The 72089-nt window shown below is 42.8% G+C and overlaps 1 protein-coding gene, 2 long non-coding RNA genes and 1 pseudogene across 6 annotated transcripts; 2 read left to right on the top strand and 2 right to left on the bottom strand.

Annotated features, from left to right (window-relative positions):
- The first annotated feature begins 31324 nt into the window (after positions 1 to 31324).
- LOC125513756 (uncharacterized) lies at positions 31325 to 38555 on the top strand. 3 transcript variants are annotated; one of them, XR_007286122.2, is made up of 12 exons: positions 31325 to 31870; positions 31980 to 32080; positions 32178 to 32230; positions 33041 to 33105; positions 33888 to 33933; positions 34289 to 34377; positions 34458 to 34558; positions 35062 to 35129; positions 35188 to 35358; positions 36182 to 36284; positions 37427 to 37532; positions 38348 to 38555. It is a non-coding gene; the product is annotated as an uncharacterized LOC125513756 (long non-coding RNA). The 3 variants fall into 3 exon arrangements; XR_015608327.1 differs by having other exon boundaries at positions 34283 to 34377; XR_007286120.2 differs by having other exon boundaries at positions 33888 to 34377.
- A 154-nt stretch (positions 38556 to 38709) lies between these two features.
- On the top strand, positions 38710 to 39892 carry LOC125513755 (putative glycosyltransferase At5g20260; annotated as a pseudogene).
- A 619-nt stretch (positions 39893 to 40511) lies between these two features.
- On the bottom strand, positions 40512 to 45744 carry LOC125513757 (calcium uptake protein, mitochondrial). Of its 2 annotated transcripts, XR_007286123.2 has the most exons (9): positions 45311 to 45641; positions 44891 to 44958; positions 44593 to 44816; positions 43658 to 43741; positions 42290 to 42503; positions 41593 to 41769; positions 41386 to 41505; positions 40912 to 41187; positions 40512 to 40809 (listed from the first exon to the last, which is right to left on the bottom strand). XR_007286123.2 is itself a non-coding variant. In XM_048678946.2 (8 exons), the coding sequence occupies exons 1-8, from the start codon at positions 45603 to 45605 to the stop codon at positions 40972 to 40974; spliced, it is 1398 nt and encodes a 465-aa protein (XP_048534903.1). In that variant the 5' UTR covers positions 45606 to 45744; the 3' UTR covers positions 40512 to 40971. The 2 variants fall into 2 exon arrangements, 1 of the variants encoding a protein (XP_048534903.1); XM_048678946.2 differs by having other exon boundaries at positions 40512 to 41187; positions 45311 to 45744.
- A 719-nt stretch (positions 45745 to 46463) lies between these two features.
- Positions 46464 to 50613, bottom strand: LOC147965409 (uncharacterized). Its single transcript, XR_015608326.1, has 3 exons — positions 49089 to 50613; positions 47218 to 47426; positions 46464 to 47120 (listed from the first exon to the last, which is right to left on the bottom strand). It is a non-coding gene; the product is annotated as an uncharacterized LOC147965409 (long non-coding RNA).
- Between the last annotated feature and the right edge of the window lie 21476 nt (positions 50614 to 72089).

The raw sequence follows: 72089 nt of genomic DNA, 5'->3' as shown, positions 1-72089 counted from the left end.
GACCCTTCTCATTCGCTTGACATGTGTCACACACGTACTGAGAAGTGGAGATCGTGTGAGATCGTGGGTGAATGGATAAGTGTTGTCGTGGGATGTGGAACGGTTTGAGCGGCAAAGCCGAAAATTTAGATAGGATAAGTTAAAAGTCCCGTTCACAAATTCTTCAGCTGACAAGGACACAGTGAAGATTTTGAATGAGTTTCAAATAAAACGCACATGAAGAATTTGTGAATAGATTGGGTTGAGTATAACATAGAGGGGGAAGGGTCCGATCACATTCACTTAGCAGAAAAGGCAATATGAAGAAATAGCTATAAGTGAATGCTGTAGAGGACATAATATACATAAACACTATTCTGATCACGGGATCAGAATAATATTCTGATCACAACCTGAACTGCTTGAGTAACGTGCATTACCTTCCCCGAGTACTAGGTTGAACTTCAGCTAAAAGGTGTCCAAATGGGGCTTGCGATATACCGTTGGAAAGCTATGGACACCAGTATCATGACCCAAGTTAAATTTTTGGCAAAATGTAAGCGGTTTAAGAGCAGTTTTGAAAACCATTTTTCTTCATACAAAAATGTGAATCGTATTTTCGACCGCATTTCTAAACCGTTTATCGGAATGAGGTAAATAATATGGCGTTTGAAAGCTGCTGCAAAACCGCTCCTTCCGCATGTTGAAAGTTTTCTCTAACTCCCTATGGATAAAGAGTAATTTGGAAAATCGTAGAATTTCGCAAACCGAACAGCCGAGCTCGTATTTTCAATGTAATTTCTAAATGGCTAATCAAATTGAGGCAAATGATATGGCATTGGAAAGCTTATGAAAATGCGCAACTTTTTCATGTTAAAAGTGTTTTCTAATTTTAAACGGTTTAAAAGTAATTTAGAAAAAGATACAAGTTCCACCGAGTTTGTATTTTCAAGCTAATTTTTTAACTGTACATCTGAATGCAGCAAATGATATGTCGTTGGAAAGCTTGAGGAAATGCGAAACTTTTTTGTATATATTCTTTCTCCCAATTCCTTACGGTTTTAAGTCAATTTTGAAAATGGCTAAAAACGTATTTTTGCCGTAATTTCTTCAAACTTTATCGGAATGGGACAAATAATATACCGCTGAAAAGCTACGGAAAATGCAAAACTTTTACATGTTGATGGTTTTCTCTGATTCCTTGTCGTTTTTAAGTAATTTCAAAAACAGCGAGATCAAGCATTCTGCCTTTATCACGAAACGAATTCTTCGAAAATGCACCACGTGAAGAACTTGAACTTCTCAGCATGTCTACGTGAACTTCACTCTATTTTTCACGTGTTTTTTTGCTCGTAGATCTCCATCCACTGCTCGTAGCTCTCCATCCATTCACCGGAATTGAGCAGATGATATACCGATGGAAAGCTGCTGTAAACAAGCAACTTATCCTTGTTGATCATTTTTTCATACTCGTGACGATTTTAAAAGTTTTTCATCTGAAATTCATTTAGCGTAGTAGTTGAACTTCCTACTGTTTTCAGTTGAACTTCTATGACGTATTTTCGTTTGTAATTTTCTCATCCATTCGTTAGTGTTACACAAATGATATTCTTTTTGTACAAACCACTCTCACAATAATTTTTTTAACTTTCTCCGATGGAGGACTTGAACTTATAACAATAAAACTTTTAGTCTTTGTTTTCTTTATTTTTTAATACAAAATGCACACTATGTAGTACGTGAACTTCTAGCAGTTATCAATCTGAACTTCTCTCGGTTACATGAAAATATTCGAGTTTTTTATGAATATTAATCTGAATTTCTTAATCCTTTTTTATGAAATTTTAAACCGCTATATTATTAAAAGTTGAACTTCTTGTTATTTAATTTTTGGACTTCTTTTTTCCATTCTTTAGTAACGAGGAAAATCTGAGTTTTCTATAATCATCGAACTTCTCCATCTTTTTAATATGGACTTCCTGGTTTTATTTCTTAATCTTATTTATGAAATTTTGAAGCGCTCTATTATTAAAAGTTGAACTTCTTGTTATTTAATTTTTGAACTTCTTGTTTCCATTCTTTAATAACGAGGAAAATCTGAGTTTTCTATAATCATTGAACTTCTCCATCTTTTTAGTATGGACTTCTTGGTTTTATTTCTTAATCTTTTACGAAATTTTGAAGCGCTCTATTATTAAAAGTTGAACTTCTTGGTTATTTATTTTTTGAACTTATTGTTTCCATTCTCTAATAACAAGGAAAACCTTGACTTTTTATTCAATTTTCTCATATTAAACACACACCATGTAGTACATGAACTTTTTCCATTTTTATAATTTGAATTGTTTATTTTTCTTTTTTGAAATCAAATTGCTATCAAATAACTGAACTTCTTTGTGGATTGAGAGAATTATTTTAAAGCACAAAAAACAATTTCTTTTTTGTGTTTTCGAACATGGAAATACGTGGTGAACCTCTCTCTCAAGAATTTTTGAACTTTCGACAGAAGAGCACTTGAACTTCGAGTAACAAAAAAATTTAAACTTTGATTTTTACTCTTTTTCTCATATGAAACACACACCATGCAGTACGTGAACTTCAGGCTGTTATCACTTTGAACTTCTGTCTATTCCACTTTAGTAACGGAAAAAAATCTGAGTTTTTTACAGACATCGAACCGCTCTAATTTTTTTTATTTGAACTTCTTTGTGTGTTTTCTAGAAATTTGAAAATTTTAGTTTTGTTAGAAACATCGAACTTCTTCGTTATTTCAAATAGAACTTATTGGTCTTGTTCTTTAGTAACCGGAAAAAAGTGAGTTTACAAATAAATAGCAAACAGCTCTGCTTTTAAAATTTGAAGTTCTTGGTTTTATTATTTAGTAACGAGAAAAATTTGAGTATTTAATATGCATTGAATTCTTCCGTTTTTTAAAATTGAACTTCATGGTTTTAATCTTTAGTATCGGGAAAAATCTATGATTTTTATAAACATCAAACAACTTCATTTTTTATAATTAGGACTTCTTGGTGTTATTCATTAGTATAGAGAAAAGTCCTAGTTATGTAATAAACATCGAACCTCTCACTTATTTAAATTTGAACTTCCAGATCTTAAAAAATACAGGGGCACATTCATGTTTACAAACCTTTTAAACTACTCATTTTTTTCATTTGACTTTCTTGGTTTTGAATATAATTATTGAACTTCTATGTTATTTAAATTGGAACTTCTCCAATATTTTACTAAAATGTAGAAACACCATTTTTATTAACTTTTTGAACTGCTCCATTTTTTATTTTTGAACTTCTTGGTTTATTCTACGGTACCAGGGAAAGTTATAGGTTTCTAATAAACATTGACGCAACCTATCTTTTAAATTTGAACGTCAAGGTGTGTTTTAGAAATGGTTGAACTTAAAAAACAAAATTATGTTTTTTCCCACCTTTCTATGAACTTACTATGTTATATCTTGTGAAGTTTTGTTTTTGTCTCATGACATTTTTAGGCATTTTTTTGCTGTCAGTAAAAATGGCCTTCGCGGTCCTGTTTTTACAATGATGATTTTCTTCAGTATGTGGTACACGTGAACTTATCAATTTCGGAAACATGAACTTCTCATGCTATTGAAATTCAAGAAAATTACACACAAAAATACACAACACTTCGTGTGCTACATGCATTTATACAAATATTAATGCTCACATCTGAAAGAGCATAAAGTTCACACATAGAGTTCAAAAAATAGAGTCAAATTTTTTCAAGAAACGTTGGACAGTTTGGTAGGTGAACCTGTACAGTTTTTCAATTGGTTTGCACGTTGAACCGCGTCATCGTTGGAAACAAAAAATCTATAAGTTGTCTCAGTTTTTCTATAGGCGTCAGAATGGATACTTGAACCTTTTTTTTGCGAGTGATACTTGAACTTCGAATCACAAGATTACATACGAACATATATATTGTGTGCACATACAGAGACAAAAGGTATGTGCATTACTTTTTCTCGCTTAATAAAATACCATTCTCTTGCGGGAATAAACACAAACACTTGTTGTGCACACGAGCTGGTTACAATATCTGAAACTTTTTCTTCAGTTCATGAACACTTGTTGTGCACACGAGCTGGTTACAATATCTGAAACTTTTTCTTTAGTTCATGTGCACACACGCAACACACATGCACCACACCATAACAATGCTCTAGCACAGGACGCACCCAACATAACAATGCTCCACGCTCCTCATCCTCTGTGCGACAACACCCATCAGTTGTTCGTCTCCCCGCAGTGGTTCGCACAAGCAACAGATCTCATTGTCGAGCAACAAAAAAACCAAATATGAACCTAACTCAGGAAGGTCAAAGTGGCCTCCACGAGTAGTTCAACATGGCAACGGGCGAAGCAGCTGGGGGTCGGGAGGAGGCTGGTGTTTTCCCATGGCGGCGCACCAGAGGCAGGAAGCTCCGTGGGGGGGAGGGGTGGTGGTGCTCATCCCTTAACGAGATCCAGTAGGAAACGGCAAAAAGGCTCAAAGATGGAAGGAGGGTGGGGATGGAGCTGTGGATGAGGAGTAGGAGGATGCGCCGGAGCAGAGGGCAGGCCGCGCCGGAGCAGAGGGAGGCCACGCCAGAGGGGAGGGAAGGTCGCGGCGGCGTAGAAGGAAGGTCACGCCGGACGGGAGGGAAGTTCGCGTCGGACGGGAGGAAAGGGCGCGCCATAGGGGAGGTAAGGACGCGCCGCACTACACCACCGGGAGATGGACGGTGACATCACGGCGGCCGGATCTCGTGGTGGGGCGGCGGTCAAATCCCGTGGTGGGGGCGGCGGTCAGATCCCGCGGTGGGGGCGGCGCCGCGGCCGGATCCGAGGTGTGTGGCAGAGTGGCAGCCGGGTCTGGGGGATGGTGGCGGCAGGGTGCCGACGGGGTTGCAGGAGGAGACCGGCGGCGAGACCCATGGGCAGGGGGGCGCTCTGGGAAGATTGAGGCAGTGCGCTGGGGAAGATGGCGGAAGCAGCGGGGCGGCGGCGCTCTGGGGAAGAAGGGGCGGCCGACCTGGTGCGGTGCTGGATCCGCTCGTCGGTGGCGGCGGTAGGTGGCGGGAGTCTGGCGGGGGTGTTGTGGTGTGAGGGGCACAGGGTGGGGGTGCGCCCGATTTGGAAGGGGAAGGGGCGAGCGGTCTATTTTGTTTTGTAGAGTTTCGGAATATCCCATCGCGACTATATAGGGAGCGTCGTGATTCGAATAACTATTCTAATCCTGGGATTAGAATAGTGTTACTATACACACACATACACACACACACATAAACACTATTCTGATCACGGGATCAGAATAATATTCTGATCACAACCCGACCTGCCCCGCTAGTAGAACGTTGAACTTCCTTGTGAACTAGGTTGAACTTCCGCCAACATTGCCCAAATGGGGCTTGCGATATACCGTTGGAAAGCTATGAACACCAATATAATGACCCAACTTAAATTTTTGGCAAAATATAAGCGGTTTAAGAGCAGTTTTGAAAACCGTTTTTTCTTCGCACAAAAAACGTCAATCGTATTTTCGATCGCATTTCTAAACCGTTTATCGGAATGAGGCATATAATATGGCGTTGGAAAGCTGCTGTAAAACCGCTCCTTCCACATGTTGAAAGTTTTCTCTAATTCCCTATGATAAAAGAGTAATTTGAAAAAATGTAAAATTTCGTAAACCGAATAGCTCAGTTCGTTTTTTCAATGTCATTTCTAAACGGCTAATCCAATGGAGGCATATGATACGGCGTTGGAAAGCTTATGAAAATGCGCTACCTTTTCATCTTGAAAGTTTTTTTTCTAATTTTGAATGGTTTAAGAGTAATTTAGAAAATGGTCCAAGTCCTACCGAGTTCGTATTTTCGAGCTAATTTTTTAACCGTGCGTCCGAATGCAGCAAATGATATGGAGTTGGAAAGCTTGAACAAATGTGAAACTTTTTGGTATGTATTGTTTCTCCCAATTCTTTACGTTTTAAGTCAGTTTCGAAAATGGCGAAAAACGTATTTTCGCCATAATTTCTACAAACTTTATCGGAATGGGGCAAATAATATACCGCTGAAAAGCTACGAAAAATGCGAAACTTTTTCATGTTGATGGTTTTCTCTGATTCCTAGCTGTTTTCAAGTAATTTCGAAAACGGCAGGATCATGCGTTCTACCTTTATCGCGAAACAGATTCTTCGAAAATGCACCGCGTGAAGAACCTGAACTTCTCGGCGCGTGTGCCTGAACTTCACTCTGTTTTTCACGTGATTTTTTTGCTCGTAGGTCTCCATCCACTGCTCGTAACTCTCCATCCATTCACCGGAATTGACGGGTGATATACCGATGGAAAGCTGCTGTAAGCACGCAAGTTTCCTGTGTTGATCATCTTTTCATACTCGCGACGATTTTAAAAGTTTTTCATCTAAACTTCATTCAGCGTAGTAGTTGAACTTCCTGCTGTTTTCACGTTGAACTTCTGTGACGTATTTTTGTTTGTAATTTTCTCATCTATTCGTTAGTGTTACATAAATAATATTCGTTTTGTACAAACGTCTCTCATAATAATTTTTTTAACTTTCTCCGACCGAGGACTTAAACTTACACAAATGATATTCCAGTCGTTTTGAGGTAAATTAAAAAATGGCGAGATCATGATTTATGTGTTCATCGCGAATGAAAATGCACTGTGTGAAGTAGTTGAACTTCTGGGGCAGGTTTGTTTGAACTTCACTCTGTTTTTGACGTGCTGTTTTTTGACGTGTTGTTTTTTGCACCGCGTGAAGTAGTTGAACTTCTGGGACATGTCTGTTTGAACTTCACTCAGTTTCACTTTATTGTATTTTTATTATATGAAATACACACCATGTAGTACGTGAACTTCCGATCGTTATCACTCTGAACTTCTCTCTGGTTTGAGAGAATTATTTTAAAACACAAAAAACAACATATGTTTTTTTGTATTTTCGACATCTAAATACACGGTGAATCTCTCTCACAAGAATTTTCTAAACTTTTCCTCGCCGAGCACTTGAACTTCTAGCAACCTTTTTTTATGAGTTGTTTTTAAAAGTGCAAAAAAAGGCATTGTGTTTTTTTATTTTTGAACAGGTAAATCCTAGGTTTTAATAAGCTCCGAACTTCTCTGTTATTTCAATATGAACTTCACATTTTTATATTTTGAGTAAAGAATTGTATTCGATTTTTATACGAAAAAAATCGAACATGGAGAATACAAGGTGAACCTCTTTCGCAAGAATTTTTGAACTTCTTCGGACAGAGTACTTGAACTTCTTGCAACAAATCTGAGTTCTTATATACTTCGAACTTCTGTGTGTACGTGAACTTCTAGCTAAATGTCTTTCTAGACCTTGTCTTTTTATTCTTTTTTTTCCTATATGAAAAACACTCGATGTAGTAGTTGAACTTCTGTGTTATTTTTATTTGAAGTTCACATTTTTGTTTGGCTTTACTAATGGAAAAAATTCAAGTTTTTATGGACATCGAACCGCTCTAACTTTTTTTAGCTTTTCCTTTTTATTTAATTTTAAACTTCTTCATTTTTATTCTTTAGTAATGAGAAAACACCTGAGTTGTTTTTAATCTTCATACTTCTCTCTTGTTTTACTTTGAACTTCTTAGAGAAAAATATGGTTTTAAATAAGCAAACAATTTTCTAGGTTTTAAAATTTGAACTTTTAGGTTTTTTGACCTTCTTGGTTATTTCAAATTGAACTTCTGTGGTTTTTAAATTTGAACTTCTATGTTTTTGACCTTGTCGGTTATTTTAATTTGACCTTCTTGGTTTTATTATTTAGAAATAGGGAAAATCTATTTCTTTGTATAGACATTGAACTAATGTGCAATTTAATTTGAACTTGTTAGTTTTATATATTATAAAAGGAAAATTGGATTACTATTAAATATACTTTTTCCCATTGTAAATATTGTTTCCGTATGTCTCAACCAAAAATATCTAAGCTACATGAATTGCTCTGTTATTCCTGCCCATTAACTTTTCCCTTTTTTCTTAACGTGATGTCTACTATCTAAAACGAGTACTTTCTCCATAGTAATTGAACTTCGAGTACATTTTTTATAAAATACTTTTTATTAAGTTAATTCTCTTTTCATTTAGATGAAATTTTCTTTCGTATTTGTACATGAGCTTTATTTCATTTGCACTTGAACTATAGGGGCAACTTACAAAATGAAACATATGAAGCCTCTGTCAAATGAAACATACAAAATAGTAATAAAAATTACACTTTTCGCCACAACCCATTTTTTTCTAAACTTGGTCGTTTGTACTTGAACTATCGGTTTTTTTATAAACGTCGGACTTCACCATTTTTTAAGTTTGAACTCCTTAGTTTTTGGTTAGTAACGGAAAACAAATCTTTTTTATATATAAACATGGAACAAGGTCGTTAGTCTAATTTGGACTACTAGTTTTTTAAGAGTGGAAAATCATTTTTATAAATGTTTTTAACTGTTTCCATTTTTTAAATTTGAATTTGTTTTTGAACTTCTCCAATTATTGCTTTTGAGCTTCCACATTTCTATTTTTTGAACTACTCTATTTTTTAAAATTAAACTTCTTGGTTTTTGAAATAAACAAGGAACTTATCCATTATTTAAATTACACCCTATAGGTTATTTTTAGAAACGGGGAGAGTCCATTTGTGGAAGAGGGTCACATGACCATCTTCACCATGCAGGGCTCACTGGTCGTCGGTAAGGTAACTGGCTCTGGCGCGTGCGCGCGCGCACACACACACATGAGTGTGTGCACGGAGAAATCAATCACAATACAAATATATAAAGCTTCTATACATACTTTAGCAAACATACAGAGAGAACACCGGCACTAGTATGTGAGATTTGGGAAAGACTTGAACAAAAGCAGGTTAATGCACACACACACACGCAAATTGTTAGGTGTGAGTGAACGCTTTGTTCGATGCTTCGTCGAAACATTATAAAAACAAATATGAAGAGTAGACCGATTGAAAATTCAGGTTTGGGAAGCAAGTTGTGTTGTTGGGCAAGAAGGGATACATAATTCTGAACTGAAAGTGTTCATTTCGCTTCAGGCAGTATTTCTTTCAGATTCAATATAATGCTTCGGTAAGGATTCTTGGAATTAGCAATATTGTAGCAAGAATACTCAGCACGGCTTGTGTAGATTCAGCAAACTAAAACCATACATGTGGGACCATGAATTACCGTAGATGAATGACAATAGTAGAACATATCTGAATTCTTGGCATGGAAGGTCAACTTTGTTCTGCTCTTCGGAGCCTAACGCTAGTCAACATACGTCCATCAAGCCCACAAGGACACACGTCCAGTATCCAGTAGCAGCAAGGCATGCAAACCACCGTGAAGAACAGTGCATAGCTGGAGTAGGACTTGGCGTATAGTTGTTGTAGAACTTCATGGAACGTCTATGAACATCTCAATGGTTGTAAAAGGGGAAAATGAGAAATTTTACAGTAAATTAGACACACACACACACCTGCAGTTCTGTCAAGACTGTTAAATTCAGTTAACACATTTTTCACATGAGCAACACATCTATATGTAGCAGCACGTCAGAGAGACCGAGGCAAATCGGCAGCTAGTTCAAAGAGAATAAAAAAATGCTAAATAGAAACAACCGTAGTAGCTGGATGCCATAGCTTTCCACACATGAGGATTTTAGGGGAGCACTACACACCACTGTTTTGGAGAGGCACTTGGGATGCCACGAAGCACCATGCGCGGCCGCAGAGGAAAGGTGCGGGGAAGGTCAGAGAGAGTTGACGAGGAAGGTCGGAGAGAGCTGACGCTGATGTGGAAGAGGCCGAAGGAAATTGAGGGCGAAACAGCGGCGTTGAGGAGACTGGGGTAGTTCGGTTTTGTGCGAACACCGGCGTGGAGGAGATGCCGCTCTGTATCCTGCTCCCCGCGTGTGCTGCGAGAGGAAGAAAGTCAGTATGCAGAAGGGGAGAAGGTCAACTTTGGAAACACGATGGAATTCATCCCGTCACTGAAGGACAACGACATGGAGCTTCTCGCAAATCTCGGCGTCATCGCCGCGTTGTGATCAGCGACGAGCAGCGGAGGTGCGTCCGTCGACGGGAGCAGATGAGCTCGCCGGAGCAAGGGGCGGCGAGTTTCTGAGCTCGCGCCATGCTCCCGAACTGCACTGCTTTTCATAGCACGGCGGACGGCGACGGGCTACGCTAGTAGAGAGCACGGGGGCAACGGCTGGGGCAAGCGGCGGTGCGATAAGAGGTCGGGCCTCGCAGCGTCGCGGTTGGTGGCAAGGCGGCCGGCTGCGCGGTTGGTGGCTGGGGCTTCGCCGCCGCGGGCTCCCTCGCGCCGGCGTCCACCATCGCTCGCTCGCCCGCGCCGGCGGTCATACCTGAGGTGGCGACGGAGGGGAGGAGCTGGATCCGGTGACGGTGGTAGAAGGGATGGGAGAGGAGGAGCAGGATCCGGTCGGCGACGGCGAGTCGCGGCGGAGACGACGGCCGGCAGGTGGTCGTGGGGACGAGAGGGCAGGGGAGGCGGGATCGGGATCCCGATCGGGGTCGCCGCAAGTCTCGCACCTGGTCGGGCCCGAGAGGTTGGGAAGCTCGGGAAGGCCCTGTCGGGCTCTATATAGGGATGCTGTGATTCAAATAACTATTCTAATCTTAAGATTAGAATAATGTTGTTTTATATATATACCAAATGAAGAAAAACGACAGAAATGGTAAAGATAATGCAAGTTGAAAAACAACTGAAGATTTTTTCAAAGAACTCAGGAAAAGCTCAATTGAAGATTTTCAACATTTTGTGGTGGCGTGACCCATCGTATAAGAATGATGATTTCAGACATCGCGTATAATTGTCGTAGGGTTCTGAGAATCAAATTCTTCGTTAATTTCTTCACACTTAGAGTGTTAGTCTTCATTGATTGAAGAAACCCGTTTCTTCATGTGTTGCACATTTAAGTCATCAATTTTACATAAGTGTTAGGATGAGTGTCCTTTTCAAAAAACATTCGAAGATTCTAGGATATTTAGCTCACACCGCAACTTGCTAAATCTCTTCTCATTCAAGGGCTTAGTGAAGATATCGGCTAGCTGTTCTTCAGTCTTCACATGCTCAATAGAGATGTCACCCTTCAACACATGATCATGAAGAAAATGATGACGGATATGAATGTGCTTTGTCTTCGAGTGCTGAACTGGGTTATGAGCAATCTTAATGGCACTCTCATTGTCACAGTAGAGTGGCACATTCTTCACGTTGACGTCGTAGTCCTTGAGAGTTTGCTTCATACAAAGCAGTTGAGCACAGCAAGAACCAGCAGCAATGTACTCAGCTTCAGCAGTAGACAGTGATACGCAGTTCTGTTTCTTCAAGGACCAACAAATCAAAGATCGTCCGAGGAAATGGCATGTGCCAGATGTTGACTTGCGATCCACATGATCACCAGCATAGTCAGAGTCTGAAAATCCAATGAGATCAAAAGCCGAGCCCTTGGGGTACCATAATCCAAGTGTTGGTGTGTGAGCTAGATATTGAAGAATATGCTTCACAGCCTTATGGTGTGATTCCTTCGGTGTAGCTTGAAATCGGGCACACATGCAAACACTAAGCATAATATCTGGCCTAGATGCACATAGGTACAATAAAGAACCAATCATGGAGCGGTATACCTTTTGATCGAAGTCAATACCATTTTCATCAGTGCATAGATGGCCATTTGTGGGCATAGGGATTTTGACTCCTTTGCAATCTTGCATGCCGAATTTTCTCAGTACATCCTTGAGGTATTTCTCCTGAGATATGAATATGCCATTGCGTTGTTGACGAATTTGAAGACCACGCCCGTGGGGCCTGCTTGAGGCCATAGAGGGCCTTATTGAGTTTGAAGACTTTGTCAGGATGCTTTGGATCTTCAAAACCTGGGGGTTGAGCAACATATACTTCTTCCTCAAGCTTATCATTGAGGATTGCACTTTTCACATCCATTTGATATAAAGTGATATCATGATGGTTAGCATAAGCAAGTAATGTGCGAATAGCTTCAAGTCTAGCAACAGGTGCAAAAGTTTCATTGAAATAAATTCCTTCAACCTGTGTGTAGCCTTGAGCTACAAGCCATGCCTTATTCCTCACCACAAGGCCATTTTCATCTTGCTTGTTGCGGTAGATCCACTTTATGCCGATGATATTGTGCTTGCGAGGATCTGGACGTTTGACCAGTTCCCAAACGTTGTTGAGCTCGAATTGATGTAATTCCTCTTGCATAGCTTGAATCCACTCAGACTCCAGAAATGCTTCATCTACCTTAGTGGGCTCTGTGATAGAGACGAAAGCAAAGTGCCCACAAAAGTTAGATAAATGTGAAGCTCTTGAGCGTGTGAGAGGACCTGGAATATTGATGTCGCTGATGATTTTCTCAATTTGCACTTCATTTGCGACGCGAGGATGAGCGGGTTGACGTTGAGGAATTTGATCAGCATTTTCTTCAGCACCATTTTCCTCAGGTGCATCAGCATGACGTTCTTCATGTTCTGGAATAACTTCTTCAGCTGATTCTTCAGTAGGAATGACATCCTCTGTAGCCTTGAACTTAATAGATTTCTCAGGAGGTATTTCATCTGTCACATGAGGTAGGTGCTCTCTTTGCGAGCCATTAGTCTCATCGAACCGCACATCTACAGTTTCAACAACCTTGTGATGACAGGTGTTGAAGACTCTGTAGGTGTGTGAGTCCTTACCATAACCGAGCATAAAACCTTTATGTGCTTTCAGTGCAAATTTAGAACTGTGATGAGGATCTCTAATCCAACATTTAGCACCAAAGACTTTGAAATAACTCACATTGGGTTTCTTGTCAGTGAGAACTTCATATGCTGTCTTCTTGAAGAATATGTGAAGATATACCATGTTGATGATGTGACACGCAGTATCAATTGCCTCAGGCCAGAAGCAAGGAGGCGTCTTGTACTCATCAAGTATAGTGTGGGCCATCTCAACAAGAGTCATGTTCTTGCGCTCCACGACGCCATTTTGGTAAGGAGTTCATCAAGATAGTCATCAAGGCCAGTGTTCTTGAACTCAGTTCCATTATCACTTCTGATGTGCTTGATCTTCACACCAAAGTTGGTTGAAGCCCTTGAGGAAAATTGTTTGAAGACTTCCTGCACTTCAGTTTTGTAAGTGATAATATGGACCCATGTATATCGAGAGTAATCATCAACAATGACAAAGCCATATAAAGATGCAGCATTGGTAAATGTGGCATAGTGAGTAGGGCCAAAGAGATCCATGTGAAGCAATTCAAATGGTCGAGTAGTAGTCATGATAGTATTTGTTGGATGCTTGGCCTTGGTCATCTTTCCAGCTTCACAGGCTCCGCATAAGTGATCCTTGAGGAATTTGACATTTTCAATGCCAATGACATGCTTCTTCTTCGCGGGCGTGTGTAGATTCCTTATGCCAGCATGACCAACTCGTCGATGCCATAGCCAGCCTTCTGAAGCTTTTGCAAGAAGACATGTAGCAGGTTGTGGTCCTATAGAGAAATCAACAATATACATATCTCCTCTCCTAAAGCCTTCGAAGACTTTGGAATTGTCAGTTTCCATGATCACAACACAACGATACTTGCCAAAGACAACAACCATATCAAGATCACAAAGCATTGAGACAGACATGAGGTTGAACCCTAAGGAGTCGACAAGCATGACTTTGTCCATGTGTCGATCCTTTGAGATTGCAACCTTACCTAGACCCAATACCTTGCTTTTGCCTTTGTCAGCGTAGGTGATATGCTTCAGATGTGATGGAGATAAAGCAGTGTCCATCAATAAGCTCCTATCACCAGTCATGTGATTTGTACATCCACTGTCGAGGACCCACTCAGTGGCTTTGGGTTGATCATCCTGCAGATGAATTAGTGCAACTTACGAACTCATATACTTCACCAATGAAGAATATGGTATCAATTTCATCAGATCAATTTCATCAAGCAATAAAACAGGTAAAGAAGAATGCGGAAGTGAGAAATGAAAATTCATTTCTTCATGATTAGCTTGCGTCCTTTCAAGCATATTCAGGTCTCCAGCAAATTCTTCACACGATTAAGTTCGTCTGGAGACCTGACCCTGCATAAGAGATTAGTTCTTTTTCTTCACCACCCACATCTGAAGGGGTGGCAAAGAGTTCATCATTCTGCGAGCTCCATAAGAGAAAGGTGGCATAGATGTTGGGGAACGTAGTAATTTCAAAAAAATTCCTACGCACACGCAAGATCATGATGATGCATAGCAACGAGAGGGGAGAGTGTGATCTACGTACCCTTGTAGATCGACAACGGAAGCGTTTGGTTGATGTAGTCGTACGTCTCCACGGCCCGACCGATCAAGCACCGAAACTACGGCACCTCCGAGTTCTAGCACACGTTCAGCTCGATGATAATCCCCGGGCTCCGATCCAGCAAAGCGTCGGGGAGGAGTTCCGTCAGCACGACGGCGTGGTGACAATCTTGATGTTCTACCGTCGCAGGGCTTCGCCTAAGCACCGCTACAATATGACCGAGGTGGAATATGGTGGAGGGGGGCACCGCACATGGCTAAGGAACGATCACGAAGATCAACTTGTGTGTCTAGGGGTGCCCCTCTGCCCCCGTATATAAAGGAGCAAGGGGAGGAGGCCGGCCGGCCCCTATAGGCGCGCCAGGAGGAGTCCTCCTCCTAGTAGGAGTAGGACTCCTACTAGGAGGGGGAAAGAAGTGGGGAGGGAGAGGGAAAGGGGGGCGCCGCCCCCCCCCCTCTCCTAGTCCAATTCGGAGCAGGGGGAGGAGGCGCACGGCCCACCTCTGGCAGCCCCTCTCTCTCTCCACTAAGGCCCATATGGCCCATTACTTCTCCCGGGGGGGTTCCGGTAACCCTTCGGCTCTCCGGTTTTCTCCGAAATCACCCGGAACACTTCCGGTGTCCGAATATAGCCGCCCAATATATCAATCTTTATGTCTCGACCATTTCGAGACTCCTCGTCATGTCCGTGATCACATCCGGGACTCCGAACTAACTTCGGTACATCAAAACTCATAAACTCATAATATAACTATCATCGAAACCTTAAGCGTGCGGACCCTACGGGTTCAAGAACAATGTAGACATGACCGAGACACGTCTCTGGTCAATAACCAATAGCGGAACCTGGATGCTCATATTGGCTCCTACATATTCTACGAAGATCTTTATCGGTCAGACCGCATAACAACATACATTGTTCCCTTTGTCATCGGTATGTTACTTGCCCGAGATTCGATCGTCGGTATCTTAATACCTAGTTCAATCTCGTTACCGGCAAGTCTCTTTACTCGTTCCGTAATACATCATCTCACAACTAACTCATTAGTTGCAATGCTTGCAAGGCTTATGTGATGTGCATTACCGAGAGGGCCCAGAGATACCTCTCCGACAATCGGAGTGACAAATCCTAATCTCGAAATACGCCAACCCAACATGTACCTTTGGAGACACCTGTAGAGCTCCTTTATAATCACCCAGTTACGTTGTGACGTTTGGTAGCACACAAAGTGTTCCTCCGGCAAATGGGAGTTGCATAATCTCATAGTCATAGGAACATGTATAAGTCATGAAGAAAGCAATAGCAACATACTAAACGATCGGGTGCTAAGCTAATGGAATGGGTCATGTCAATCAGATCATTCACCTAATGATGTGATCCCGTTAATCAAATAACAACTCTTTGTTCATGGTTAGGAAACATAACCATCTTTGATTAACGAGCTAGTCAAGTAGAGGCATACTAGTGACACTCTGTTTGTCTATGTATTCACACATGTATTATGTTTCCGGTTAATACAATTCTAGCATGAATAATAAACATTTATCATGATATAAGGAAATAAATAATAACTTTATTATTGCCTCTAGGGCATATTTCCTTCAGTCTTCCACTTGCACTAGAGTCAATAATCTAGATTACACAGTAATGATTCTAACACCCATGGAGCTTTGGTGCTGATCATGTTTTGCTCGTGGAAGACGCTTAGTCAACAGGTCTGCAACATTCAGATCCGTATGTATCTTGCAAATCTCTATGTCTCCCACCTGGACTGGATCCCAGATGGAATTGAAGCGTCTCTTGATGTGTTTGGTTCTCTTGTGAAATCTGGATTCCTTTGCCAAGGCAATTGCACCAGTATTGTCACAAAAGATTTTCATTGGATCCGATGCACTAGGTATGACACCTAGATCGGATATGAACTCCTTCATCCAGACTCCTTCATTTGCTGCTTCCGAAGCAGCTATGTACTCCGCTTCACATGTAGATCCCGCTACAACGCTTTGTTTAGAACTGCACCAACTGACAGCTCCACCGTTTAATGTAAACACGTATCCGGTTTGCGATTTAGAATCGTCCGGATTAGTGTTAAAGCTTGCATCAACGTAACCTTTTACGATGAGCTCTTTGTCACCTCCATATATGAGAAACATATCCTTAGTCCTTTTCAGGTATTTCAGGATGTTCTTGACCGCTGTCCAGTGATCCACTCCTGGATCACTTTGGTACCTCCCTGCTAGACTTATGGCAAGGCACACATCAGGTCTGGTACATAGCATTGCATACATGATAGAGCCTATGGCTGAAGCATAGGGAACATCTTTCATTTTCTCTCTATCTTCTGCAGTGGTCGGGCATTGAGTCTTACTCAATTTCACACCTTGTAACACAGGCAAGAACCCTTTCTTTGCTTGATCCATTTTGAACTTCTTCAAAAATTTGTCAAGGTATGTGCTTTGTGAAAGTCCAATTAAGCGTCTTGATCTATCTCTATAGATCTTAATGCCTAATATGTAAGCAGCTTCACTGAGGTCTTTCATTGAAAAACTCTTATTCAAGTATCCCTTTATGCTATCCAGAAATTCTATATCATTTCCAATTAGTAATATGTCATCCACATATAATATCAGAAATGCTACAGAGCTCCCACTCACTTTCTTGTAAATACAGGCTTCTCCAAAAGTCTGTATAAAACCAAATGCTTTGATCACACTATCAAAGCGTTTATTCCAACTCCGAGAGGCTTGCACCAGTCCATAAATGGATTGCTGGAGCTTGCACACTTTGTTAGTTCCCTTTGGATCAACAAAACCTTCTGGTTGCATCATATACAACTCTTCTTCCAGAAATCCATTCAGGAATGCAGTTTTGACATCCATCTGCCAAATTTCATAATCATAAAATGCGGCAATTGCTAACATGATTCGGACAGACTTAAGCATCGCTACGGGTGAGAAGGTCTCATCGTAGTCAATCCCTTGAACTTGCCGAAAACCTTTTGCGACAAGTTGAGCTTTTAGACAGTAATATTACCGTCAGCGTCAGTCTTCTTCTTGAAGATCCATTTATTCTCAATTGCTTGCCGATCATCGGGCAAGTCAACCAAAGTCCATACTTTGTTCTCATACATGGATCCCATCTCAGATTTCATGGCCTCAAGCCATTTCGCGGAATCTAGGCTCATCATCGCTTCCTCACAGTTCGCAAGTTCGTCATGGTCTAGTAACATGACTTCTAGAACAGGACTACCGTATCACTCTGGTGCGGATCTCACTCTGGTTTACCAACGAGATTCAGTAGTAACTTGATTTGTAGTTACATGATCCTCATCATTAGCTTCCTCACTAATTGGTGTAGTAGTCACAAGAACAGATTTCTGTGATGAACTACTTTCCAATAAGGGAGAAGGTACAATTACCTTATCAAGTTTTCTACTTTCCTCCCACTCACTTCTTTCGAGAGAAACTCCTTCTCTAGAAAGGATCCATTCTTAGCAACGAATGTCTTGCCTTCGGATCTGTGATAGAAGGTGTACCCAATAGTCTCCTTTGGGTATCCTATGAATACATATTTCTCCGATTTGGGTTTGAGCTTATCAGGATGAAACTTTTTCATATAAGCATCACAATCCCAAACTTTAAGAAACGTCAACTTTGGTTTCTTGCCAAACCACAGTTCATAAGGCGTCGTCTCAACGGATTTTGATGGTGCCCTATTTAACGTGAATGCGGCCGTCTCTAGAGCGTATCCCCAAAACGATAGCGGTAAATCAGTAAGAGACATCATAGATCGCACAATATCTAGTAAAGTACGATTACGACGTTCGGACACACCATTACGCTGTGGTGTTCCGGGTGGCGTGAGTTGCGAAACTATTCCACAATTTTTCAAATGTACACCAAACTCATAACTCAAATATTCTCCTCCACGATCAGATCATAGGAATTTTATTTTCTTGTTACGATGATTTTCTACTTCACTCTGAAATTCTTTGAACTTTTCAAATGTTTCAGACTTGTGTTTCATTAAGTAGATATACCCATATCTGCTTAAGTCATCTGTGAAGGTGAGAAAATAACGATATCCGCCACGAGCCTTAATATTCATCGGACCACATACATCTGTATGTATGATTTCCAACAAATCTATTGCTCTCTCCATAGTACCGGAGAACGGTGTTTTAGTCATCTTGCCCATGAGGCACGGTTCGCAAGTACCAAGTGATTCATAATCAAGTGGTTCCAAAAGTCCATCAGTATGGAGTTTCTTCATGCGCTTTACACCGATATGACCTAAACGGCAGTGCCACAAATAAGTTGCACTATCATTATTAACTCTGCATCTTTTGGCTTCAACACTATGAATATGTGTGTCACTACTATCGAGATTCATCAAAAATAGACCACTCTAGGGTGCATGACCATAAAAGATATTACTCATATAAATAGAACAGCCATTATTCTTAGATTTAAATGAATAACCGTCTCGCATCAAACAAGATCCAGATATAATGTTCATGCTTAATGCTGGCACCAAATAACAATTATTTAGGTCTAATATTAATCCCAAAGGTAGATGTAGAGGTAGCGTGTCGATTGCGATCACATCGACTTTGGAACCGTTTCCCACGTGCATCGTCACCTCGTCCTTAGCCAATCTTCGCTTAATCCGTAGTCCCTGTTTCGAGTTGCAAATATTAGCAACAGAACCAATATCAAATACCCAGGTGCTACTACGAGCATTAGTAAGGTACACATCAATAACATGTATATCACATATACCTTTGTTCACCTTGCCATCCTTCTTATCCGCCAAATACTTGGGGCAGTTCCGCTTCCAGTGACCAGTCTGCTAGCAGTAGAAGCACTCAGTTTCAGGCTTAGGTCCACGTTTGGGTTTCTTCTCTTGAGTAGCAACTTGCTTGCCGTTATTTTTGAAGTTCCCCTTCTTCTTCCCTTTGCCCTTTTTCTTGAAACTAGTGGTCTTGTTGACCATCAACACTTGATGCTCCTTCTTGATTTCTACCTCCGCAGCTTTCAGCATTGCGAAGAGCTCGGGAATAGTCTTATTCATCCCTTGCATATTATAGTTCATCACGAAGCTCTTGTAGCTTGGTGGCAGTGATTGGAGAATTATGTCGATGACGCAATCATCTGGAAGATTAACTCCCAATTGAATCAAGTGATTATTATACCCAGACATTTTGAGTATATGCTCACTGACAGAACTGTTCTCCTCCATCTTGCAGCTGTAGAACTTATTGGAGACTTCATAACTCTCAATCCGGGCATTTGCTTGAAATATTAACTTCAACTCCTGGAACATCTCATATGCTCCATGACGTTCAAAACGTCGTTGAAGTACCGATTCTAAGCTGTAAAGTATGGCACACTGAACTATCGAGTAGTCATCAGCTTTGCTCTGCCAGACGTTCATAACATCTGGTGTCGCTCCAGCAGCAAGCCTGGCACCCAGCGGTGCTTCCAGGACGTAATTCTTCTGTGCAGCAATGAGGATAATCCTGAAGTTACGGACCCAGTCCGTGTAATTGCTACCATCATCTTTCAACTTTGCTTTCTCAAGGAACACATTAAAATTCAACGGAACAACAGCACGAGCCATCTATCTACAATCAAGCATAAACAAGCAAGATACTATCAGGTACTAAGTTTCATGATAAATTTAGGTGCAATTAATTTACTTAAAGAACTCCCACTTAGATAGACATCCCTCTAATCCTCTAAGTGATTACGTGATCCAAATCAACTAAACCATGTCCGATCATCACGTGAGATGGAGTAGTTTCATTGGTGAACATCACTATGTTGATCATATCTACTATATGATTCACGCTCGACCTTTCGGTCTCCGTGTTCCGAGGCCATATCTGTATATGCTTGGCTCGTCAAGTATAACCTGAGTATTCCGCGTGTGCAACTGTTTTGCACCCGTTGTATTTGAACGTAGAGCCTATCACACCCGATCATCACGTGGTGTCTCAGCATGAAGAACTTTCGCAACGGTGCATACTCAGGGAGAACACTTCTTGATAATTAGTGAGAGATCATCTTATAATGCTACCGTCAATCAAAGCAAGATAAGATGCATAAAAGATAAACATCACATGCAATCAATATAAGTGATATGATATGGCCATCATCATCTTGTGCTTGTGATCTCCATCTTCGAAGCACCGTCGTGATCACCATCGTCACCGGTGCGACACCTTGATCTCCATCATAGCATCGTTGTCGTCTCGCCAATCTTATGCTTCCACGACTATCGCTACCGCTTAGTGATAAAGTAAAGCATTACAGCGTGATTGCATTGCATACAATAAAGCGACAACCATATGGCTCCTGCCAGTTGCCGATAACTCGGTTACAAAACATGATCATCTCATACAATAAAATTTAGCATCATGTCTTGACCATATCACATCACAACATGCCCTGCAAAAACAAGTTAGACGTCCTCTACTTTGTTGTTGCAAGTTTTACGTGGCTGCTACGGGCTTAAGCAAGAACCAATCTTACCTACGCATCAAAACCACAACAATAGTTTGTCAAGTTGGTGCTGTTTTAACCTTCGCAAGGACCGGGCGTAGCCACACTCGGTTCAACTAAAGTTGGAGAAACTGTCACCCGCAAGCCACCTATGTGCAAAGCACGTCGGGAGAACTGGTCTCGCGTAAGCATACGCGTAATGTCGGTCCGGGCCGCTTCGTCCAACAATACCGCCGAACCAAAGTATGACATGCTGGTAAGCAGTATGACTTATATCGCCCACAACTTACTTGTGTTCTACTCGTGCATGTAACATCAACATATAAAACCTAGGCTCGGATGCCACTGTTGGGGAACGTAGTAATTTCAAAAAAATTCCTACGCACACGCAAGATCATGATGATGCATAGCAACGAGAGGGGAGAGTGTGATCTACGTACCCTTGTAGATCGACAACGGAAGCGTTTGGTTGATGTAGTCATACGTCTCCACGGCCCAACCGATCAAGCACCGAAACTATGGCACCTCCGAGTTCTAGCACACGTTCAGCTCGATGACGATCCCCGGGCTCCGATCCAGCAAAGCGTCGGGGAGGAGTTCCGTCAGCACGACGGCGTGGTGACGATCTTGATGTTCTACTGTCGCAGGGCTTCGCCTAAGCACCGCTACAATATGACCGAGGTGGAATATGGTGGAGGGGGGCACCGCACACGGCTAAGGAACGATCACGAAGATCAACTTGTGTGTCTAGGGGTGCCCCTCTGCCCCCGTATATAAAAGAGCAAGGGGAGGAGGCTGGCCGGCCCCTATAGGCGCGCCAGGAGGAGTCCTCCTCCTAGTAGGAGTAGGACTCCTACTAGGAGGGGGAAAGAAGTGGGGAGGGAGAGGGAAAGGGGGGCGCCGCCCCCCCCCTCTCCTAGTCCAATTCGGACCAGGGGGGGAGGAGGCGCGCGGCCCACCTCTGGCAGCCCCTCTCTCTCTCTCTCCACTAAGGCCCATATGGCCCATTACTTCTCCCGGGGGGGTTCCGGTAACCCTCCGGCTCTCCGGTTTTCTCCGAAATCACCCGGAACACTTCCGGTGTCCGAATATAGCCGTCCAATATATCAATCTTTATGTCTCGACCATTTCGAGACTCCTCGTCATGTCCGTGATCACATCCGGGACTCCGAACTAACTTCGGTACATCAAAACTCATAAACTCATAATATAACTGTCATCGAAACCTTAAGCGTGCGGACCCTACGGGTTCGAGAACAATGTAGACATGACCGAGACACGTCTCCGATCAATAACCAATAGCGGAACCTGGATGCTCATATTGGCTCCTACATATTCTACGAAGATCTTTATCGGTCAAACCGCATAACAACATACATTGTTCCCTTTGTCATCGGTATGTTACTTGCCGAGATTCGATCGTCGGTATCTTAATACCTAGTTCAATCTCGTTACCGGCAAGTCTCTTTACTCGTTCCGTAATACATAATCTCACAACTAACTCATTAGTTGCAATGCTTGCAAGACTTATGTGATGTGCATTACCGAGAGGGCCCAGAGATACCTCTCCGACAATCGGAGTGACAAATCCTAATCTCGAAATACGCCAACCCAACATGTACCTTTGGAGACACCTGTAGAGCTCCTTTATAATCACCCAGTTACGTTGTGACGTTTGGTAGCACACAAAGTGTTCCTCCGGCAAACGGGAGTTGGATAATCTCATAGTCATAGGAACATGTATAAGTCATGAAGAAAGCAATAGCAACATACTAAACGATCGGGTGCTAAGCTAATGGAATGGGTCATGTCAATCAGATCATTCACCTAATGATGTGATCCCGTTAATCAAATAACAACTCTTTGTTCATGGTTAGGAAACATAACCATTTTTGATTAACGAGCTAGTCAAGTAGAGGCATACTAGTGACACTCTGTTTGTCTATGTATTCACACAAGTATTATGTTTCCGGTTAATACAATTCTAGCATGAATAATAAACATTTATCATGATATAAGGAAATAAATAATAACTTTATTATTGCCTCTAGGGCATATTTCCTTCAATAGACGCCAATCCATTTCATTTCACATAAGAGGGGTTAGGATAAGCGTAAGAGTAAGCACAGAAATTCTTTGAGGACTTATGGACATAATGATTTGAAGAATAATGCACATATCCATAACCCTTAGATCTTCCTTGTGAAACAGACGGGTTAGCACGATGATGTTCTTATGAGGACTTTGATCCTTTTGAGGAATTTGATCCATGAGAGGAGTTTGGTCCGTATGAGGACTTGGATCCATATGAAGAATTTGGTCCATATGAAGAATTTGATCTGGGGTTCCTATTCTTCACAGGTGGTGTCATGATGACATTCACCTGAAGATTTTCAAGGCACCTTTTGGGAACCCAGATTTTCTTCATAGGAGGACCGTTCCTGCAGTTAGTGCCAACATATCTAGCAAATACTTCACCATTCTGATTTTTGAACAGTTTATAGTTAGAGTCAATGGACTCATGAGAAGAATATGAAGATTCACATGTAAAGCCAGATAAAGTAGATGGATCCACTGAGGGTCCCTTTGCAGCAACCCATGAGGTTTTGGGATACTGCTCGGGTTTCCAGTAGGTCCCATCAGCATTGATTTTCCTCTCAAAGGCAATACCCTCTTTCCTAGGGTTCCTGTTGAGGATCTGCTTTTTAAGCACGTCACAAAGAGCCTGATGCCCTTTGAGGCTTTTGTACATGACTATCATATACAATTCCTTCAGTCCTGCATCATCAGTGATACTAGCAATGTCCTCAGATGAGGAATTAGTGATAGCAGAGGCAGTTGAAGAATTTGTAGCAATGGAAGTATTTGAGCATTCAGGTGAAGAATTAGCAGTTTCACGTTCAATGCACTTCAAACATGAAGGAACAAATTCATCCTGAGTAGCGTTGATCTGTTGAGCAAGTAATGAATCACGCTCCTTCTGAAGATCTTCATAACTCACTCTTAGTTTCTCAAGATCTTGCTTTCTTTGAAGGAATTTGTAAGAAAGCTTCTCATGATCAGATAAGAGAGTGTTATGATGACTTTGAAGGTTGTCAAACTTGGACTGAAGTCTCTAAAGATTTTCAGTCAAGATTTTAGAGCGATCCATTTCCTCGCCCAACATATCATCGCTTTTATCTAGCATATTTTGAACCTTTTGAAGAGCCTTTTGTAGTTTCACAGCAATCTTAGCAAGTTTAGAATAACTGGGTTTGAGGTTTTCATCAGATTCATCCTCACTAGATTCAGATGAGGGATATTTGAGTACCTTTGAGCCTTTTGCCATGAAACAATAGGTGGGAGTGTAGTCCTCATCGCCGTCATCAGTAGTGTTGGGGAGGTCCTTTTCTTCAGAGTTGAAGATGGACTTGCTGACGAATGCGGTAGCGAGGGCTAGGCTCGCCACACCAGAGTATGACTCATCAGATTCCTCTTCCTCATTTTCCTCAGATTCAGCCTCAGAGTCCATTTCCTTGCCAATGAATGCTCGAGCCTTCTTGGAGCTGCTCTTCTTGTGAGATGAGGACCTTGAGGGTCTTGATGACGAAGACTTTGAAGATTTCTTCTTCTTCTTTGAATCATCAGAACTGTAATCCTTGTACTTCTTCTTCTTCGATTCCTTTTCCCACTGAGGACAATCTTGAATGTAGTGTCCAAGTTTTTGCATTTATGGCAGAGTCTCTTCTTGTAATCATGGGATGAGGAATCTGATCTCAAGTCACCACCTCTTGAGGATTTACCAAAACGACCATGTCTTGAAATTTTTTGAAACTTCCTCACGAGCATTGCTAGCTCCTGGCTTAGTTCTTCAGGGTCACCAAGGCTGCTGTCAGAATCTTCACCACCAGATTTGGATACTGCCTTGGCCTTCAGAGCCCGTGATCTACCATAACTTGGTACATAGAGATCTCTCTTCTCAGCAAGCTAGAACTCATGAGTGTTTAGTCTCTCGAGGATATCAGCGGGATCAAGTGACTTATAGTCTCCACGTTCTTGTATCATCAGTGCCAAGGTATCAAATGAGGAATCAAGCAATCTCAGCAATTTCTTCACTACCTCGTGGTCGGTGATATCAGCGGCACCAAGTGCTTGAAGCTCATTTGAGATGTCAGTGAGGCGATCGAAGATTTGCTGAACATTTTCATTGTCGAGTCTTTCGAAGCGGTTGAAGAGATTTCGAAGAACGTCAACTCGAGAGTCACGCTGTGTTGAGACTCCCTCATTGACCTTGGACAGCCTGTCCCAGATAAGCTTAGCTGTCTCCAAAGCACTCACTCTGCCATACTGCCCTTTGCTCAGATGGCCACATATGACATTCTTCGCTTGAGAGTCGAGTTGCTTGAATCTCTTCACATCAGCAGCGTTGATGGTGGGAGTGACAGAGGGAACACCATTCTCCACAACGTACCAGAGATCGTTATCAATTGCCTCAAGATGCATGCGCATCTTATTCTTCCAGTAGGGGTAGTCCGTCCCATCGAAGGTAGGATGCCCAGCAGAAACCTTGATCATACCTGCGGTCGACATAACTAAAACTCCAGGCGGTTAAACCAAAATCACAAAGTGCGTTATATCGACTAGAGGGGGGTGAATAGGCATTTTTTATGAATTCTTCACTGAGGAATTTGCGGGTGAGGAAATTCCTGAGTGAAGAACTACTTGCAGCGGAATAAGTACTCAGAAGTAAACATAACAGTGCATGAGCATGGTCTTCATGATGAAATGAAAACAAGCACAGAGTACAGAAAGCGTAAACACAGGATAACACAGGATAAGACAAACAGACTGAAGAAATTGAACTGAGGAAATAGAGAGAATCTTCAGTCAAAGTCTTCAAACAGATATGAACAAGCACTCAACACATAAATGAGGAAATGGAAGGGTTGAGGAAATGGAACCAGGTAACTTGGTGAAGACAATGATTTGGTAGACCAGTTCCAACTGTTGTGATAGTTGTACGTCTGGTTAGGGCGGCTAGGTATTTAAACCTGAGGACACATAGTCCCCGACACCCAGTCCTGAACACGCAGCTCAGGACACTTAGTCCTCACCGTATTCCCCTTGAGCTAAGGTCACACAGACCTCGCCCAATCACTCGTGGTAAGTCTTCAGCTGACTTCCAAACCTTCACAGACTTGGTCACTCGGTGATCCACAATTTCCTCTTGGATGCTCTACACCATGACGCCTAACCGTCTGGAAGACGCACAGTCTTTAAAGGTAACAAGCGTCGGATCCACGCAGGATCAATCTCTTCAGTGATGCTCAATCACTTGGGGTTTGTAGGTGTTTGGGTTTGGGTTTTCCTCACTTGATGATTTTCACTCGAAGTCCTCGGAGGATGGGTTGCTCTCAAATGACAAGTGTCAGTTTCTCTAGGAGCAGCCAACCAGCTAGTGGTTGTAGGGGGCGGCTATTTATAGCCTAGGGAGCAGCCCGGCATGATAAGACATAAATGCCCTTCAATGATATGACCGTTAGGTGGATAGATATTTTGGGACAGCTGGCGCATAGCACAGCAACGGTCGGAATTTTGAGTAGCAAAATCCTCAGGGCTATCATGTTCCTCACCGTGTAGGCAATCCGCACTAGCGAATTCCTAACTCCTCAGTCAGAACAAATTCCTCAGAGACCAGAAAAACTTCGTCTCTGTCACTGAAGAAATTGACTGAGCTGTATGAGATTTTCAATGGTTTCATTCGAAGGGATTGGTAGGTGTAGGATTTGAGTTGAGCATCACATGGAAATTTTTCCTTAGTATTTCCTCGACCCCCTTTAACAGTACGGTGTTTCCTATGACTCAAGAAAGATAAAATGAAACTACGAAAACAAAAGTCTTCATGCTTCATGTTCCTCGAATGAATACCAAGTCTTCAGGATTGCACCAATTTCTTCACTTTCAAAGTCTTCAGAAATCCAAAGTCTTCAGTCGAAGAACTTCATTTTTAGGGGTCGACTTTCTCTGTAAATATCAAACTCCTCATAGACTTATGGACCTGTGTACAGTCATAAACACATTAGTCCCTTAACCTATAAGTCTTCAATACACCAAAATCACTAAGGGGCACTAGATGCACTTACAAATCCCATTTCAGGTGTTTGTTTGGAAAAAATTCCTATTAAATTCTCGATAGTGAATCGATTTGATAGATCAGATACCCTGGTCCTTATGGACTAACAGAAAAGGTACAATGTGGGAGATGATTCTATGAGATCCCTTGGTAGGGTGTTCCGGCGTAGCAATTAGGTCAGAGGGAAACAAGAGACCAAGTTACCTAGGTTTCGGGCCCTCGAGAACAGATAATACCCTACTCCTGCTTGTGCATATTGTGGTTGGGGTGTACAAAGTACATGTACAAACCAAAGCATCTATCTATCGACTACGTCGGCTTCGGCTTATATAACATACAAGGGCCCCTAGGGTTACACAACCTAGTCATCTACGTCGGTGGAGGGGAATCCTCCACGGTTTTGGCTTCTTTATCTTGGACAACAATGCTTGCAGAGTCATCTCCTACGAGGCCCGTGGGCCGAACTGATGGCCTAGGGTGGAACCGACATAAGGGGCCTTGGGCCAGCCTACTCGGCCTGGCAACCGACAAGGTGAGCCACCCTTAGGTCGTAACACCGTCATACAAGATGTGAATTCAATGTGGGGCATAAGGTGTTGACCCTTTTGTTTCAAGGGGAGGGGGTTAAGCCATAATATTGTTATTCCCATCCTTATTGTGATCTGACCCTATTCCCCGACCAGTTTGCTTGCTCACTAGAAGAGTCAAGTGAGAGTAGCTAATTTAGAAGGAAAAGGACATGAGATGCTACTAGTTAAAATTCCATCCAGTAAAATGGAAGAATTATACCATTTCTAAAATGATAGATAGGGATATAGTGAATAAAGCCATCTCAGCCATGGTAAAAGGAGTATTCCCCAACCCGGAGCTACTTTCCCATATTCTGAATTCAAGAGTTCCAATGTACGAGGTCCTACCATTGTTTGACGCAATCATCATCAAAACATGTGTTTGATTGCAGTTTAGAAGGAAGACTAACTACATGACTTGCATGTAACTATTCACAGTCAAAGGTTGAGCCAAACATTGTAGTCCTCAAACATTAAAAAATATTTCGGATAATCCTCATGATTACTTTTTTCCCCAAACGAAACAAAAAATAAAAACCATCTATGTTTTTGTCAAAGCTTGCTAACTTCGTGCGAAGAGTTGATGTACATTTGCTCATGAGACAATGCTAGGTGAGACATAGGTTGATGGGTGCAGGTTTAATGTCGTGTGGGAAGGGAGGGGTGGAGGGGGGAGGGTGCCAGTGCAAAAGTGTGAGGGGATTGGTTGGATGCCGGAGGCGGTGGCTTGACGAAGGAGGCAATTTGGGCAAGGTGCGGCAAGTGGTAGTGACGATGAGTCGGCCGGTGGTGGTGGATGGGTCAAGGTACGAGGGGCAGCGGATCCATATAACTTCTAGGGTGTATGACTTTACATCAAAAAGGGGAATTTGGTAAACAACAAATGTCAAATTTTTAAGTGAGGCAAAAAAATGTTTTTATGACAAATTATGTTGTCGCAAGGATGATATTTTTTTATAAGTATGGCAAACTGCACCACTGTGACACTCCTGCACGACCCAGTTGGCCAGCATCCCTAGCTTGATTCCCTCTCACTAGCCCCAGTCCCAGTTACCAACAAACTTGAAAAGATGGCTTTTTACATTTTACTAGTAAATGCGCACGTGCAACGCACGTGTAATTTTAATCCGGCTTGAAGATATACGTGAATTTTCTGTAGAAAAGTAGCACCAAAAGTATCGGAAATACAATTCGGCTCCCGGGAGCACGTGCTCCTACCTGTGGAAAATGAATTTTGAAATGTCAAAAAAATCTCAACAAAATTTGTATGTGTTCTTTGCAAAATCCAAATCTGCCTGAAAATATAGGTAGAAAGGTAAAGCATTTTGGCCTGTGCAAAAAAAAAACAAATTGAACATCAATTGTTACACCAAAATGTCACACCCAAATTTGTTTTTTTTTCACCGACGAAAAGATGTTCCTCCGTTTTGCATGAAAATCGTCAAGCATGTTTGTGACACTAACACGAACATTTATGAAAAATTCCAGAATTTTTTTAAATACTATTTTTTGATTTTTTTAGGAAAACTATTTTTTGATTTTATTGTTCATGTGGGTGCATGTGCACCCGAGAGCCAAAACGCCTCCTCCCAAAAGTATTTGTGTGTCTAACACCACCAGCTGGTTCCTACAAATGAGTTAAAATTGTACTAAATCCGACGTAATTAATGATACAGGCAAGTAACCAAGGGAGGAGGCAAATACCTTGTCCTCAAGCCGGTAAAAGAAAATTCCAAAAATCAAAGCGCAATCTATTCAAATCAGCTCAACTGATCAACTACCTAGCTACTACCAAAAGTTCCATATCACTGTGTAATGTAGTCGTTTCATAGCGCATCATCCAGGAGATGTCACTAATTCCACAGCCATCGTCCCCTTCCACGGCGAACTAATTAGGCTAGTGCTACATAGGATAAGATTCAGATCAAATCTAAACATGCTATAATAAAACCTGAGCACACCTCCAGATCACATCCAGTCAATCAAATAAATATACTACCCAAGTAAGCTTATAGAGCAGTTGTGCATAAAGCAAAATATTCCATGGAAAGAGATGAAGGGTGAAAAAGGATGGACCTCGATGTAGCCGTTCTGGTTGGGGTCGAGCTCCTCCATGATCAACACCGTGTACTCCTCGACGCACTCGAGGATCTTGGTGCCCTGATGGCCGGCCAGGAGGTCTATTAGGAGGCGGCGTCCCGCCGGGCGGCCAGGCGGTACAGGAGGAGGCGATGGATGAGGGCGTTCTTGAAGGTGTGATGGGGGCGACAGCGGGAAGGTGCGACGGGCGGAGGCGGTTGGGGCGGAGAGAGGCAGCGTCGTGCGTGCGGCAGTTTCCCTTTTCTTTCGTAGGAAAGGAAGGGGATCGGAAGAAAGACGTTTAACGCTAAACATATTTAGTACTCATCATTAGAACAATAATGACTGTTGGATTAACACGAATGGATAGTCCAGATTTATTGGATCTGCCTCTCTGAGCTTTTTTATATTGGTATAGATGTGCAAGATATTTTCTCGCAACTAAAGGCTAAAGCATAATGACCCCATGCCATGTTTGTGGCCGTGAAAAAAAATGTACAAGTGCACGGTAAAATAATTTTCTATTTTCATCATTTCTTTAGCTGCTTTAGGTATTGTCACTGTGATAGGGAAAAACACTCTTGCTACTAGTACGTGATTTTATACTGTATACTATATAACATCGAAAAAAGAAACCACCCAAGTTTGAAATCGTGGGTACGCAACAGGAGAAGGTGACCGACGCCCACATCCACTGCATCACTCGAAACGATCGCGATGCGCCGCGGGTGGCTCCTTCTGGTCCTCATCTTACTCTGCCACAGTGACACGCTGCGCTGAGGCGGCAGTAGACACGTAGATATATCTCTCGAGATCAGCTGCGCACCGCGCGAGCTGTGGATTCAAATGCAGAATGCAACGAACCTACCAGATTTACCGAGTCAAACGTGATTAGCCTCTTGTTAACACGCAAACGGCTAGACCCGTAAAAAAAGCACGCAAACGGCTAGTGCAGCTCATAGTCAAGAGGGCACGTAGCCCAGCGCGGACGGTTGGTGGACTGACGCTGGCCTACCGCCGCACGCCTGCACTGCACACCAGGGAGGAGGCGAGTAGCCGGCGGCCTGGCCGCGGAAGGATCTTTCGCTAATCGCTACGACCTTGCATGCATGGAGAGGAACGGTGGCGGACGCGCCGCCACCATTGCGGTGCCGCTTATCGCCTTCGTCATCGCGGCAGCGGCCGTCGTGCTGCCGTCAACTGTCTCCGGAGGTGGAAGAACAGGGAGCCATAGCAGAGAGTACAGGTACCGGCACCAGGAGCACTTCGTGCGGTGCGTCCCGGGCGAGCCCCAGAAAGCGAGGCTGCTACCGGCGACTACTCAGGCCATCAACAAGAAGGTAATCTACTGCAGCACGCGTGCATGCACAACGTGTAGTGACGGTGATGAATTGTTCGCTAGCTAGGTAGGATCTGACATTGCGCTTATATATCGCGTAAGATACATACTGGGAGCACCCCAGCCTCCTCAGAGTTTAGCGATTCCTGACCGTCAGATCTGATGGTTGATGCCTTTTGGGCCGTCCGATCTAGAGATGGAGAGACGCCGGCCGTCGGATAAAGACGTGACACCGTGGATTGAAACAGTGTGCGCCCCAGGCTGCCACCGCGCGTAATTCCTAGATTCCGCCGAGGATATTTTGGTCATTCCATATACGACTATAAATAAACAGCGGCCTCCGTGCTAAAACCTAGCCGCCGCCTCCTCTTCCCTCGCTCACTTTCACTCCTCCCGCAGCCGCCTCCCTCCGTCCCTCGCTCTCACCGCCGATCCCATCTCCCCTATCCTCCCCGTTCATCCCTAGCCCGGCGCCGGCGGCGGCGATCGCCGTTCCAATCTCCACGGCCCCTCCTTCTCCACCGTGGCCCGTTACTTCGTCAGCAACCTCTCGCCGGTCTGATTCGAGCCGCTCCGCGCCACCCCGGCCCCGACCCCCCTTCTTCCAAGCCGGCGCGGCCACCGTCGACGGCGAGGATCAATACCAGCCGCAGGAGGAGCAGGAGTGCGGCGGAAAGGAGGAGGATGATCAGGGGAGGTCGAGCCGCCATCCGCCGCCGGCCATCGACACCTCCTGTTCGACCACACAGAGAGAGCACCAGACCGTCGTCCTTGCGTTCGTTCTCCTCCAGGAAGAAGACGACCCAAGGTGAGCCACCTTCGATCGATCTCGCAGGGTCAGCGGGGACTACAACCTGAGGCTCCATGGCGGCGGCCAGCGAGTTCATATCTCCCTCGACGAGAGGACAGGTACGCGCCCTGCTGTGTTCCATCCATCGATCCATCCTCCCACTCTTGTCGCTGCCTTCTGTTCCTCATCGCGCCTGCCTCTGTTTGCTTTTTTTGGGTGTATATTCAGGCTCCAGGTTTGCATCGCATGGCGTGTAGCTCCACGGCTTCTTCAGGGCCAGCACCAAGCTGCCCTCTGACTACGCCGCCGGCGTCGTCGTCGCCTTCTACGTGAGTACATATATACCACACCCCTACACTGCATCTCGCCTTTTGCAAACGAACCAATATACTGCAGAGAGTGTGACGAGAGAATTACTGTTAACAGACTTTGGCGTCCGGTACATGTCGAACGGCGAGCTGGACTTGAGTTCCTTACAGGTACAATTCGCCTCTCCCTTATGCAATATGACTAGGCTGGAGTTAGGGGTCATGGCTTCAGGTCAACAACACACGTCTTAGCTCTAACGTGATACAAGGCCCTGATAGATTGCAGATATACTCTAAAAATACCAAACTGTTGAATTGTGAGAAATTCATAGTATATGTGATTCTGTAGATTGTATTTATACGTATATGAAGCTTTTTGCAAAATAGAGCAGAAATAAAATAAAAGAGCTTTTTGTTTAGCTTAACAGAGAAAGACTAAAATACATTTTGTTTCTATCACAAGAATGGATGCAAGTGTCTTGTGCATTGGATTCCAAGGGGAAGTCACATCCAGAAAAAAAAACAAGAATCAAGTGTATGGTTGTGCAAAAAGTCAATAACAAAGAAACAAAGTATGCTAATGTTTGCTCTGATTTATATGATGACATTGCTTCTTGAAACTTAAGACCACTTTGTAATGTTTTGGACAAGCTTTTACCCAAGTGCAGTATTTGGTTTACTGTTTGCCTCAGTGTATCCAACTTTTCTGGTGGACCAAATGCCTAGCAACACCATGTAATATAGGAAGGAAAGAAAATTTAGTATATGACATAGTGTTGGCATTTTTCATATGGTGAAGTTCTGATTTTGTACTTAATCTAAAACATTAGTGCTATGTTTTACTTTGTTGGTAACCTGTCAATTTGTACGCTTCCTGCCCTTCTCATTTTCAGTGGAACTTAATAATATCATCTCATTAATTTTGTCCCTTGTTATTTTATATCATATGAAAGTTGTTTACACATCGGTATCTTTTTGCAGAAAGAACTGCATACATTGGACACTTGACTGGAGGTTTAATTCATTTGATATTGTCTTCACTAACTGTGAGTGAGTTTACATTTATCTATCATTACAAAATGCTTTCTTCTGTTCTTCCAGTCTGCATGTTTTGTGACCTTACAACTTCTCCATGATGGCAATATATCTGCTTATGACTATTCTAATTGTTCCCATGGTTGCTTTCCCTTTTGATGACTCATATGCATGATATGTCTTATCCTTAAACTTCTTATCACATTTTGTTTTACTTGGCCGTTGCATCTAGGAATTTTTTGTGTAAACAGATCTAACATTGGTATATATGTTGAAGTAGTAACTTTAAACCTCCCCGCAATACCAAACAATAGTTACTTTAAACCATATGCAAGCCCATTTTACATGAAATTTTCTGGTTTTGTCACATTGCATTGTCCACCGATGAATAGAACCTATACAGACTACTGTATTAACGTGATACAGACTACTATTTTCTTCGACATATAACAATGGATAGAATGTGCACATCTGTGTTTCTATAGTTATTTGCCCTTCATAAAATTTTTCTACCCGCTTAATGATTGTCGTTCAGAATTTAGATGTTTTTTTGGATGAAAGATGATGTTTCATTCTTTTAGTAGTCCACTGGATAGTCCAAAATCTGTTTTACATAGTTAATTATTCGTTGGTAACTCAGAAGTGGTTGTTCATAACTAACCGTGCATGGATGTTTAGTTATGTACCTTGAGCTTTATTGTAGTCTGCAAGAAGTTTCCTACTGTTCCACTCCTCGTTTGTGCATCTTATCAGTAGATGCTTATTTATTTAATCATCTCGATTATTTGATCAGCTGACGGTTCAATTCCACTTTGATGCTTGAATGTCTCGAAAAGAAGGTAAAGATGGATATATGCACCCTGTTGAAGTTACAATTGTTTTTTCTTACTTCTATAGTTGTATTCAGTTTCTAAAGGCCTTTCAAGCTTTCTATTCTTACGGATATCTGCATTTCCGTACATTTTCTCAAGTTGTGGATTTGGAGTGACCAGTATGATTGGGTTCTCCATTAGACATTATCTACAGTCTCCTCGACATTTCTTATTTCATATGCAAGCAGCTAACCAATGTGACATGATTATGTTTTGAGTGTAGCTCTACTTTTTCAAGGATGTTGTTCATAGCTATAATGTTTTTTTAAGTATCACATTTTACGGATGACTGTACCTACAATGTTGTTCATATAAGATACAGGGCAAAGTATTTGTGCAACCTCTGTCCCTGTCCAACGTGTTGTGCGTTGTAGGAGGAGCAAGCGGACCCCGGTCTGGTATCAAGCCGAGGTGAGCCCCTCCTTCCCATGCATCCTTTTTGTTTGGGAGATGCCGCCTTTTCTTGACTTGGCCTGTTGTCATGCGTGCAGCCATGTCCAGGTTGGAGCGGTGATGGCAGCTGCAGCGGGACGGACGACGCCGGCAACAAGCACAGTTCCTCATCTTTGTCTCCGACGAAAAGGATCATCTGGTGACAAAACACCTCCTCCTTCTCTTCTCTGTGTGTGCTCCTCCCATTGATGATAAACAGACAGAAGTTGTTTCAGGACAGGGTATCTTGCTGGGAAACAGACTATGTAGTCTGTACTGTATGTGCCATTAAAACTGTTTATTGTTATTGCAACTGAAGCTGCACAAAAGGGCTTTCAGTTGTTTATACATTACTCAGCCTCCAGTCTCATTATGTACAAATGACTTGATCTAATTATTATGAAAGACTTGTGGGGTGTGTTGCTTTCTGTATAAATAACTTGCTATAATTGTAGGTTTTGTTCTATTTCTTTTTTTTAAACTTGATGCGTCGAGCTTTGAGCTACTATACTATTTTGGATCATGCCTTGGCCGGGCAACGCTTCCTATCTTGGTCGATATGTAAATTTTTATTTATTGAAATTACTTTAGGTGATTGGTTGATGCACAGTCCTGAGCAAACAAACCTTACTCATCCCCTTCTCTGTAAATCATTGTATGCAGGTTGTCGGCACATCTTCTAACAAAGTCATCTCCTGTGATCCTTTTGTCGACAAGCAGCTAGACCCAAGGTTAGTCTCTGAAGATGTCTGTTCATAATTTATTATTCTCTAAGTTCCATATGATTAGTCTCCAGAAAAAGCATGGCCGCCGGCACAAAATGGACGAAGAAGAGGTGAGCTGCCGCAACATCGAAGCTCTCGCACCGCTGCTCCCGTCGAGCTCGCGCGTGCGCCGGATCTGATGGCCAACACAGCCCGTCTGTCTGCCGGCACCTCCAAGCAAGGCCTACAACAGCAGGTGAGCCCCCTACTCTGCAATTTTTCTTCACATCCTTTGAAACGCATTGAAAGATCGCTGAAATTTATATGTGCTCTGTTGTCCTGAAAAATAATGTTATCTAGAAAGATGGCTCTGTCCAAAAGATCACCGAGATCCTAGATGCGGGAAATATGACCACCCCTCGCTTTAGTTTCAACAAGGCGTCAATTTACAGATGTGTCTAAATTTTTCTACATCATTGAACTAGAACTGTTTGGGAGATCAACCAGAAAATTGTTGTTGACATGGCTGTCGATCGTGGCTGCTACATGGATCAAAGCCAGAGCCTTAGTATCAACATGGATTTGTATAACTTCACTGCACTTCCACGCCTGGTCCATGGTTTGCCTGTCGATTTAGATACTGTTTTAGCACTATGTGATTTTACTAAAAATTTAGCAGTCAGTGTTGAACAGGTCGTTACATCGCCACGCTTGAGCGAGTCACATGACAAGGCGTTCAATCAAAGCTCTCTCTATATGTGGTCTACTATAAAATATATTACTATACCATAATAGAATCAAATAGATTGGTTATCCTGTGTTATAATTATGCCGTGCTTTTAGTATATTGTAAATCTTGCTTTGTACCGAATCTTTATGCAAATCGATTATCCTGGGCTACCACTGTGCCATTCTCTTGGAATGTAATGAATCTTAGTGCAAATCAGTTATCCTGTCAAATCTTGATGCTTTTTTACTTAACCACTATTATTATAAATATTTTACTATGCACTGTATTTTGATGCATTCTGTTGAACCAGCTCCTTCTATGAGAGACGCTTGACCATTGCCTTACACAGGCACTACGCGTTGCGCTTTCTGATGTAAATCACTTCCTGGACAGGCGGCACACATCCTGATGCAAATCAGTTCCTGGACACCCAACTTGAGATCAATTATCCCGTAGGTTGACTATACCTTGGTTTTAGTAGTCTTTAATGTTTTTGCTCTATACTTCTAACTACTATTTCTAACTTAGCTTAATAGCCCTTCTGGGCTCAACTGTATAAAAAAAATATGGCTTACAATTGTTGTTCTGGATTATGTTGTCCCTTCTGCGTTGTCGGATGCTTTACCTTGGCAGCATGGTTTAAATTCCTTGCTTTCTCCATGTGAATTTTCCAAAAAGCTTCTCTATTTAAGGAACCAATTTTGCTCTTTGATGTTGCATCGACCAATGCTCAGTACCTAATATAACTAAAAGTCGGTTACCGGGTCAATACACCTTATAAAAATTATGAATGGGCAATATGTGGCCATCTAGAGTAGAATTTGGTTTATTGATTGATACAAGGGTCAAATTAGTCTTTTCTCAAGGTAATTATCACTGTTTTGTTTTTAGGCTTATGTGCCTGGTTTTTTTAGGATCTCCGTGTCAAGGTGGGGATATATCAAAGTAATGCCATGTTCTAATTATAAATGAAGAGAAAGTTAAGAACTTAGTAATTACATAGTAATCATGGCTAGAGCATAGAGGTCAGAGATGTGCAAATGATTTATTAAAGAATTGTATTTCCAACAACACATTGGATCACATCGGGTATGCATTTTTTGTAGAATATAAGTCAGGTTTAGAACTTTTTACCACGACAACTAGAGTAAATCCATCGTATATATTCAGTAACGTATATATATTTAGATATTCATGATGCTGCATAAGCATACTTCAGTCGCCTGGGAGCACTAGCTGCTGGCGTATATATATGTATTCCTTGGTTCTAACAAGATGCATGCCAATCTTAGAAAATATAGTAAGTACCTATCCTGAAATTTATGACTCGCGTGAGGTGACTATCTGTAGATAACTATTGTACTTGCATAGTTGGTTGATTTATTTGATTATAATCAAACCAAACTATTGTAATTTTAAGATCGTGGTTATTCAAATGAAAAATGATCAAAGAAATACATGTACAGAGTCACATCTCTTGAGATCATGATTAGGCATGCAATTACTCCTTCAAATTATTGTGATATTGTATATTGCTCTTTAGTCTAATAAATTATGTAATGTGGTGCTCCACCTCCTTCTCTCTTCTTGCCAGGACATATACTCTGTCGGATTGCATCTATGTTCTAAAATCTTTTCCAGACCTAATCAATATGTGAAAGTTTAGTGAGGGGCGCCCCCGTTTACTCACGCCGCTCCAGGTTCACATCTCTCTCTCTCTGCTCCTCCCATTGTATTGACTTGCAGCTTGCTGCCGGAACCGGATGGGGTCTCCAGCCAGCCTGCCATTTGGCTTACAGTCCTGGTCGTTGCAAGTTAGCCTTACATAGGTACAAGGGTTTTAGTACTTCATTAATGTGACAAAGTGAAACAAAAATTGTTGCATCGAATTACTAATGGAGTGGTTTCGATGAGAACTGATAAAGAATATATTTCACGACTGAGACATTGATATGAAATTTGAGTATTTAATAGAGAAGTCCAGTTCATATATGAAGAAAAAGAAAGGCATGATGTACTACATTGACGGTGATTATTAGCCCATTATGGTACTTCAAATCTGATAAAGAATATATTTCATGACTGAGACATGGGATTTAGAGTCTCAGTTCTGATATGTACATAAATCTCCTTTTATTTTGTCATGCTACTGATAGTTTTAATACGAGACTATTTGTTCTGTTTATGTCTTATAAATAATGAAATGGCATATATGTTAAGTTCTCTTATTTTAATTATATTATGTTGTCAATGATGTATGGTTCTGGAATTTGGAGATTAACATTCAGGCTTTGGTATCTTGAATCTTTTTGCTCTCTACTAAACTTGATGCAAACAATTTGTCCTATCTGGCACTGGCTTTTTGGAACAAATTTTGTCATGTGCTTGCAAATTAATTATCCTTTTGACTTAGTATACTCAGATTACCATGCTTTTGGTATATCTCTATTGTTTGCGCTCTATACTAAGCTCCTTAGTACTGAAAGAATGCTGTGATTTTCCTTGAATGTACAAGATCTGTACACGCTGGGTCACGGTGCTCAGGCGGGCAACGCGCGCCAAGGCGCGCTTCTGATCTAGTATAGGTGGTTGAAGGCGTGATCGAGGAAGGCCTGGCTCGGTCTCGGGCGGCCATCCGCCGGGCGACTCGCGCGCCCAGGGACGAGAGCGTCTGCCGGATACGGAGCTTCAGGGACGTCGGCGACGCTTTTGCGCCGCGAGGCGCAATCTACCGCAACGCCATGGCCTTCCACAGGTACGTCGTACCTGTCTAGCTGTAGCTTTTTTTTAGGAAACAACGGCGATGATGTATCGTCATTAAAAAAAAGTTAAGCGACTGATGTTTTGCGGTGAATCTGACTCAGGAGCTACGTGGAGATGGAGAGGAGAATGAAGATATGGACGTACCAGGAGGGGGAGCCGCCGCTGGCGCACCTCGGCCCGGGCTGCCGGGCACCGACATCTACTCCATCGAGGGCCAGTTCCTGTACGAGATAGAGGACCCCCGGAACCGCTTCGCCGCGCGCCGCCCCGTCGAGGCCAACGTCTTCCTGCTTCCCATCAGCGTGTGCAACCTCGTCCACTACGTCTACCGCCTCAACACCACCGCCTACCTCGCGCCGCTGCGCCGCCTGGTCGCGGACTACGTCCACGTCGTCGCCGAGAGGCACCCGTACTGGAACCGGTCCGGCGGCGCCGACCACGTCCTCGTGTCGTGCCACGACTGGGCGCCGCTGGTCTCGGAGGGGAACCGGCAGCTCTACGGCAACACCATCCGGGTTCTGTGCAACGCCAACACGTCGGAGGGCTTCAGGCCCAGGAAGGACGCGACGCTGCCGGAGGTGAACCTCGCCGACGGCGTCCTCCGCAGGCCTACGTTCGGCCTGCCGCCCGAGAACCGGACGACACTCGCCTTCTTCGCCGGCGGGATGCACGGCGAGATACGCAGGAGCCTCCTGCAGCACTGGGTCGGCAGAGGACCCGGACATGCACGTCCACGAGTACCTCCACGCCGGGCAGGACTACCACGTGCTCATGGCCAGGGCGCGGTTCTGCCTCTGCCCCAGCGGCTTCGAGGTGGCGAGCCTGAGGGTGGTGGAGTCTGTCTTCGCCGGCTGCGTGCCGGTGATCATCTCGGAGGGGTACCCGCTGCCCTTCAGTGACGTGCTGGACTGGAGCAAGATGTCGGTGACGGTGCCGGCGGCTAGGATACCGGAGCTGAAGGTCATCCTGCGGGGTGTGTCAGAGAGGAGGTACCGTGTGCTGCATGCCAGGGTGCTGCAGGCGCAGCGGCACTTCGTGCTCCACCGGCCGGCGAGGCGGTTCGACATGATTCACATGGTGCTGCACTCCATCTGGCTCAGGAGGCTCAACGTCAGGCTACCATACTGATTCCCGGTGTCGGTGTCTGTATGTACATCTATCGTGTGTAGTATTTGATTTTGTAGGAATTGTCGGTCGGAAGAAATTTTGGTCACAGTGCTATTTGCATGAAACTGAATTGAACACTACTAGTACATATTTTGTTTATTAAAAGTCAAATGTGTCTATGTTTGACAAAGGATGTGTCTAAAACTCGGTCGACAAATACTACTTAACAAAGTATCAATCGAGTGACATCAGCATAGTTCTTTTTTTTTGCCACGCGGCTGGATGCTACAAACGGCAACGAAAAATGTTGCGACGGTATAACAACAAATGTTACAACCATTCTAACTAAAAAAATGCTAGAACCGTCAATTAAGGAAGTTGCAACCGGTGAGATGACGTGCTACAAGCAGTGACGGACAACATGCTACAACTAGCAAGACGATGTTGCAACTGATAGGAAAAATGTTGCAAACGATGGGACAAAACATATGAAAAAAAATATCAACATGCACAATACAAAGTTAGTACCATCAGATTTACGAAGTATACTTTTATATTTTATTTATTTAGTATTTTAAATGTTGATATAATTTATTCTAGAAACTGGTCGAACATAGAAATATTTGACTTTTGGAAAACCTAATATGCACATAGGGTGTATTTGACACCCAAAAAAAGTGGAAGCGCACAATGCTACTCCTCTGTAAACAAATATAAAAGCGTTTAGATCACTAAAATAGTAATCTAAAAGCTCTTATATTTCTTTACGGAGGGAGTATAGTTTCTAACCTGATGAGTAACAGGAGAAATTTGAAGATAAAAGTACAAAAGATCTAGTCGACTATTCTTGCATATGTTTGTCTGGTAGTAAGCCCTTGCCGTCATGAGAACACAAGGACACAGGGAGTTGGGAGACAGTAAACGAGGTTCAAAGTCACAGGTTCATTACATCAGTGGGAGAGATCTGTCAACTGAGCCCTTGGGCCAGAACAGAATTGGGTTATTTACAGCTACTACATAATTGGACAACTTTGATCAGCAGGACAATATGTACAACAAGATCGTGTCTGCTGACATCTAGCGGTTGTTGTACTCGTTCTCCAGCTCCTGCCATGACCAAAACCATCAGAGACACCAGCTATGTATGCAAGTGGAATGTTATGCGACAGAAGTAACTAACTTCATATAGGTTGAGCGTGGCCTACGTACATCAAATAGAGAGTGGCCCAGGGCGACAGAAGGCTAATCTTGTTAGTATCAAGATATATTCTACTGAAGCAGCATCTGTTGAAAAGAACACTTCGTACAGTTCAGCCAGCAGGAGAATACCCCCATTAAACCTGGAGTGGTGGGCTGCCGAATATTGCTTTCCCGTCTTTGTAGTGCCCTCAAGAACTCCTCTGAGCTTAGGTTCCCATCACAGTTTGCATCAAACACATGGAAAATGACATCCACCACCTTATCAGTCAAGTCCACCCCACAAACCTGTAAAAAAAGATCATTAAAACAATTGAAAAATCCGAACTAATAACCAAGTGGTATCAGCTAACTGTCCAGCTAGCTTAGAATGGCTATACGGTGGGAGAAGGCCAGTGATTGTCGTTAGAAAGCTCAAGAGAAATAATTCCAGTGAAATTAGGTATTTCAGACTACATCTATAAGTACAATTATGGAAGACCATACATGAGTTGCAGCACGTTTCAGATCCTGCTTTGTCAACAAACCGTTTACTTTTCCATAGCTGAAGATAGCCATTGCAAATGGTTCCAATCTTCGCCGCAGATCAGCAAAAGCCTTGAACTCCTGAATTTCCAAATAACAACAATGATCTTCTAAAACACGGTTGGCTCAAGAAATATAACTGGGATATCGGATAGCAAACTGTCAAACCTCAAAGGTAATGCGCAGATCTTTGACATCAGGAGATTCATCAAAATCGTCAACTCTGTCAAGTAGCTTGTTTATGTGATTCATGTCAGCAGAAGCAACCATGGATAATGCAAAGTCCTTCGCAGATATTGTCTTGGATGATTTTACATCATAGTGACTGAACTCCAAGCGAACAATCTGAAGATGATTGAACAAAAAACAATGCCATTAAAAGGATTTATAGATCTGGATTTATGTCTCTGTGGGGGTTGGTCACTGTGGATATTAGAAGGTAGAATAAAATAAACAAGCTTCACTAATTTCACTGCTAGTGCAAAATAAAATTGATGGAGCATTAGTGTCGTCAAAATTTTGACCATCACACGGTTTTATGCTTCCGAGACAACACATCAAACAACACAAAAACAAGTTCAGTACATCTTGTGTTTTGACTCTTTGTACTAAGTATGCAATTTGAAGATATGTCCTACTTGTGTTTATCACTGTTCCTAGAGACAACTGTGCAGCTTAGAAATTGAGTTGGCACATATGTTAACAGAATGCTGGATTTTTGGGTGACTGAACAATATCCATGAATACATGCACACACAAAATGGGTTACATGACCCACAACACAGGAGTACTGAGAATGTTGCATCAGTAATAAGATGCTGAAACATAAATATTTCAACAAAAGATTAAGAAGGAAAAAAATCACCTCGTCATGTAATTGCTTCAAAAAATCAGAGAACTTTTCATAGTGTAGATGGTCACTGCCATCCTTGCCAAAAAAGTACTCAACCAATCCACCATCTTCCACTGGCTGACCAACCTTAAGTCCAATACGTAACCCATCCCTGTGGGCAGCTCCTTGCCTATTATAGGACCTCATCAAAGCCATTACTTTCTTAAACTCTTCTTTATCTATCTCCCTGAGAATGATAAATAGCATATGAGAATACTGAATTAACAGAGAAAAATCTTGCCAAATTTGGTTCATACCCTTCTGCATCATGAAATAACAAGTGAGATGATTGAACACGGATCAGAAAGCAGGTCTTTTTCTGCACGCCAATGGTGACATGTAAACAACAATAAAGCACAAACACGGAAATATTTAAATGGATCCTTGCGTAGATCCCATAGAAAAGAGGAAAGCATACCTTTAACGGCTTCAGTGAGCTTTAAAATTAAAAAATAAAACAAATGCAAAAGAAAGAACTGCCACTTAGGAGTGCCACATCTTTCTTTTCCCTATCAGAATTTGTTCCAGGTGGACTCTAAAGCATGGTATTCTAAGGGCTATATTCTTAGATACTTGGTCTATACTATCTATAGGCTTAAATTGCCTCAGTGATCTGCTTGCGCAAAATTATTCGCATGCCTCTTGGACTCAATGTATGGTCTATGTTGAAAATAGAACCATGATATAGTGACTTGATAAATCTAATGGGCTGGATTTCTTACTAAGAAAAGCAAAATGGGTAGTAGGTCAGCCCCACACATCTAATGTATGGTTTCCGCATGGACACAGTACTTTTTCAGTTGGCATGCGCTTCTACTGAACTTATGCTAAATGTATAGAGTCATTTGTTTGCTACCAGAGCATATCAGAAATTCTAATCGCCAAAACTTATCAAGTCCAGCCAGAGGAAGCATAATAAGGTGACATAAGCAGGCTATAAGAGTTACCACATCAGATTTGAGATGAGTTGGAGGAGAGAGGAAAAGAGAGAGAAGAAGAGTGCGCTGTAGATTTATGACTTCGTGAGAGAATGAGGTGGGACATAAACTAATTACATAGTATATATCTATGGCTAACTATTACATATATGAGTAGGCTATTAGATTGACTGGAAATGATGTGGCAATGAGAGAGCCAGCAAGTGGTTATATTATTAGCCATGCTCTCAACAGAAAAGAAAATGCAGGAATATTTATTTCCTTCACATGTCACTAGCTACAAAGACTACAAATCAACATCATAGTTAATCTGAGATAAGACTATTTGAAGAACAGAGTTATATCAATCTCAAGAGTGAAATGATACATTTAAATTGGTTCCAGCGGCTGGAAGATAGCTTACCCATTGTGGTCAAGGTCAAACATCTTGAAAGCTATATTGAAGCTCGACTCAGGAATGCTAAGCAATGTCACAAAAAAGATATACCTGCACAAGGCAACATAAGCAGTTAAAGAAATGCATAGAGCTGATATCACTAATGGTTGCAGAAAGTATGAAACCACACTTGTAAGACTAACAGGTAGCGGCATGCAAATGCTAATGCCCTAAGAGAAAAGTGTAACAGCTCCCGGGTGGCACCCTCTATGAACAGTAAATTCAAAAAAAAAAGAGGAAAAAAATCTGAAACTTTGCGGCATCAAAGATGGTCAAACTTTGTAGGTTCTTGCAAGTTTTCATGCCAAAATATCATGTAGAGAAATGTGTGCAAACGAGTTTCAGATTTCAGTGCTAAAAGTGCTCAAAACTTCAAGCACTGAAATCTTTTCGTGTGTAGAGCTCCTCGAATGGTTTTCCGGCATGAAAACTTACAAGCACCTACAAAGTTTGATCATCTTTGATGTTGCAATGTTTCAGAATTTTTTGATTTTTTCTATTTTTTTATTTTACTGTTAATAGAGGGTGACTAGGCACCTGGGAGCTGAAAACCCATTCTCAATGCCCTAATACCATAGTGGCACCTATATACCTACATGTATTATTATCTATAAGCATGCATGCTCGTTAAGAAAATTCAAGCGCAATAGGCTTGTGAAGTACTCCCCCCGTTCCTAAATATAAGTCTTTCTAGAGATTCCACCAAGTGACTACATCCGAAGCAAAATGAGTGAATCTACACTCTAAAATATGTCTACATTAGGAACGGAGGGAGTATTACACTACAAAGTGTATGATAATAATTGAACAAACTACAAAAACCTTCCTATCTGGTAGAAAATTGGATACCACATCAAATGGAAAATATGCTAGGCATTTCAGCTGAAGTCAGAACCACTTACTCGGCAAAGGAGATGAGCCCATCGCCGTTTGTGTCGAACAGCATGAAAAACTCAGAAGGAGCGCACTGTAGCTCGCCAGGGTTGCGCTCCCCTCTGAGTCTTCCTTCCCTTACAATATTAGATTCGGATGGAGGGAAAACGGGAACAACAGCCCTCATCAAGTCGGCAGGTAACATGTAGACTTCGCCCTCCGGGTTTCGGATGGACGCAAAGTACTCAAAGATCTATCAAGGAGAACACCACAATTAGAACAGTACTAGTTTATCGAATCACATAGCATGCAGCATGACATCGTTACCTTCTCAGGAGGGCTGCGCGTCCGAATGCGCTTCTCATAGTTGAAGAACACCCTTCTGCGATATGAGTCTGCAAAGCGAAGCGAAGAAAAAGGACGGTGAGCAATTGCTCCGCTTCCAGGAATCCGTCATATGAGCATTAGGATTGATTGAGGACAACAAATGGCGAGAATGTTCGCTCGGCATATGATCGGAGGAAAAGCGCTATTCGTCCGGTGGCCGATCCATACGGAAATCGTTTCTCTCTCCTCACAAAACTCCAAGCAGAAACTTGGCTCACAAAATTCCAAACGGAAACTTCGCAAAATTCCAACCAGAAACTAGGCGTGAGAGGCACATGAATTGATCAGGCTGTAAAGCTTTTGCGAATTATATAATGCATGGGTGCAGCCGTACGAGAGATCAAAAACAAGGGCACGCACCGCGGAAGAGGAACCTGCGCTTCTCCTCCTCGCGCTCCTCCGCGGCGCCCACGTCCCCAAAGCCCGCGTCCGCCACGGCGAAGTCCCCCTGACCCGAGTCCGCGAGCGGCTGGGGCGACGGGGGGAGCAGCCAGATCCCCAGCCCCGACCCGACAGCCAGCGCGGCCGCCACCGTGGCGGCATCGGCCGCCCTCGCGTCGCGGCGGGGCGCGGCGCCCTCGGCGGCGGCCGCGGAGAAGGCCCGGAGCCGTCGAACGGCGGATCGGAGGAGCGAGGCGCGGGCCAGCGCGGCCATGGCGATGGCGGGATTGACGTGCGTTCTCGGAAGGGAAGGGGAGGAGAGGAAGCGGCGATGCGGGGGCGCACGGGGTGGGACGCGGTGGCCTGGCCGAAATGTGAGGCAAGGAACGGGAGATTAGCGTGGGGCTAAAAGCTGCCATTATTGGGGCCCTTTTTATGGTCGGTCGCGAGACGACGACCCGACCGGTTTTCTAGCGCCATCGCCTCGGCCTATGCGACACGAGCACAACCGAGCCAGGTGCTGCTGCTTTTATTCCATTGGTTCGTGAGGAAAACAAGAGAAGAAATGCCCTCCCTGCCCGTGTGCTTCTTCTTCTCGCTGCACCTCCTCTCCTCCGGTTGCTGTGCAGCATCCCGTTTGTTTTTGAGAAAATTCCTTACTCCCTCCGTCAGCCAAAGAGTGAACGTCTGGGTATTCCAAAACAAATTAAGGATTTTGCAAAAAAGCTCTCCCATCACTCAATTAAGGTGCCAACAGCTTTACCAAAGCTTCGATTCCCGTTGATAATAAATGAGAAGGGAGTAGTAAAACACAAGTTTGCCAACAGAATTTTCTTCCCGCCACAGCACTTCCCACCATGTACAACTAGTAGCTGAGTACTCTCTCTGTTTTTATTTAGTTCGCATATTAGCTTTGGTCAAAGTCAAGCTTTACAAACTTTGACCAAGTTTATATATAAAAATATTAAAATATACAATAACAAATCAATAATATTAGATTTATTATTAAATATACTTTCACATCGTATAGATTTATTATGATAAATGTTTATATTGTTTTCTATAAACTTGGTCAAATTTTACGAAGTTTGACTTCAGTCAACTCTAATATGCAGAGTAAATAAAAACGGAGGGAGTACTAGTACAATATGGCGCCAGATTATAGAATTAGAAGCGCCAGATTACATAATTGAGCCCAGATTTCAAATTTAGAAGGCCAAGAGACTATACACAGCTATAAAGCCAGCACACTAGCAGCAGACCAAGTAGTACAACACACAGACAGACCATGGCCATTGACTTGAACATAGCACGAGAAGAGGGAGAAGTTGAACATGAGACTCCCTTGCATGAAGAAGTGCTCCAGGTTGGTCATCAAATCGATCTGAACTTGAACCCAGGTACATCTTGACCATCTTTTCATTTGTTCTCCTTGTTCATGTGCGCATGCTGATGATTCTTCTTCGCCATAGAGGACGAACTTGAGGCTGCCTTGCATGAAGAACTCCATGTCAGTTTTGAGCCTCACTTGCATGAAGTACTCCAGGCCGGCCACCAATTCGCCGGAGAAGATGAACATGAGTCTCCCTTGCATGAGGAAGAGCTCCAGGTTGGTCACCAAATCGATCTGAACATGGACCCAGGTACATCTTGATCATCTACTCCTTTGTTCTCCTTGTTCATGTGCACATGTTGATGATTCTTCTTCGCCATAGAGGACGAACTTGAGCCTGATATTGCCCATGGAGAAGAGGAACATGATGCCGATGTTGCCCATGGAGAAGAGAACCTGCATGAATCAGATGAATCGGGTTAGTAAAATAATTTAGTTATAGCATATATGAATGTTTAATTATAATCTTATTAAACTACTCACATAACCTCACCTTGTAGACCATGAACTTGAAGGCCAAGGCGGTGTTTTCCAGAGCATGGAAGAGGAAGTGCAAGCAATGGATGAAGCTCTACATAACCTTCGAGTTGACGAGGAAGACTATGGTGTGTATGCAGGCGATATAGAGATTCAATTTGAGGAAGACGAGCTTGACGATTCAGCAGATGAAGCCATGTATGATTCAGCACCAGAAGAAGACATCTATGTGGAGCAAGAGCAACAAGATAATGAGCAAATTCATAATGAAGGCAAATACAAGAACTTAACAGATTTGCAAAGGACCGGTATTTATGAAGAATTGCTAGCAAGAAGTGTCAATCGGAAATTAAAGAAGACCACAACCAGAGAAGTTGCAAACATGTTCCATGTTTCGGTGCAGAAGGTCAGACGTGTTTGGAGGAGAGTGAAGGAGTGCCTTCGACAAGGCATACCCGTTGATGTAAGATCAAGGAAGCCGAAAAACTGTGGGCGCAAAAGGATTGTAGTTGACCTCAGTATGGTTCCTGAGATTCCTCGCAGCCAAAGGAGAACTATACGCAGTCTCGCAAGAGCTTTGGGTGTGAAGAAAAGCACACTACATAGGATGTTTACGGACAGCTTGCTCGATAGGCATTCAAGCTCACTCAAACCATATTTGAAGGAAGCAAACAAAAAGGCTAGGCTGCGGTTTTGTCTCTCTATGTTTGACCAACAAAGTTTGCAAAATAGGCCGACGTTCAAAGATATGTGTAACATAATACATATAGATGAAAAGTGGTTTAACACCACTCAAAAGACTATGAAATTCTACAAGCTGCCATCGGAAGAAGAGCCACATAGGACCATGCAAAATAAGAACTCCATTGGCAAAATAATGTTTTTGGTTGCTATAGCCAGGCCTAGATACAATGCAGAAGGTATTTGCATTTTGATGGGAAGATAGGCATTTGGCCCTTTATCAAAAAGGTTAATTTGAACCTGTAGTCCTTTTATTTATTATGCACATCAGTACTTGATCTAACTTCAGTTGCTTTGGTGGTTGTAGGAGCCGGCGCCAAGGAAAAGTGATTACCGTCCAAGAGGGACACTAATCACGAAAACAATCTCAGTGAAGAGAGATGTATCGAGGGAGTTTTTGATTCAAAAGGTACTACCAGCTATTCAAGCAGTTTGGCCTTAAGAGCTCGCAGGTGAGACGATATGGATCCAGCAAGACAATGCACCCTCACATGTCCCAAGTAATGACCCAGGTTTCCTTAATGCTGTTGCCCAAACTGGGCTTGATATTCGCCTCATGCAACAGCCTTCGAACTCACCGGATATGAATATCCTAGACCTTGGCCTATTTTCCTCACTACAGTCCATGTCAGATAGATTGGTCTCTAACAATTTAGATCAGCTAATCAGCAATGTGCAGTAGGAATATGATGCCTATGATGCCGATAAGATAAACAGGATTTTTCTTACACTACAAAGCTGCTTAATTGAGGTCATGAAGAGAGGTGGAGGCAACGACTACAAGACCCCTCACATGTACAAGGATGGCCTAGAACGTGCAGGAAATCTTCCTAATGTTTTAGATTGTGATCGCGAACTCTATGAGAACATCTTGCAGATCTTAGCCGACTAGAAGTTCTAATATTAGATGTGACTACTTTTGTAATGCTGGACATTGGGTTGAAATTGTTTATCCAACTATTATTGAGTTCATCATTTGTTTATCCAACTTAAAATTGGAACAACATTGAAAATCTAAAAAAATGCATCATCTAGAATCGAGTAATTTTCATGCCACTTCCAGCATTACTCTCTAGCCATGCATCATAAAATAAAGAATGTAAATTATTCGTCATCTAGTATCCATGGCTAGAGTAATTTTCGTACCAAATCAGTTGATCAAAATCATCATCTGGTACAAGAGATCATCATGATTGTGCACTCGAAAAGTCCATCACCTGTGCAATCGAAGTAGCTATATGGACCAAGAATTGATTGTTCATTCATCAAGATAATACCTTATTTATCCAACTAAATGTTGTAACAATAGCACTACAATCTCTGTATGAGAGCATGATGCAGACCTTAGCCGCCTAGAAGTTGTACTAGTAGAAGTGGTAGCTTTTTGTAATGCTGGGCATTGTGTTAAAATTATTTATCCAACTGCTTATTCAATTCATTGTTTGTTTATCCAATTATTTATCCAACTTAGAATTGGAACAAAATGAAAAATCTAAAATTATGCATCATCTAACATCGATAGCGAAAGTAATCTTCATCCCAGTTCTATTAAGAAAAATAGACAATCTAAAATATCCATGCATAGTCAGAGTTATTTTCATGTCAAATCAGTTGAACAAATTTGACAATCTAAAAGTCCATCATCTGTGCACTCGAAGTAGCTACAGAGACAGAGTGTATTACAACAGTCAAGCCTTAATTTTAGAGATCAGGACTTGATTGTTTATTCATCAACATAGTACCATTTATCCAACTTAAAATTACTGTCGTAACAAGAGATCATCCATAACCAAAAAATATTTTTAGAGACCAGGACATTAATCACCATAACAATAGATCATCCATAGTAACAATATCTTCCATACTCCAATAGTACAATCGATTTTCATACTTGCAGAACATATTTCATACTTGCAGAACATAAAAATATCCAGCCATACTTACTACATCCAGCCAAACTAATTGAAGATTGCATCCAGCCAACTTATGGAGCTAGTAGTGCTTGTGCATCTTCTCCGCAACATCCCCAGCACCTGCGGCCGTTGTGTCATGGTCAGCCGCGGGACGCACTGATGCCGCTGTGCCGTCTTGCCCAACACCTACGGATGCGCTGACCTGCCCAACACCTGCTGCCGTGCCGACCTGGTTAGCCGCATGACCCGCTGCAGCGCCGGGTACAGCGCCTCCACGGCCTACACCTGCTTCACCATCAGCCCCTACTTCCTCGTCCAGGTCAAGGATCTTGGCGCCGCAACCGAATTGCCGCCGCCAATGGATGTACGAGGGCGGACGCGGTCGAAACTTGGTTGCACGAGCACGGTGAGGGCCTCCAGAACCAGATCCTCCGCCGTCGCGTGTTGCGCCGCCGGCCGTCACGAAGGCCTCAACTCGATGGCCATCGCCGGCTTCCGCTCATCCGCCCGCTCCGCTGCCCGCCATGGTTCCAGTGAGGCACACACCGTACTGGAAGTTTATATAGACTGGCCGCCATTACTCTCTCGATGACCAGCGACTGCCTTGGATTGGAGGATTGACTCCTAGCGAACTGGGAGAGTGGATTGGGTGGTGGACCGCTGCGGTTGCCTCGAGGCGTCGACCGAGGGGGTGAACGTAAAATTACCTCGGTGGATCGCTGCGGAGCCAGACGTTCACTTATTTTGGGAAAATTACTCGAGCCAGACGTTCACTCTTTGGCGGACGGAGGGAGTATTTGACACTATCTTAAAATCTGCTTCCTTATTTGACACTGGAAAAGTTTTTCTTCCCTATTTGTCACAAGCCCTGTTCAAGAATTCATCCGATTAACCAGTTAACTTGCCGATTAATCCCTACTCATAGGGTCACCGAGTAGCCGATAAACCAAAAAATCATCTGATTAATTGATTAAATGGCCGATTAACTTGCCGATTAGCCGATTAACCCCCTACTCGCTAGCCAACCGAGCAGCTACCAGTTAACGATTTCCTCAACAATGGTCACAAGTTCTAAATTTTATTCTTTATATGACATTTCCATCCATTTTGAGCCTAAATGACACCTAAAAAGACTCTTTTGCCCCTCATGTGGTATGTGTGTGGGGGGCAATAGCGCACACACGCAGCATCAGTGCGAGGGCAGGAGAACACATGCAACAACACATACACATGCACCAACACACACACGCGCGCGCACACACACGCAACAACACGCACGCGCACGTGCACACACGCACGCAACAACACGCACGCGCACGTGCATACACACACGCAGCAACACACATGCACGCGCACACACGCAGACAGCACATAGGCACGCAACAGCACACACACACGCGCACGTACACACACACTGCAGCACACATGCACACACACACACACACATGCAGCGGCAGCACACATGTGCGCGTGCACCCACACACGCAACAACACACACGCGCGCGCACACACATACCGCATGAGGGGCAAAATCATCTTTTTAGGTGTCATTTAGGCTCAAAATGGACGGAAGTGTCGTATAGGGAATAAAATTTAGGATTAGTGTCAAATAGGAAAGAAAAACTTTTTCAATATCAAATAAGGAACCAGATTTTAAGACAGTGTCAAATAAGGAATTTTCTCTTTGTTTTTCTTTTGCTAATACGTCTATCACGTGCTCACCCTCCTCTCCCCTGGTGTGTGTGCCGAGGACGTGCCGTGCTCACCCATGGAATCGGGTTCGATCTCTGGACATACAGCACGACATTCACATGCGACGTTGGGAAACTCATCCTGATCGGCAACATGACAACATGCTAGTATTTTCTTTCGCCGTACTAAGGGTATCTCCAACGGGCAACACGCGAAAAATCCTTCCGCATTTGTTCATAAACAGGAGGATCAGTCTACAGACATGGATGCGGAAGACGTCGTCCAACAGCAGCCGTATACATTTTTACAACAACTATTCATGCAAATACGGCCGGATTTTGTATAAACATGACTGATTTTATATAAAAAGCCGGATTTTCATATAAATATGACGGATTTCAATACATTTACATCAACATGGCTAGTCCGGCTTTGGAGGTATAATAATATATAATCTAAATCGCTGCCAGCGGATCCCTTTGCCTTCTTCATGTCCGGCAGCCTGATCATCGTTCTGTCAGGATCCTCGGAGGTATATGCTTCAGCGGAAAGGATGGCTCGCTTCTCCACCACTCAGCGGAGTGAAACCTCCGACTGATGCTTCCGTGGGAGGGGAAGATGGCGCCTTCTCTTCCGTGGAGCTCATGTGGGATCGACGGAGGTTCTTGAAAGAGAAGAACCGGGCAAGACTCCAGCTGCGTACGTCGTTGTCGCCTAGGCGGTGGCCTTCATGGGACCCAAGCGGGGACGGACTCCCGTATTCTACTTCTCCTCGATAATGGCAGCGGCCACTGACTCATCGCTCTCTATGCACCCGGCTTATGTCTCTGCCTACATGACACGGTCGCAGGCATGAGAGGCGCGGTCACAGTCACGAGAGGAGCGGTCGCAAACACGGGAGGCGTGGTCGTCGATGGTAGCGATGACGTCTGTGTCGCCGTGCTCCTCATCATGCTGTCGTGGAGCAACTCACCACTCCTCATCGAGTGGCCCTGGAGCGGCGAGTTGCTGAACCACACGACGACTAGGGGCGGCAAGTTGCTGAAGGAAATATGCCCTAGAGGCAATAATAAAGTTGTTATTTATATTTCCTTATATCATGATAAATGTTTATTATTCATGCTAGAATTATATTAACCGGAAACTTAGTACATGTGTGAATACATAGACAAACTGAGTGTCCCTAGTATGCCTCTACTAGACTAGCTCGTTAATCAAAGATGGTTAAGTTTCCTAACCATAGACATGTGTTGTCATTTGATGAACGAGATCACATTATTAGAGAATGATGTGATGGACAAGACCCATCCGTTAGCTTAGCATGCTGATCATTTAGTTTTTCTGCTATTGCTTTCTTTATGACTTATACATGTTCCTCAGACTATGAGATTATGCAACTCCCGAATACCGGAGGAACATCTTGTGTGTTATCAAATGTCACAACGTAACTGAGTGATTATAAAGATGCTCTACAGATATCTCTGATGGTGTTTGTTGAGTTGGTATAGACCGAGATTAGGATTTGTCACTCCGTGTATCGAAGAGGTATCACTGGACCCTCTCGGTTGAAGGAAATATGCCCTAGAGGCAATAATAAAGTTATTATTTATTTTCTTATATCATGATAAATTTTTATTATTCATGCTAGAATTGTATTAACCGGAAACATAATACATGTGTGAATACATAGACAAACATAGTGTCACTAGTATGTCTCTACTTGACTAGCTCGTTAATCAAAGATGGTTAAGTTTCCTAACCATAGACATGAGTTGTCATTTGATTAACGGGATCACATCATTAGGAGAATGATGTGATTGACTTGATCCATTCCGTTAGCTTAGCACTTGATCATTTAGTATGTTGTTATTGCTTTCTTCATGACTTATACATGTTCCTATGACTATGAGATTATGCAACTCCCGTTTACCAGAGGAACACTTTTTATGCTACCAAACGTCACAACGTAACTGGGTGATTATAAAGATGCTCTACAGGTGTCTCCGAAGGTACTTGTTGAGTTGGTGTATTTCGAGATTAGGATTTGTCACTCAAATCGTCGGAGAGGTATCTCTGGGCTCACTCGGTAATACACATCACTATAAGCCTTGTAAGCATTGTAACTAATGAGTTAGTTGCGGGATGATGTATTACGGAACGAGTAAAGAGAATTGCCGGTAACGAAATTGAACTAGGTATTGAGATACCGACGATTGAATCTCGGGCAAGTAACATACCGATGACAAAGGGAACAACGTATGTTGTTATGCGGTTTGACCGATAAAGATCTTCATAGAATATGTAGGAGCCAATATGAGCATCCAGGTTCCGCTATTGGTTATTGACCGGAGACATGTCTCGGTCATGTCTACATAGTTCTCGAACCCATAGGGTCCGCACGCTTAAAGTTTCGGTGACTATTGTATTATGAGTTTTTGTGTTTTGGTGTACCGAAGGTAGTTTGGAGGCCCGGGTATGATCATGGACATAACGAGGAGTCTCGAAATGGTTGAGACATAAATATCGATATATTGGACGACTATGTTTGGAGACCGAAATAGTTTCAGGGAGTTTCGGACATATACCGGAGTACCGGGGGGTTACCGGAACCCCCCGGGGAGTTTAATGGGCCAAGATGGGCCTTAGTGGAGAAGAGGAGGGGCGGCTAGGGCAGGCCGTGCGCCCCCTCCCCCTCTAATCCGAATTGGACAGGGAGGGGGGCGGCGCCCCCCTTTCCTTCCTCTCTCTCCTTCCCTTCCTTTCCCCTCCTACTCCAACTAGGAAAAGAGGGAGTCCTACTCCCGGTAGGAGTAGGACCCCTCCCTGGCGCGCCCTCCCCTAGCCGGCCGCCTCCCCCCTGGTCCTTTATATACGGGTGCAGGGGGCACCTCTAGATACAACAATTGATCTCTTGATCTCTTAGCCGTGTGCGGTGCCCCCCTCCACCATATTCCACCTCGATTATATCGTAGCGGTGCTTAGGCGAAGCCCTGCGTCGGTAACAACATCATCACCGTCACCATGCCGTTGTGCTGACGGAACTCTCCCATGAAGCTCTGCTGGATCAGAGTTCGTGGGACGTCATCGAGCTGAACGTGTGCTGAACTCGGAGGTGTCGTATGTTTGGTACTTGGATTGGTCGGATTGTGAAGACGTACGACTACATCATCCGCGTTGTGCTAACGCTTCCGCTTTCGGTCTACGAGGGTATGTGGACAACACTCTCCCCTCTCGTTGCTATGCATCACCATGATCCTGCGTGTGCGTAGGAATTTTTTTGAAATTACTATGTTCCCCAACGGTGGCATCCGAGCCAGGTTTTATGCGTAGATGTTATATGCACGAGTAGAACACAAGTGAGTTGTGGGCGATACAAGTCATACTGCTTACCAGCATGTCATACTTTGATTCGGCGGTATTGTTGGATGAAGCGGCCCGGACCGACATTACACGTATGCTTATGCGAGACTGGTTCTATCGACGTGCTTTGCACATAGGTGGCTGGCGGGTGCCAGTTTCTCCAACTTTAGTTGAACCGAGTGTGGCTACGCCCGGTCCTTGTGAAGGTTAAAACATCACTAACTTGACGAACTATCGTTGTGGTTTTGATGCGTAGGTAAGAATGGTTCTTGCTCAGCCCGTAGCAGCCACGTAAAACTTGCAACAACAAAGTAGAGGACGTCTAACTTGTTTTTACAGGGCATGTTGTGATGTGATATGGTCAAGACGTGATGAGATATAAATTGTTGTATGAGATGATCATGCTTTGTTAAAGTTATCAGCAACTGGCAAGAGCCTTATGGTTGTCTCTTTATTTGCATAAGATGCAAGTGCCATGTAATTGCTTTACTTTATCCCTATACGATAGCAATAGTTGCAAAAGCAATAGCTGGTGAGACGACCATGTGACGACACGTTGATAAAAGATCAAGATGATGGAGATCATAGTGTCATGCCGGTAACAATGAAGATCATGACAGTACTTTGGAGATGGAGATCAAAAGCACAAGATGATGATGGCCATATCATGTCACATATTTTGATTGCATGTGATGTTTATCTTTTATACATCTTATTTCGCTTAGTTCGACGGTAGCTTTATAAGATGTTCTCTCACTAAATTTGAAGGTATAAGTGTTCTCCCTGAGTATGCACCGTTGCGAAAGTTCTTCGTGCTGAGACACCACGTGATGATCGAGTGTGATAAGCTCTATGTTCAAATACAACGGGTGCAAGACAGTTTTGCACACGCGGAATACTTAGGTTAAACTTGACGAGCCTAGCATATGCAGATATGGCCTCGAAACACTAGAGACTGAAAGGTCGAGTGTGAATCATATAGTAGATATGATCAACATAGTGATATTCACCATTGAAAACTACTCCATCTCACGTGATGATCGGACATGGTTTAGTTGATTTGGATCACGTGATCACTTAGATGATTAGAGGGATGTCTATCTAAGTGGGAGTTCTTAAGTAATATGATTAATTGAACTTTAATTTATCATGAACTTAGTCCTGATAGTATTTTGCAAATAATGTTGTAGATCAATAGCTCGCGTTGTTGCTTCCCTATGTTTTATATGTGTTCCTAGAGAAAATGAAGTTGAAAGATGATAGTAGCAATGATGCGGACTGGGTCCGTGATCTGAGGTTTATCCTCATTGATGCACAGAAGAATTATGTCCTTGATGCACCGCTATGTGACAGACCTATTGCAGGAGCAGATGCAGACATTATGAACATTTGGCTAGCTCAATATGATGACTACTTGATAGTTTAGTGCACCATGCTTAACGTCTTAGAATCGGGACTTCAAAGACGTTTTGAACCTGATGGACCATATGAGATGTTCCAGGAGTTGAAGTTAATATTTCAAGCAAATACCCGAGTTGAGAGATATGAACTCTCCAACAAGTTCTATAGATAAAAGATGGAGGAGAATAGCTCAAGCAGTGAGCATGTTCTCAGATTGTCTGGGTACTACAATCGCTTGAATCAAGTGGGAGTTAATCTTCCAGATAAGATAGTGATTGACAGAATTCTCTAGTCACCATCACCAAGGTAGTAGAACTTCGTGATGAACTATAGTATGCAAGGGATGACGAAAACGATTCCTGAGCTTTTCATGATGATGAAATCGATGAAGGTAGAAATCAAGAAAGAGCATCAAGTGTTGATGATTAACAAGACCACTAGTTTCAAGAAAAGGGCAAAGGGAAAGAAAGGGAACTTCATGTAGAATGGTAAGCAAGTTGTCACTTCCGTGAAGAAGCCCAAAGCTAGACTAAAGCCTGAAACTGAGTGCTTCTACTGCAAAGGAAATGGTCACTGGAAGCGGAAATGCCCTGAATATTTGGTGGATAAGAAGGATGGCAAAGTGAACAAGGGTATATTTGATATACAGGTTATTGATGTGTACCTTACTAGTGTTTATAGTAGCCCCTGGGTATTTGATACTTGTTTGGTTGCTAAAAATTAGTAACTCGAAACAGGAGTTACAGAATAAACAGAGACTAGTTGAGGGTGAAGTGACGATGTGTGTTGGAAGTGGTTCCAAGATTGATATGATCATCATCGCACACTCCCTATACTTTCGGGATTAGTGTTAAACCTAAATAAATGTTATTTGGCGTTTGCGTTGAGCATGAATATGATTTGATCATGTTTATTGCAATACGACTATTCATTTAAAATCGGAGAATAATTGTTGTTCTGTTTACATGAATAAAACCTTCGATGGTCATACACCCAATGAAAATAGTTTGTTGGATCCCGATCATAGTGATACACATATTCATAATATTGATGCCAAAAATGCAAAGTTGATAATGATAGTGCAACTTATTTGTGGCACTGCCATTTAGGTCATATCGGTGTAAAGCGCATGAAGAAAATCCATGTTGATGGGCTTTTGGAATCACTTGATTATGAATCAGTTGATGCTTGCGAACCATGCCTCATGGGCAAGATGACTAAGACTCCGTTCTCCGGAACAATGGAGCGAGCAACAGACTTGTTGGAAATAATACATACTGATGTATGCAGTCTGATGAGTGTTGAGGCCCGCGGCAGGTATCGTTATTTTCTGACCTTCACACATGATTTGAGCAGATATGGGTTATCTACTTAATGAAGCACAAATCTGAAACATTTGAAAAGTTCAAAGAATTTCAGAGTGAAGTGGAGAATCATCGTAACAAGAAAATAAAAGTTTCTACGATATGATCGCAGAGGTAAAATATTTGAGTTATGTCGTGGGTTTGTCACGGCAGATGTCCTCGTGAAAGGACTTAGTCGTGGAGCCATCGCTACGGGTTAGCTTAAAGGGGTTAAACCGGACAAGGGACACGAGGGATTTTATACTAGTTCGGCCCCTTCGATGAAGGTAAAAGCCTACGTCTAGTTATGATTGGTATTGCTAGGGTTTCGATGACCAGGGAGCGAATCCGCTTTGCCTAGTTCTCGAGTTGTTGTCTGTTGTCCCTAAACTGCGGCCGGGTCGTCCCTTTATATACATAGGTTGACGCCCGCCAGTTTACAGAGTCCCGAGGCCGGATCATAGAAGTGTCCGGCTCGGTCTCTATTCCTCTAACTTACAATACAAGTTACATGACAAAGTCAGTTTACATCTATAGGCTTTAACCCACCTTTGGGCCTTGGGCCTTCGTAAAGCGCCACCATCTTCACGTCTTCATGGGCTTCTATCTTCATGGAGCTAACCCGGCCACTCCTAGCCGGTTTACCTCCAGTAATCATATCCCCAACATTAGGCCCCAGATTGATTTGAACTTGTTCATGTCAATCTTCAATACTTAGAAAAATTCTTGCCCTGTCACCTTCATATAGATCTGGTTAAACCATCGTGATGTCATCCTTTAGATCCGTAGTAAACCGCCATGATGTCATCTATCCGTTGAAGCCGAAGATTCCCTTCCTTAATGAATATCCAACCATCGAGGCGACATCCTTATTAAGTATCCATTTTGGAGCTCCTCGATTCCTGTACTTGTCGCTTATCGCTTCGCCTTATAAATAGGACCACGGGCCCTTCTCCTTTTTCCCCTTCATCTCCTTCACTTCTTCTTCCTCCTTGCGACATCTCTGCCCCTGAGCGCCGCCACTGTCACCAAGCTTCGCCTCCGTCTCTCCGCCGGCTGCCGCATCAACCTGGTTGCACCAGAGAACTGTGGCATACCTTCGCTGTTTCAACAGCCACTGTAAGTCCCTTCCTTTCTCCGTTGTAGATCTATCTAGGTTTTCCTCGTTCGTCGAAGTTCATCAAGACTCCGGCGCTGTTCTTCCCTTGTTTCTTCTTAGTCCATGGATAAAAACTTCAAACCTGATGTATTCCACGTAATGGCTTATCTTCTGTTACCAAAACAAACATTTATACGCATAAAACACTGACCTGGTCCCTTGTGAAATACTTCAAGATCAACCTTTTAGGTCTAAATCGTTTTATTTTCCTGTCTTATGGTAGATCCAAAATTTCACTGCAACCTTATGAAATCTGTTTTTACCTTACTTAGTCATTCTTGCCTTAGATCTGTATCCTCTTTACCATATAGGCGGTTTACCTTTGTAAAAGCAATCTATCATATACCATTAGCCCTCTGGTGAACCGGACAAGCCTTTTACCTCCGTTGTTATACTCCGGTTGAACAGTATACGCATTCCTTTGTTCTGATGTTGCCTTGACATTTATTGTAGTATCAACCTCCGGTTTACACAATTTACATACTTGTATGTCTTTGTTCCGTCGCATCTTATGTACCACCATGAATGATTTGTAAACCGGTATTTTCTTTTAGCTTTTCTTTTGAAATGGCCAAACAGTTTTATGCTTGCAACTGGGCTCCCTTCCCGGGTTACCGAAGAACAGCTTAACGGAATGGTCAGGATTGGTACCTTGCCCAAAAAGAATGAGATCCGGTGGCGAGTTCCTGGATCGGAGAATCTTCTAACCCTTAAGCAGGGTGAGGTAGTGGTATTTGTTGACCATATAGGCCGTGGTTTCAAACCGCCCGGGTCAAAGTTTTTCCGGGATGTGCTTGCCAGTTTCCAGCTCCATCCTCAAGATATTGGACCCAACTCGGTGTCTGATACGCCTCCAACGTATCTATAATTTTTGATTGCTCCATGCTATATTATCTACTGTTTTGGACATTATTGGCTTTATTATCCACTTTTATATTATTTTGGGACTAACCTATTAACCGGAGGCCCAGCCCAGAATTGCTGTTTTTGCCTGTTTCGAAGAAAATGAATATCAAACGGAGTCCTGATACGTCTCCAACGTATCTATAATTTTTGATTGCTCCATGCTATGTTATCTACTGTTTTGGGAAATATTGGGCTTTATTATCCACTTTTATATTATTTTTGGGACTAGCCTATTAACCGGAGGCCCATCCCAGAATTGCTGTTTTTTTGCCTATTTCAATGTTTCGAAGAAAAGGAATATCAAATGGAGTCGAAACGGAACGAAATCAACTGCAAAAGTTATTTTTGGAAGGAAAGCTACCGGATGGACTTGGACCCCACGTCAGGAGAGAAGGGAGGTGCCCACGAGGGTGGGGGGCGCGCCCACCCCCCTAGGGCGCGCCCCCCTGCCTCGTGGCCCCCCCGAAGCTCCACTGACGTACTTCCTGCACCCATATATACCTACGTATCCTAAAACTTCCAGAACAGACAATAGATCGGGAGTTCCGCCGCCAGAAGCCTCTGTAGCCACTGAAAGCCAATCTAGACCCGTTCCGACACCCTATCGGAGGGAGCAGTCCCTCTCTGGTGTCCATCTTCATCATCCCGGTGCTCTCCATGATTAGGAGGGAGTAGTTCTCCCTCGGGGCTGAGGGTATGTACCAGTAGCTATGTGTTTGATCTCTCTCTCTCTCGTGTTCTTGATTTGGCACGATCTTGATGTATCGCGAGCTTTGCTATTATAGTTGGATCTTATGTTTCTCCTCCCCCTCTACTCTCTTGTAATGAATTGAGTTTCCCCTTTGAAGTAATTTTATCGGATTGAGTCTTTAAAGATTTGAGAACATTTGATGTATGTCTTGCCATGCGTATCTATGGTGACAATGGGATACCACGTGATTCACTTGATGTATATTTTGGTGATCAACTTGAGGGTTCCGCCCATGAACCTATGCATAAGGGTTGGCACACGTTTTATCATGATTCTCCGGTAGAAACTTTGGGGCACTCTTTGAGGTTCTATGTGTTGGTTGAATAGATGAATCTGAGATTGTGTGATGCATATCGTATAATCATACCCACGGATACTTGAGGTGACATTGGAGTATCTAGGTGACATTAGGGTTTTGGTTGATTTGTGTCTTAAGGTGTTATTCTAGTACGAACTCTAGGGCTGTTTGTGACACTTATAGGAATAGCCCAACAGATTGATTGGAAAGAATAACTTTGAGGTGGTTTCGTACCCTACCATAATCTCATCATTCGTTCTCCGCTATTAGTGACTTTGGAGTGACTCTTTGTTGCATGTTGAGGGATAGTTATGTGATCCAATTATGATATTATTGTTGAGGGAACTTACACTAGCGAAAGTATGAACCCTAGGCCTTATTTCCACACACTGCAATACCGTTTACGCTCACTTTTATCATTAGTTACCTTGCTGTTTTTATATTTTCAGAGTACAAAAACTATTATCTACTATCCATATACCACTTGTATTACCATCTCTTCGCCGAACTAGTGCACCTATACAATTTACCATTGTATTGGGTGTGTTGGGGACACAAGAGACTCTTTGTTATTTGGTTGCAGGGTTGCTTGAGAGAGACCATCTTCATCCTACGCCTCCTACGGATTGATAAACCTTAGGTCATCCACTTGAGGGAAATTTGCTACTGTCCTACAAACCTCTGCACTTGGAAGCCCAACAACGTCTACAAAAAGAAGGTTGTGTAGTAGACATCAAGCTCTTTTCTGGCGCCGTTGCCGGGAGGTTAGCGCTTGAAGGTATATCTTTAGATCTTGCAATCGAGTCTTTTAGTTTCTTGTTTTATCACTAGTTTAGTTTATAAAAGAAAACTACAAAAAAATGGAATTAAGGATGCCTCATATGCTTCATCTTTTTAATGTCTTTCGTGAGAATAAGGATTCCGATAATTGTGCTCAAGTGCTAGAAGAAGAATGCATTAGAATGTTTGGCACTAAATATTTGAATGATGAGCATGATTGCAATGTTGTTAGTATGAATTTCTTGAATATCCATGATGCTAATGATATGCAAAGCCACAAGCTTGGGGAAGCTATGTTTGATGAAGATGATACTTTTTGTCCCCCAAGTTTTGATGAGCAAATTTATTATGATAAAAGCATGCCTCCTATTTATGATGATTATATTGATGAAAGTGGATTTGGAGAGGTCATGACTTTATTTTGTGATGAATCCACTATTCCGGAAGAGGTTCCAATTGATTATGAGAACAAAGTTGCTATCTATGATGATTATTGTGATGAATTGTATGCTATGAAGAATAATGATATCCATGAAGCTTGTCATCATGATTTTAGTTTTCAATTGGATTATGCCTCACATGATAATCATTTGTTGAGTTTGCTCCCACTATTATTCATGAGAAGAATTTTGCTTATGTGGAGAGTAGTAAATTTTCTATGCTTGTAGATCATGAAAAGAATGCTTTAATTGTTGAATTCATTCATGATGCTACTGAAAATTATTATGAGGGAGGAATATATGCTTGTAGGAATTGCAATAATATCAAGTTTCCTCTCTATGTGCTTAAAATTTTGAAGTTATGCTTGTTTTACCTTCCTATGCAAGTTGATTCTTGTTCCCATAAGTTGTTTGCTCACAAAATCCCTATGCATAGGAATTGGGTTAGGCTTAAATGTGCTAGTCATATTCTTCATGATGCCCTCTTTATGTTTCGATTCTTATTCTTTATGTGAGCATCATTGAAATCATCATGCCTAGCTAGGGGCGTTAAACGATAGCGCTTGTTGGGAGGCAACCCAATCCTATTCTTGTTATTTACTTTTTGTCCCTGTTTAGCAATAAATAATTCATATAGCCTCTTTTTAGATGTGGTTTTATGCTTTTAATTAGTGTTTGTGCCAAGTAGAACCTTTGGGAAGACTTGGGGAAAGTCTTGTTGATCATACTGTAAAAAACAGAAACTTTAGCGCTCACGAGAATTGCTTCCATTTTTATTTGGAAAGTGCTATTTAGTTAATTCTTTTTTAATATGATTAATAGATAAATTCCTCAGATCCATAAATTTATTTGAGAATTTTATGAGTTCCATAAGTATACGTTTCATACAGATTACTACAGACTGTTCTGCTTTTGAAAGATTCTGTTTTCTATGTGTTGTTTGCTTATTTTGATGAACCTATGAGTAGTATCGGAGGGTATGAACCATAGATAAGTTGGAATATAGTAGCTTTAACACCAAAATAAATAAAGAATGAGTTCATTACAGTACCTTGAAGTGGTGATTTATTTTCTTATACTAACGGAGCTTACGAGTTTTCTGTTAAGTTTTGTGTTGTGAAGTTTTCAAGTTTTGGGTAAGGATTCGATGGACTATGGAATAAGGAGTGGAAAGAGCCTAAGCTTGGGGATGCCCAAGGCACCCAAAGTTAATATTCAAGGATAGCCAAGAGCCTAAGCTTGGGGATGCCCCGGAAGGCATCCCCTCTTTCGTCTTCGTTCATCGGTAACTTTACTTGGAGCTATATTTTTATTCACCACATGATATGTGTTTTGCTTGGAGCGTCATTTTATTTCCTTTTGTTTTGCTTGCTGTTTGAATAAAATATCAAGATCTGAAATTCTTAAATGTTAGATAGTCTTCACATAGTTGCATAATTATTCGACTACTCATTGATCTTCACTTATATCTTTCGGAGTAGTTTGTCGTTTGCTCTAGTGCTTCACTTATATCTTTTTAGAGCATGGTGGTAGTTTTATTTTGAAGAAATAGATGAACTCTCATGCTTCACTTAGATTATTTTGAGAGTCTTAAATAGCATGGTAATTTTCTTAAAATCCTAATATGCTAGGTATTCAATAATAATAAAATTTTCTTATGAGTGTGTTGAATACTAAGAGAAGTTGGATGCTTGATGATTGTTTTGAGATATGGAGGTAATAATATCAAAGTCGTGCTAGTTGAGTAGTTGTGAATTTGAGAAGTGCTTGTGTTGAAGTTTGCAAGTCCCGTAGCATGCACATATGGTAAACGTTGTGTAACAAATTTGAAACATGAGGTGTTATTTGATTGTCTTCCTTATGAGTGGCGGTCGGGGACGAGCGATGGTCTTTTCCTACCAATCTACCCCCCAAGGAGCATGCGTGCAGTGCCGATGTTTTTGATGACTTGTAGATTTTTACAATAAGTATGTGAGTTCTTTATGACTAATGTTGAGTCCATGGATTATACGCACTCTCACCCTTCCATCATTGCTAGCCTCTTCGGTACCGTGCATTGCCCTTTCTCACATTGAGAGTTGGTGCAAACTTCGCTGGTGCATCCAAACCCCGTGATATGATACGCTCTATCACACATAAACCTCCTTATATCTTCCTCAAAACAGGCACCATACCTACCTATTACGGCATTTCCATAGCCATTCCGAGATATATTGCCATGCAACTTTCCACCATTCCGTTTATTATGACACGCATCATCATTATCATATTGCTTTGCATGATCATGTAGTTGACATCGTATTTGTGGCAAAGCCACCGTCCATAATTTTTCATACATGTCACACTTGATTCATCGCAATCCCGGTACACCACCGGAGGCATTCATACAGAGTCATCTTTGTTCTAGTATCGAGTTGTAATCATTGAGTTGTAAATAAATAGAAGTGTGATGATCATCATTTTCTAGAGCATTGTCCCAAGTGAGGAATAAAAAAATAAAAAAGAGAAAGGCCATAAAAAGAGAAAGGCCATAAAAAAAGAAGGCCCCCCCAAAAAAGAGAAAGGCCATCTAAAAAAGAGAAGGCCCAAAAAAATGAGAGAAAAAGAGAGAAGGGACAATGTTACTATCCTTTTACCACACTTGTGCTTCAAAGTAGCACCATGATCTTCATAGTAGAGAGTCTCTCATGTTATCACTTTCATATACTAGTGGGAATTTTTCATTATAGAACTTGTCTTGTATATTCCAACAATGGGCCTCCTCAAGTGCCCTAGGTCTTCGTGAGCAAGCAAGTTGGATGCACACCCACTAGTTTCTTTTGTTGAGCTTTCATACATTTATAGCTCTAGTGCATCTGTTGCATGGCAATCCCTACTCCTTGCATTAACATCAATCGGTGGGCATCTCCATAGCCCATTGATTAGCCTCGTTGATGTGAGACTTTCTCCTTTTTTGTCTTCTCCACATAACCCCCTCATTATATTCTATTCCACCCATAGTGCTATGTCCATGGCTCGCGCTCATGTATTGCGTGAAAGTTTATGAGTTTGAGATTACTAAAGTATGAAACAATTTCTTGGCTTGTCATAGGGGTTGTGCATGATGAGAGCATTCTTGTGTGACAAAAATGAAACATGACTAAACTATATGATTTTGTAGTGATGAACTTTCTTTGGCCATGTTATTTTGAGAAGACATAATTGCTTAGTTAGTATGCTTGAAGTATTATCATTTTTATGTCAATATGAATTTTTTTCTTGAATCTTTCGGATCTAAATATTCATACCACAATTAAGAAGAATTGCATTGAAATTATGCCAACTAGCATTCCACATCAAAAATTCTTTCTTTTATCATTTACCTACTCGAGGACGAGCAGGAATTAAGCTTGGGGATGCTTGATACGTCTCCAACGTATCTATAATTTTTAATTGCTCCATGCTATGTTATCTATTGTTTTGGGTAATATTGGGCTTTATTATCCACTTTTATATTATTTTTGGGACTAACCTATTAACCGGAGGCCCAGCCCAGATTTGCTGTTTTTTGCCTATTTCAGTATTTCGAAGAAAAGGAATATCAAACGGAGTCGAAACGGAACGAAATCAACTGGAGAAGTTATTTTTGGAAGGAAAGCTACCGGATGGACTTGGACCCCATGTCAGGAGAGAAGGGAGGTTCCCACGAGGGTGGGGGGCGCGCCCACCCCCCTAGGGCGCGCCCCTTGCCTCGTGGGGCCCCCGAAGCTCCACCGCCGTACTTCCTGCACCCATATATACCTACGTATCCTAAAACTTCCAGAACAGACAATAGATCGGGAGTTCCGCCGCCAAAAGCCTCCGTAGCCACCGAAAGCCAATCTAGACCCGTTCTGGCACCCTGCCGGAGGGGGCAATCCCTCTCCGGTGGCCATCTTCATCATCCCGGTGCTCTCCATGACGAGGAAGGAGTAGTTCTCCCTCGGGGCTGAGGGTATGTACCAGTAGCTATGTGTTTGATCTCTCTCTCTCTTGTGTTCTTGATTTGGTACGATCTTGATGTATCGCGGGCTTTGCTATTATAGTTGGATCTTATGTTTCTCCTCCGCCTCTACTCTCTTGTAATGAATTGAGTTTCCCCTTTGAAGTAATTTTATCGGATTGAGTCTTTAAAGATTTGAGAACATTTGATGTATGTCTTGCCGTGCGTATCTATGGTGACAATGGGATACCACGTGATTCACTTGATGTATATTTTGGTGATCAACTTGCGGGTTCCGCCCATGAACCTATGCATAAGGGTTGGCACACGTTTTATCATGATTCTTCGGTAGAAACTTTGGGGCACTCTTTGAGGTTCTATGTGTTGGTTGAATAGATGAATCTGAGATTGTGTGATGCATATCGTATAATCATACCCACGGATACTTGAGGTGACATTGGAGTATCTAGGTGACATTAGGGTTTTGGTTGATTTGTGTCTTAAGGTGTTATTCTAGTACGAACTCTAGGGCTGTTTGTGACACTTATAGGAATAGCCCAACGGATTGATTGGAAAGAATAACTTTGAGGTGGTTTCGTACCCTACCATAATCTCTTCGTTCGTTCTCCGCTATTAGTGACATTGGAGTGACTCTTTGTTGCATGTTGAGGGATAGTTATGTGATCCAATTATGATATTATTGTTGAGGGAACTTACACTAGCGAAAGTATGAACCCTAGGCCTTATTTCCACACATTGCAATACCGTTTACGCTCACTTTTATCATTAGTTACCTTGCTGTTTTTATATTTTCAGATTACAAAAACTATTATCTACTATCCATATACCACTTATCCGTTCTCTCAAAGATTCGTCATTCTAGCTTGTTGCCATCCTCTCATAGTTGTTTTTGGATTGTGAGAATTCTTTTCACCTATCCAGACAAATTCAGGAGTATTTTCAGTTTGATCATCCAGATCCCATCATCTTAGATTTATTCTTTCTTAGCTTTCAGCTATCATTCTCCAAATATTACCGGTGCATCGCTCAAATATCCTCTAATCAGCTCGTGATCTATTCGTTTTCTCGTATCTAAATTCCTTCAAGTATCTTCTTTTGTTTTCCAATTCTTCCTGGTGAATTTGTGCTCTTGCTATTTTCATGTTCAATTCTTACGGTGGTTCTTCCAAGTTTCTTCTTCCTTCGTTTATCATATAAATGCATTCGTGTTTTCCAAATTCTACCGGTGGATCGTTGAAGACCTTCTCAAGCTTAAGTTATACCTCTCTTTAATCCTTTCCACGAGAATAAGTAGTATGCCAAATCCGTTGATTGTCATCAATTTAATTGATGAAGGATAAGCATAATGTAATTCTTATTCTTGTTTCATCCAAGTGATTAATTCCTTATTCCGGAGGTTCATCAAAATTCTTGATTTCTTTTATTCATCTTTCTTTTCTGGAGTTCCAAGTTTTTTTCCGCATTATCTCGCTGCGAAGCTCCATCTAAATCATTGCAAGGATTCAACCTTACTCTTTTCATCTTTCTTTTCATTTGATCATTCTTTTATTTACCGGAGTTCTTCATCAAGGTTCTACATGATGGTTCATCAAGGATTTAATTTCCTTCTCGAAGTGTTCATCAAGATTCTTTTCTAAGGAGTTCAAGCATTCTTCATCTTGCAATCCGGAGTGCAATTCTTTCTTCCGTATCAGTGGAGGTGGTATTATGTCATTCTTGATAATTTGAGCTCATGTTTCATGATCCACATGTTGTTAAGAATGAGATATTTTAAATCCATCAATCTCTTCATTCGAGTTATCTTGGTTTATATTTCACCTAAAGCTTTTCCTAAGGATTGTTGCTATTTATGATGCTTATAAAGGACCCAAGTTCTTCTTTATCCACCCGGTGAAATAAGTTTCTCATCTCCTTGTTCTTATCAATCCAATTCTTTTTCCCATGAGTGGCAGGTTGTCACCTCATATTTTGAGATGTATTCCATAAGACCATATCAAGCTTATTCTTTTCGTTGTTGGTTTTCCAACAACTCCGTTCTAGCATTTGTTGTAAGCGTGCGCTGCCAAGATCTTGTTTTCTACTTCGTTCATTCCATTCCATTCTCTCTTTTCTTCCGGAGGCATTGTGATGTTACTCTCTGCTACCCTTCTTCTTGTTCTTGTCAGGACCTTGTTCTTTTCTTGCTTATCCATTTAACCGGAGTGTTGTGTCCTCTGCTCAAGTTCTTTTCGCCTTTTCAAGTCTTGCATCTCTTGTTAACCAGAGTGTTGTCCGAATTTGTTCTTCCTTGTTCCTCTTTCCTCACGGAGTGCTTTCAACTTTGTTCTTCTTTGTTGTATTCTTTCTTTTAATTTGTTCAACCTCTAAAGGTTCTTTGGTTTCACTCGTTTGTCAAAGAAGCAACTTAGTTTTACCTCTTCTCTTCCTCTTCCGTTTCCCTCCGGTGCCATCCTAGATCTCGGGACGAGATCCTCTCGTAGTGGTGGAGTGTTGTAACGCCCCGAGACCGATGTGTCAGGTGTCCTCTAGTTATTCGCTGTTGTTGCCTTGTCATTGCTTGCGTGTCATGCATGGCATATCATGTCATCATGTGTATTTCATTTGCATACATGTTCGTCTCATGCATCCGAGCATTTTCCCCGTTGTCCGTTTTGCAATCCGGCGCTCCTATGTCACCCGGTGTCCCTTTCTACTTCTTTTCATGTGCGGGTGTTAAACATTTTCGGATTGGACCGAGACTTGTCTTGCGGCCTTGGTTTACTACCCGTAGACCGCCTGTCAAGTTTCATGCCATTTAGACTTCGTTTGATACTCCAACGATTAACCGAGGGACCGAAAAGGCCTCGTGTGTGTTGCAGCCCAACACCCCTCCAAAGTGGCCCAAAACTCACCTAAACCTCCTCCATCATCTAGAGCGTTCGATCACGATCGCGTGGCCGCAAACCGCACCTTATTTGGAGCTTCCTAGCTCCCTCTACCTATAAATATGTGGCTCTCCCCGAAATTTTAGGTCATTTCCAACCCTAGCCTAGTCTCCTCCCACCTCTCGCCGCCGGACACGTCCGATTTGGGCCGGACGTGTCCGGCTTGCCCCGCCGCCGCAACGTGTCACCGCCCCATTGGCGCGTCCGCCGCCCCCGCGCCACCAGCCCGCCGGGCCCGCCTCCGGCCCCCGCGGCCCGCTTCGCCCGCCGCCGCCTGAGCGCCCCGCCGCCCGTGTCCGCTCGACGGCGCCGCGCTCCGTCGCCGCCTCGCCCAGTGGCCGCCGCCTCTGCCCTGCTCCGCCACCTCGCTGCCGCGATGCGAGCCCGCTGGATCTCCGCCGCCGCAGCTCCTCTCGTCGCCGGCCGCGCCTCCCCGCCTCGCCATGTCGCCGGCGCCGCCCCTCCGGCGTCGCCCTAGCTCGCCGCCGACCGGATCCGGTCAGATCCGGGCTGGGACGACCTCCCCGCGCCTCCTCGCTGCAACTCCGGGGAGCTCCGGTTCAACTCCAGCGAGATCCGCCGCCGCCTCGGTCCACGTGCCGAAGAACCCTAGATCTCGGTTGATTTTCTCCCCAACTCCCAATTATTTTATGCATTCTTCGTCAGCTCATAACTCATCATCCGTTGCTCCGATTCGTGTGTGTAGCATATCAAAATGTTCGTCTCGACGAGTACATCATTTCATCTCATTCCATCATTTTCATTTGAGCTCATCTTGATGCCCGAAATGCTGTTGGAAGAGGGCTATGTGATGATTATGTCAGATCTGTTTCAGCAAATGGCCTTTTGTCATTTTTGCCATGATTAATGTGTGCATGCTATGATCCTAAGCTCTACATGTGTTTTGTTATATGCCATGTTATCTTTACAGAGGTGCTTGCCATGTATTTTTGTGATCTATGTGTGACTAGCACAAGCATGCAAAGTAGCGTAATCGTTGATGCTGATTTCAGGGACTTAGAATTTCACTAAGTCCTTGTCCTGATTTTGTTGTTATGCCATATGTTCATGTTGTTTCCTAGTGATCTGTGCCTCTTTTGAGGATGATCAGTAAGGATGTTTTGTTAATATTGTGGTGCTCTGTCCATCCATATCTTTGTTTGCATTTATGGAGCACCCTAGCTTGAGTCAATCGAGCTCTACTTTTGCTATAAATTGTTCCTGGCAGATTGTTAACATGTTTAGCGATTTTGCCGAGCTTGTTGTTGTTGATCCATGCATGATATGTTGTTGTTCTTGCCATGTCTAGCTTCTATGCCATGTTTTCTTCATGGGTGTATGCTTAGTTTGTTATGCAATGCCTCGGAGTGAGTGCATCGAGCTCGTAAACATGCCTACTCGTTAATCTGTTTTGCATGCTCCAGTTTTTCACTAAGTCTGTATCTGTTTATGTTTTTGCTATGTTCACATGCTTGCAATTGTATTTTCTGACCCCTTTTGGCTCATGGTCACTAAGGGACTTTTGTTAATTGCTTTGAGTAGCTTCATGCCATGCCTTGCTTTGCCATGATATGTTCCTATAGCATGTAGTTTTTATGCTCTAAACATTGCTTCCTGATGATAAATTCCTGACTTGTTGATAATTTCACCAAGTCTGTAACCTGTTATCGTTTGCACTTTTGCCATGCTTGTTTGAGCCTGTTAATGAGTGAATTAGACGTAGCTCAGTGTTCATATTTTGTCAAGCATCATGAGTGGATACCTGCCATGTATTTTGTTGCCATGTTTGAGTGCTGTAGCATATTTATCTTGTTGCATTTAGATGGCTACTTGTTGTTTATCGCAGACCGGTGCCATATTTGTTTTGCTTGCCATTTTCAAACCGTGCATCTGATTCCGGTGATCTTTATATCGATTTCGACCGAAATCACCTCACCCTTCCAGTGGCACTCTTGGATTTCCAAGTTGAGGCCAGGTTCAATCATTCATTTCCAAATCATGCATATGCATCGCATTCCGCATCCCGCATATCATGCCATGTTCATGTGTTGGTTGTTTACTATGTTGTGTACTTTTTTGCGGTGTTGCTTCTTTGGATTGGTTCCGATAATGTCGCGTTTGTGAGGAACCGTTCGACTTCGTCCGTTTGTCTTCCTCATGGACTCGTTCTTCTTCCTTGCGGGATCTCAGGCAAGATGACCATACCCTCGAAATCACTTCTATCTTTGCTTTGCTAGTTGCTCGCTCTTTTGCTATGCCTATGCTGCGATACCTACCACTTGCTTATCATGCCTCCCATATTGTTGAGCCAAGCCTCTAACCCACCTTGTCCTAACAAACCGTTGTTTGGCTATGTTACCGCTTTGCTCAGTCCCTCTTATAGCATTGTTAGTTGCAGGTGAAGATTGGAGTTTGTTCCTTATTGGAACATGGATATTTTGTTGGGATATCACAATATCTCTTATTTAATTAATGCATCTATATACTGGGTAAAGGGTGGAAGGCTCGGCCTTATGCCTGGTGTTCTGTTCCACTCTTGCCGCCCTAGTTTCCGTCATATCGGTGTTATGTTCCCGGATTTTGTGTTCCTTACATAGTTGGGTTATAATGGGAACCCCTTGACAGTTCTCCTTGAATAAAACTCCTCCAGCAATGCCCAACCTTGGTTTTACCATTTGCCACCTAGCCTTTTCTTTCCCTTGGGTTCTGCAGACTTAAGGGTCATCTTTATTTAAACCCCCCCGGGCTAGTGCTCCTCTGAGTGTTGGTCCAAACTAGAGCCTTGTGCAGCGCCCCCGCAGGGAAACTCGAGGTTTGGTTTTAGTTGTATGGAGTGCTCATCTGAGTGTGCCCTGAGAACGAGATATGTGCAACTCCTATCGGGATTTGTCGGCACATTCGGGCGGTGTTGCTGGACATGTTTTACCATTGTCGAGGATGTCTTGTAACTGGGATGCCGAGTCTGATCGGATTGTCTTGGGAGAAGGAATATCCTTCGTTGACCGTGAGAGCTTGTGATGGGCTAAGTTGGGACACCCCTGCAGGGATTTGAACTTTCGAAAGCCGTGCCCACGGTTATGGGCAGATGGGAATTTGTTAATGTCCGGTTGTAGAAAACCTGAAGTTGACCTTAATTAAAATACACCAACCGCGTGTGTAACCGTGATGGTCTCTTCTCGGGGGAGTCCGGGAAGTGAA

This window comes from Triticum urartu, chromosome 6A, assembly GCF_056163025.1.
Source record: "Triticum urartu cultivar PI428250 chromosome 6A, HENAU_Tu73, whole genome shotgun sequence".
NCBI classification, from domain to species: Eukaryota; Viridiplantae; Streptophyta; class Magnoliopsida; order Poales; family Poaceae; genus Triticum; species Triticum urartu.
The sequence above is the reverse complement of the archived record's forward strand: the minus strand, read 5'-3'. Positions and strand labels throughout refer to the sequence as shown.

Bases quoted from the DNA above. Each gene is read 5' to 3' on its own strand.
- LOC125513757 (XM_048678946.2), bottom strand. From the start codon at position 45,605: ATGGCCGCGCTGGCCCGCGCCTCGCTCCTCCGATCCGCCGTTCGACGG. The intron at 44,959-45,310 runs GTGCGTGCCCTT...TTCGCTTTGCAG, and splicing joins GCGCAGGTTCCTCTTCCGCG to ACTCATATCGCAGAAGGGTG. The intron at 44,817-44,890 runs GTAACGATGTCA...TCTCCTTGATAG, and splicing joins CGCGCAGCCCTCCTGAGAAG to ATCTTTGAGTACTTTGCGTC.